General features: G+C 38.9%; 1 protein-coding gene across 1 annotated transcript; it reads right to left on the reverse strand.

Annotated features, from left to right (window-relative positions):
• Positions 1 to 1,175: 1,175 nt before the first annotated feature.
• Positions 1,176 to 27,209, reverse strand: znf831 (zinc finger protein 831). The gene is made up of 4 exons (XM_048172733.1): positions 26,581 to 27,209; positions 21,134 to 25,413; positions 16,089 to 16,288; positions 1,176 to 4,371 (listed from the first exon to the last, which is right to left on the reverse strand). The coding sequence occupies exons 2-4, from the start codon at positions 25,365 to 25,367 to the stop codon at positions 3,655 to 3,657; spliced, it is 5,151 nt and encodes a 1,716-aa protein (XP_048028690.1). The 5' UTR covers positions 25,368 to 25,413; positions 26,581 to 27,209; the 3' UTR covers positions 1,176 to 3,654.
• Positions 27,210 to 72,089: the final 44,880 nt, after the last annotated feature.

Here is a 72,089-nt window from a genome sequence, read left to right on the forward strand (position 1 = left end):
GGGAACACATATTCACTATTAACTTTTCACTCAATAAACTACTAATTTACTACTTATTAATAGTTAGTAAATTAGTTGTTATATTTAGGTATTGGGTAGGATTAAGAATGTAGAATAAGGTCATGCAAAATAAGACATTAATATGTGTTTAATAAGTACTAATAAACAGCCAATATTCCAGTAATATGCATGCTAATGAGCAACTAGTTAAATGAGCTTAAAATAAGGTGTTACCATATTATAAATGTTGTGCTGACAATGTAATAATAATAATAATAATAATAATAATGAAAATATGAATTTTCATATTATATGTATTATAATATGAAAATAAGCATTTTCACAAGTATTCTCAGACTGTTGTGTGTGATACAGTGATACAGTATTTTCAATGCAAGTACAATGCATTACATAGGAGATTCATTTAGGACATTTTTAACGTTTTGATTTATGTATCAAACTTCTTACTGAACACATTGTCCTACATTTAAACTACGTTGTAGCAATTTTCTAGAGGAAAACCATTACTTTGGTTTTTGGACTGTTTTAAAATAGGAAAATTGGCTTGAGGGTTGAATCAGATGGCTCAGTGGTTATAAAACATAAAAAGTCCTTTGTTTCACTTGTCAGGAAGTAAAAATTGTAAAAATCTATCAAGTTTATTAAATAATGATTTTTTTTTCTTTCCGCGGTGCACAAATATGAAAGAAAATGTAGGATTTACTTTTTTTTACATTATTTAACATTATTTAGTAGTGTATATTTGTTCAGCTGTTTTCAAAATGGTAAAGCTTCTCCAGTAATGACTTACTTTTTCAAAGGATTTGTGCTGTAAAATGTGTTTTTTAAGGTGTTGCAGGGTAATCACTTTTTTATAATATTATATTACAGCAAACATGGCCACCTTGCTACAGCATTGTTGATTGTTGTTGTGCACGAAGCAGAGATGAATCATGGAGCTTGTTTGACCTTTTGTCTCTTATATGGCAAATGCTGGATTACATCATTTTGAGGATGTACAGTAAATATATATATATATATATATATATATATATATATATATATATATATATATATATACAATACAATAAGACTTTAATAGAATTTAGACATAAAGACTTTAGATTTGTAACTTAACTAAACAACTCATCAAAAAGCACACAATGCACAGTATATCAGCATGAAAAAAGTTAATTTGCTTTTTTTTTTTTAACAGTAGCTCAATTCAAAAAAACATTTTAAAACACCTGAATATACATTTATGGTTACATAAGGATCATTATACAGCCAGTGTCTAGTAAATGCCTTTGTCTAAAGCAGCAAATGGCATTCAGCCAAGTAGTACTGATGACAGTGCACAAAGGTTAAAGTCTATGATGAGTAAAAGTCTTTTTAGTCACATTGCCATTGGCCCCCCACTGGCTGACTCACTGCCATCCCTGCATTTACTGATGGTCGGATGACTGATCTCTGTGGAACTCCATTGTGAGAATTTACTCTTGGGCCAAGGCTTAATGCTTATTCAGACATGGTGAGTCACTCTCGAGAAAAACGTGTGTGTCCCACTTCGTGCTTTCTCCAGGTGCCTTTACAAAGTAAAAGCTGAAACTCCTAGGGCTGTGAAATGCAGTGTGAATCACAGCACAGCAGTGTTTACATAAAATGCACCTGGATGCACATGTGGGCACGAACAAAGTAATGAAGATTGCCTGTGTGTGTTTGAGAAAAGGTTTTGCTATCTTTGTTAGGACAAAATGTCCACCCAAAACCTACGTTGTGTGGTCCCTATGATGAAAACTGCTTCATACACTTTAAAAAGTGTATTTCTTGGTCTGTCTACTTTTTTATTTTTGTTTGTGTGTCCCAAAACTCAGGTCAATTAATTAATATAAAATCATATTTTGACATAGATAAACCAGTTAAATTACGTGTTACAGGACAATTTTATATATAATGATGTTTTATTAACAAAATTCGGGAGGAGCAGATGCAGATAATTAGACTAATTATCACAAGTGGAAAGCATTCAGCTAATCAAGCAACAGAGATATATATACTGCAGACTTTGACAGTTTATCAGCATCCCTCCACCACCCCATCTCTCATAACCACATCCGGGGGGAGTACTCTGGGTTCGGGCCAAAATTTCGAGCTCGGAGCCCTCCCCCTGGACAGCACGCCAAATACGCATTACTTTCTCTATCTAATTATATGTATATGTGAACTCGTGAATTGGCAGATTTAGTGAAGTTTGGCCAAGTATGGTGTCTCATACTCAGAATTTGTGCTTTGCATTTCATCCATTTTAGTGAGTATTGAACACATGCACACTGTGAACGCCCACCCGGAGCAGTGGGCAGACGTTTTTTTGCTGCGGTGCACATGAAGTGATTGGGGGTTAGGAGCCTTGCTCCTTCACATTACAAATCTGACTCTCTAACCATTAGGCCACAACTGCCTAGAATTGCTAATTGAGAACATGCTAATTTAGAAGTTAGTATGGTCTGAACATGTTCCTGTGAGGACACTTTCGAGGTCCTTCTGCCGCTATAGTGACAGACCACTTGTTCTGTGCCCTAGTGGTCGGAATGTGCTCTATGCGTTAGGGAACCAGGGGGCATTAGTAGTTATCTGGTGCCATATGCAAGGGGATCAATGGTTCTAGTGTTCAGCACACACTATGCACGAGGGGCCTGCGATTCCCAGTTATCTGCTGGCACTCTATGCACTAAAGGCCCACCTTCCATACTAACTCATCTGACCTGTTCCATAATATAGACCTTGAATTACAGACAAAATGTAGTAATTACACAATTTGTTTCATCAATAATTCAATAATCCTAACATGATGTAAAAACAACATATTTTTGTTGTTTTTATTTTCCATCCCATTCTCACTCCCAAGGCATCCAATACCACAGCTTGTCCAAGAGCTCTGTGCTTGATACAGGTGCCAAAAGCATGTTTACTGCTGCAATGAGACATCTTTCAATGTACTTCCACAGTGGTGAAAAGGAATTATTTTTTAACGACCACAAAGCTAGTTTCTCAAAATAACCTTATAATTGTTCTTGCTAAAATGTGTGTTCTTTATTTCTACAGAAAGATGTATTACATTCTGATTATGCATTTAATTCTACACATTTAGTCAGCTGTTCCTGTATCTAGAAAAGTATTTATATTATATACATTTTGAACATCTAACCACACATCTACCATAAACCTAACCAGTTTTCCACAATATAAAACATAAAAAAAGATGTATGCATTTGGCTTTTATCCAAAGTGATTTACACTGCATTCAATGTATGCATTTGATCAGTTCTCACTTTCCTTGGGAATCAAGCCCATGACCTACAGTTTGGACTACAGGAAGACAAAATAAATGCATAAGAATATTTGCCATTTTCTGAATAAATTATTGTGACTGAATTTTTATCTGACATATGTTGTGATGACAAAATTATAGTTTCATGACAAAATTACCATGCCTTACATGTCAGCCTATTGGTATCAAAGGTTTCTCACTGCAAGCCGCTAAAGGATTCTTTTGCCATCTGTATAGTTATGCATGGAGTTCTTGGACAAGTGGCAGTAATGGACACCTTGGAAGTGAGAATGGGTTGATTTGCCTTGTTTGTGTGTACTTACACCTTACTCAAGTTCAATGACTAGTTTTTGCTCATCATCACTGCTGCTGTTACTGTCCTCATGTTCCGTGTAACTATTATTGCCTAAATAGAACAGTTTAGGCTCTGTTGAGTTGCTCTGTATGGCTGGGGGACATATTTGCAGTTCTTGACTAGATATTTGATTTGAGGCATTGCAAGAACTGGGCCCAGCACTGGATGATGAAGTAATACTCGTGATGGCGGTCTCAATCTTTGAAGCACCACAGTTACTTTGCGAAATGCTGGCTAATACAGTTGTGCCACTTGTTTTGTGTTGTGATGAGTGCATCTGAACTTGGGTGCCTTTTGAGTAAATCCAATAGCTCATTGAACCCCTTGTCTGCATCTCCTTTTGGAATTCATTTTGCATGGTATTCACTGAGAGTGGCTGTACCAAAAGATGTTCTGATGTTTGACTGGAATTTTTTGCCACAGTCAGCAAGCATGTCTCCTGTTGGATTGTCTCTAGAGAAGAGCTGTTCCACAAGTATTCACCCATGCTGCCTTTTCTGGTGCTGGTGTTACATTCCCCTTGACCTTCATGTTGACATGATTGTGAAAGGATGTTTGTGCAAACAGATGCATCTGGGTTGTTTGAATCTCTGAATTGTTCATTCTGAAGTGGTTCTGAAATATTGAGGGACACCTCCTGGTGAGCTTGAGCAGATGTCGGATGTTCTTCATGAGACATTACCTCTTCCTGTTATCAAAAGAAACATACAATTACTACATATTACTTTGGCAAGCCCACAGTATACTTCAGTTTTTAGAGTGTCACCAGAATGGTATTCATGTACTGTACACACGCCTTCTGAGGCTGCGTTTAAGTCGAAAGTTTTATGCCCTTCTCTCGCTAAATTCCCTCCATCTCATTCACTCAGATATAAGTCATTGCTTACATTGTGTGAGCACCCACTACTGCCGGAACAAGTTGTACTTTAACTCCTCATTTAAAATACAACTTGTTTAACACGAAATAGTCCTACATCTCTTTTCTCCCATCTCTCTCAATTGTCCTGGCTCCAGGACTGGCACAGACCACAACAAGGGGACACCAACAACTGACGAACCTGGCTGTGACCGCTAATTGTTCAATGTTTACTCTTGTTCAATGTGGTGTGCACCTGGAAGGTGAGTTTTTTGTTTATTTTAACATCCTGATCCTATGTGAATTTGTGAGCAGGCCTATTTGCAGCGCATTTTTGTATTTGGTTGTGTTGTGAACTTTTTCAGCACATGTGCTGTCAAACTCATGTGGATGTTTTCTTCAGTGGCAGCGCGTTGAGCTCTCCCGGCCACCGTATGTTTGTATGCTTAGACTTAAAAAATTAAATATAAACAAATATTAATTATTAATATAGTTATATTAAATAAAAAATATTAAAAAATACCCTAACAAAAATTATAACAATGCAAAAAACTATAACTGTGTAAAAAAACAGCTTAAGGTTAATGTGACACATAAATAATCCAGTGCCAACACGTGGTTGACATCCCAGAGTACAATAGGTGGCAGTATTGCTCCTTAACGCCAAATATCTGTCATAAAGCAGAAAACGCAGTGTGTGCAGCTACTACTGCTGTGCAAAACCATGTCGTCCAATAAGACAGAGGAGAGTCGCTACCCACACTCCAAAAAAGCTCGCCGGTATGGGAGCTTTTTCGATTTGGATACCAACAACCTGTTCACCCACCTCTGCATCCATCATAATGCGGATTGCGCCACTGTAAGTTGCTTTGCCAGTCCTGAACCTGTTAACTGCTGATGCCTTTCTGTGTTTTGTTATATTTACATCCCTTGAGGCTTTAGTTCAACAGTGTGCTCATTAGGATTAAAAAAAAAAAAAAACTATGTTTACTTCAAATTTTTTTAAAGAGGGATATTTTTGTTGTATTTTTACAATGTGTGGAATGCTAAATTCTGACATGTAATTTGTTTCATTTATACTTGACACCGGAGGGCGCCCTCGCACAGAAAGTCCACAATTGAGACCCATTGAAATATTACTGCATTCATGGCATGTCATAATTACCATAGTCTTAAGATGACAACACATGGCGTTTTATTTGGAGCTGTCCACGTCCCTGGACTGGGAATTATGCATTTCTATGGCACCACTATCAACACTTAAATGAATCTGCAGCAGTCAGGTGGTACAGTGGTCGGTCACTTGGTACAAGTAGGGGTCCAGGTATCATTCGTTCATTTATTTTTGCTTTCACATAGGAAAATGAAAAAACGAGAAAACAACTCCTTTTTTTTTTTTTTTTAGAAAAACGAAAAAACGAAATTAATACTTGATTTTTGGTTTTCCCGTTCTTGCGCGGAAATCAGAAAAAACACTTGATATTCCGATTGGGTCCTGTGGGTGGTGCTAAATCTGATTGGTCATTGTTTTTCAAAATAAGAGTTTTCCCAACACTATTTTTTAGCCTGTAAAATTAATAGTCTATATATGCATGCTATTTGTCACCCAAATATTTGGCTTCACTGACTGAAAAAATCTATTGAAATAGCCTAAATGTAAACATGTTCAAGCATTGACAGTTGTCATCATACAAATTTAAATAATACATTTATTCTTTGTTTTAGATGTTTTTATTAACTTAAATTCTTATGAATAATATTAGGCTACATTGTTTTTGCTCCATCCAAGAAAACAGAACAAACAGCAGAACCGCTGCGTCTCCGAGCAACACACGTTTTGATCCTCAAAATATCTGCATTTTTGACAGAATCAGACGAGTAAATGATTCAAGTAGGCTACCCAGAGTCGTTTGCTAGGTTAAACGAATTTTTGAATGACTCGTTTGAATAAAGGATTCAACTCTCTCATTAAGTTAGAGGCTTGCCGCCACCTACTGGCGGTGTTAGTTTCATAGTTAAAAAGTAGACGTTTCATTTTTTTCAATCATTTCATATTTCTACGTTAAATTTTCAACCTTAAAAACATTAATCTCTTAACATCATTTATGCTATTTTAATTTGCTGTGTAAATCCACATGTCATGTCTAAACAGCCTGTGTCAATCCAAAAATTGATTTTATTGATAGGCTACCGACTTCCTTTTATTTGGTCATAATAGCCATACACCGTGTCTTTGCATTCTGATTGAATTTGTTGACTAAATTTAAGAATCTGACATAAGAGGACAGATAGCTATAACAATTAATTTAAAAATACAGTTTTCTATTTCTCTTGGTTTTGATCTTCTCTCGACCAAGTGAGCACATCCTGCATTATATTGTATTATAATGACGATGTAATATTAGCCTACCGCTGTACTTTGACTAAAGGCATGTTGCATATTACTTGTTCTAGGAACCTCAAAGCATATTTAAATTTGTGTAATTTGTGCTACTCCATACATCATACATCTATGATGTTTGTAGCGTAAGTAGGGCCCAAACATAAACTCAAGCCCCCAGCCCCCTAAATCATGTATGTGCATACAGGCCTTAAATAACAAATAGACATTATAAAAAAATATATTATTCATAAGAATTTAAGTTAATAAAAACATCTAAAACAAAGAATCAATGTATTATTTAATTTTGTATGATGACAACTGTCAATGCGTGAACATGTTTACATTTAGGCTATTTCAATAGATTTTTTCAGTCAGTGAAGCCAAATAATTGGGTGACAAATAGCATGCATATACAGACTATTAATTTTACAGGCTAAAAAATAGTGTTGGGAAAACTCTTATTTTGAAAAACAATGACCAATCAGATTTAGCACCACTCACAGGACCCAATCTGAATATCAAGTGTTTTTTTCTGATTTCGGTGCAAGAATGGGAAAACCAAAAATCAAGTCATAATTTCATTTTTTCGTTTTTCTAAAAAAACGAAAAAAGGAGTTGTTTTCTCGTTTATTCGTTTTTCTAAAAAAAAAAACGAAAAAATGAAAAAAGGAGTTGTTTTCTCGTTTATTCGTTTTTCTAAAAAAAAAAAAAAACGAAAAAATGAAAAAAGGAGTTGTTTTCTCGTTTATTCGTTTTTCTAAAAAAAAAAAACGAAAAAATGAAAAAAAGGAGTTGTTTTCTCGTTTTTTCTTTTTCCTATGTGAAAGCAAAATCAAATGAACGAATGATACCTGAATCTGGGTCCGTGTACGTTTTGATAGTTTGTTTTCCAATTTGAAATGAAATACGCAGAAACGAGAAAACGGTCGTTTCCCGTTTTTTCGTTTGTTTAAAAAAACGGGAAAACGAGATTTTGACTCGATTTTCGTTTTTTCGGGTCACGGATAGAAAACGGAAACACGACTTCAAAACTCGTTTTCCACATGTGGGCGGTCATTACACGCCCCTTTCAGCCGATTGGTCTATCAAATCTGAACCAGTGACGTCATCTTCAGTTCGTTCAACAAAATAATAGTCCTCTGCCGCTATATCAGTAGATGTCATAAATCGGCTTTCTTCTGTGCAACCTATAACGCGTATTTCACAGAAATATGTTTGCACAGATAAAAAAAAAAAAAAAAAAAGCTTTAAAAAACTACATAATTAAGTCTGTTTTTAAGCTGTCATTGTGTTTTTAAAATGTAAAATGTAAATGCCTCAACATCTGTTACCAAGCACATGACATCCTTTGGGCTAATACCACCGATCAATAGGCTATAGCTACATAGACTATTCTCTATAGATCAGTGGCTGCACTCATTTTTTTTTTTTCTTATTTTAATGTTTTGTTTACATTTTATACATTTAAGTTCAATCATTTAGCAGACGCATTAGACTATGCAGTCATATTAGAAAATAGGCTATCCACTAGGTGGCAACACCTAATAACGGTATCACCATCGGGGGGCTTTTTAGTTTTCCTTAGCTTATAAATGGTCATACAGATTTTATCTCTTAAATTAAACACTTTTATGAACACAGTGAACATTATTATATGTCACAGTTTACTTGCTATCCTCACTTTTTCTGTCTTTCCTTCGCTTTTGAACGAATTAGCTATAAATGGCCCTGAACATTTTACTTTCAATTTCGATTTAACGGCTATTGGCGATTCTGCGTCAATTGCTTTAGTGGACAACAGCAAAACAAAAACTCTCGTATATTAAACATAGAACTTTTATTATCTTTGTAATTATTTTATTATCTTTTATCATTTTTGTAATTATTTTATTTTGTAAATATTCGTGGCTTAAACAGCGGGAAAATTTACTGTATGCAGTTCTGTGGATGTTTTGAAAAACTTAAACTAAACGAAAATTATTGTTGCCTTGTCAATATAATTTCTGTTTTTTCCCCCTGACTTTCAACTGATGCGATCATCATCATTTCATTAACCGACAAGATTATAGTAAATTAGAATTAAACGAAATTTGATAAATGTCTGTGAATCATTAAAAAAATCCCAGGGATTTAGTTTTAGCCTACATGAACAAATAGCAGAATAAACAACAGAACATGAGGATTCATCATCATCACGCACCTGCCGCGCTTCTGTGAACAACAAATGATTCAATTATATAAAAGGAATAAATAGCCTATGTCTATGCGCGAAATTTATTTCACTTAATTAACATATTACCAAAATGAAAGGTTTCCTTTCTGTGAACTTCTCAAAAATGAACCGACACTCATATTGTCGCATTTTTTCCCTGAGACGGCAGAAAATTTCTTTATTTTACGAACAATGTTTTGTTTTTATTGTGAGTGTACAAAAATAATAGGCCTATTTAACCCTTCACAGATTCGAATGGTGTTACATATATTTGACCATAAATGTCTGAGTATTTTAAGTTGTTTCCGCTTTTATAAGAAAATTCAAGTGAACGCGTCGGCGCCTCACGCACACACAACATCAGTTTTAGTAACTTGACATCACAGCCTGTTAACTGTCAAAATAACATACATTCAACCAAATCTAAAAAGTTATACTGCTCATTTTAAGTAGTCTGTGTAGGCTACAATAAAAGCGTTTAAATAATAAATATAGTTTAGCCTCCAAATCGTGAATACTGAAACATTTGGATTTGTGTCAAATTAGAGAGGTAGTTATAACGCCGGTTTCTGTTTTTAGTTCAGCTTTAAATTAATTTGTTTTGGCTTAACATTTATATATTATTTTTGTCATAACTAAAATAGCTATGTAGCTGTAATTTTGATCTTTAATGTTTGATCTTTACATATTCCCTCAATCTTTTAACCAGGCTATTAACATTAGCCTATAATTCAGCAGGCAATGTTAGGCTATATAAAATAAATAAATAAAGAGAGATGAGCAATTGTTCGTTTTTCCAAATTGCTTACACTACTTATTTATTGTGATTTATTCTATTTATTCAAAATAGAATAAAATAAAAACTGTAGTTTTTTTTTAATCTGTGCTTTTCATCCGCTCCTCTGTGTGTGGGTAGTGCAGTTTCAGAATCAGAATCAGAAAGAGCTTTATTGCCAGGTATGTTGTTTACACATACTAGGAATTTGTTTTAGTGACAGAAGCTCCACAGTGCAACAGAGTAACAGCGACAAGACAAGACACATAATAAAAAGAATAAAATAATAATATACAAATTTACAAGATAGACAAAGTGCAAAAAAAGCAAAAGACAATATATATTATAGACAATTGTATGTACAATTATGTGTGCAAATTGAGATATAAATAAGTGTTTTAAGTAAATAATATGTTGTGTGTTCCGTGTTTGTCAAGTGTTCATGAGATGGATTGCTTGAGGGAAGAAACTGTTCCTGTGTCTGGTCGTTCTGGTGCTCAGGGCTCTGTAGCGTCGACCGGATGGCAACAGTTCAAAGAGGGAGTGTGCTGGATGTGAGGGGTCCAGAGTGATCTTCTTTGCCCTTTTTCTCACTCTGGATAAGTACAGTTCTTGGAGAGTGGGGAGGGTTGTGCCAATGATTCGCTCAGCAGACCGGACTACCCTCTGTAGTCTTCTGAGGTCAGATTTGGTAGCTGAGCTGAACCAGACGGTAATTGAAGTGCAGAGGATGGATTCAATGATGGCAGAGTAGAACTGTTTCAGCAGCTCCTGTGGCAGGTTGAACTTCCTCAGCTGGCGAAGGAAGTACAACCTCTGCTGGGCCTTTTTCACAATGGACTCGATGTGGTTGTCCCACTTCAGGTCCTGGGAGATGGTGGTGCCCAGGAACCTAAATGACTCCACTGCAGTCACAGTGCTGTTCATGATGGTGAGTGGGGGGAGAGCAGGTGGGTTTTTCCTGAAGTCCACGATCATCTCCACTGTCTTGAGCATGTTGAGCTCCAGGTTGTTAAGACTGCACCAGACAGCCAGCTGTTCAACCTCCAGTCTGTAAGCAGACTCGTCACCGTCCTGGATGAGGCCGATCAGTGTGGTGTCATCCGCAAACTTCAGGAGCTTGACAGAGGGGTCTTTAGAGGTGCAGTCGTTGGTGTAAAGGGAGAAGAGCAGTGGGGAGAGGACACAGCCCTGAGGGGCGCCGGTGCTGATGGTGAGGGTGCTGGATGAGAATTTCCCCAGCCTCACTAGCTGCTGCCTGTCTGTCAGGAAGCTGGTGATCCACTGACAGACAGAGGTGGGCACGGAGAGCTGAGTTAGTTTAGGCTGGAGGAGTGATGGGACAATGGTGTTAAAAGCAGAGCTGAAGTCCACAAACAGGATCCTCACATAAGACCCTGGTCTGTCCAGATGCTGGAGAACATAATGCAGTCCCATATTGACTGCATCATCCACAGACCTGTTTGCTCGGTAAGCAAACTGCAGGGGGTCCAGTAAGGGTCCAGTGATGTCCTTCAGAAAAACCAGAACCAGTCTTTCAAATGACTTCATGGCCACAGACGTTAGAGCCACAGGTCTGTAGTCATTTAGTCCAGTAATTTTGGGTTTCTTTGGGACAGGGATGATGGTGGAGCGTTTGAAGCATGAGGGGACTTCGCACAGCTCCAGTGATCTGTTGAAGATCTGTGTGAAGATGGGGGCCAGCTGGTCAGCGCAGGTTTTCAGACAGGCTGGTGAAACGCTGTCTGGGCCTGGTGCCTTTCTTCTCTTGTTCTTTCTGAAGACCTGGCGCACGTCATCTTCACTGAACTGAATTGCAGGTGTGGGGGAGAGGGGGGTTGATGGAGGTGTGAATGGTGATTTTTCAAACCTGCAATAAAACCCATTCAGATCGTCTGCCAGTCGTTGATTCTCCACAGAGCTGGGGGATGGTGTCTTGTAGTTGGTAATGTCTTTCAGACCTTTCCACACTGAAGCTGTGTCATTAGAAGAGAACTGATTCCGAAGTTTATCAGAATAATTCCTCTTTGCCACTCTGATCTCCTTTTCCAGTGTGTATTTGGCCTGTTTGTACAAGACTCTGTCCCCTTTTCTGCGAGCATCTTCTTTGGCCTGACGGAGCTGGCTGAGTTTTGCAGTGAACCAGGGTTTGTCATTGTTGTAAGTTAAATGAGTCTTTGTAGGAATGCACAGATCCTCACAGAAACTGATATATGATGTAACAGTCTCTGTGAGCTCGTCCAGATCGGTGGCAGCAACTTCAAAAACACTCCAATCAGTCCATTCGAAACAGGCTTGTAAAGCCCGCTCTGTTTCGGTGGTCCATCTCTTTACAGTCTTTGCTACAGGTTTAGCTGATTTCAGTTTCTGCCTGTAGGTTGGTATGAGATGAACTAAACAGTGATCAGAGAGCCCCAAAGCTGCCCGTGGGACAGAGTGATATGCATCCTTTATTGCTGTGTAACAATGGTCGAGTATATTACTGTCTCTGGTGGGACAAGTAACATGCTGTCTGTATTTGGGCAGTTCACGTGAGAGAATCGCTTTATTAAAGTCCCCGAGAATGATAAGAACAGAGTCCGGGTGTTGTTGCTCGCTCTCTGTGATCATATCAGCGAGTAACTGTAAAGCCGAGCTCACGTGCGCTTGCGGAGGAATGTAGACGCTCACCAGAATGAACGAGCAAAACTCCCGCGGCGAATAGAACGGTTTGCAGTTAATGAAGAGTGTTTCAAGATCTGGACAGCACATCTTCTTTAACACCGTTACATCTGAACACCACCTTTCGTTGATGTAAAAGCACGTCCCGCCGCCGCGCGATTTCCCCGTTGATTCAGCGTCGCGATCTGATCTAAACAGCTGAAAGCCCGGCAGACATAACACGCTGTCCGGAATGGCGTCGTTCAGCCAGGTTTCCGTGAAGCACAGAGCAGCCGAGTTCGAGAAATCCTTATTTGTCCGGGAGAGCAGAAGGAGTTCGTCCGTTTTGTTGGGCAGAGAGCGGAGATTCGCCAGATGGATGCTAGGCAGCGGCGTTCTTAATCCGCGCTGTCTGAGCTTCACGAGGGCGCCGGCGCGCTTTCCCCGTCTGCGCGTCCTGAAGCGTCTAAACAGCGCTGCCGCTCCGCCGACTACAACATTCAACAAAACGTCTGAATAATCGAAATCCGGTAAAAGATTTTGTGGTGTGAACTGCCGAATGTTCAGCAGTTCATCCCTGGTAAAACTGATGGTGTTTGAAAAACAGAAAACAGGAAAAACTAACAAAAACAGAACAAACACTGAAGAGCTAAGCACTGTGGCTGCCATGCGCGGCGCCATCTTGATCTTGATCTCACTATGCATATTAAACTACAAACAGCATTACAACAGTCTGTGTTGCTGATTAACATTTCTGAAATAAATATTTCTGTGAAATACGCGTTAGGTTGCACAGAAGGAAGCCGATTTATGACATCTACTGAGATAGCGGCAGAGGACTATTATTTTGTTGAACGAACTGAAGATGACGTCACTGGTTCAGATTTGATTGACCAATCGGCTGAAAGGGGCGTGTAATGACCGCCCACATGTGGAAAACGAGTTTTGAAGTCGTGTTTCCATTTTCTATCCGTGACCCGAAAAAACGAAAATCGAGTCAAAATCTCTTTTTCCCGTTTTTTTTAACAAACGAAAAAACGGGAAACGACCGTTTTCTCGTTTCTGCGTATTTCATTTCAAATTGGAAAACAAACTATCAAAACGTACACGGACCAATCTGAATCAGGTAGGAGATCTCAAACAATTCCAGTCTTACAAGCTGTAATTACAAGCTCTACAGGGACGTGAATGCTTTTTACAAGTTGAAATGAAGAGTTTGGTTCCAAAATGCAATAACTTCATTTTGATTAATTTGAATAAAAAGGTGTTTTCTTTACCAAAAAAAGTGCCCTGATTAGATGAGAACCACTATTTTCTGTTTCAAACTTTCACATAGCATCTTTTGGTTATAAAAACATAAAAAAATTCAAATCTACATTTTGATTTTAAAAAGTTTATTATAAAAACGTATTATTTTTTTCCCCAAAATGCAATAAATCCATGACTTTTTTTTTCAAAATGCAATTAATCCATCAATATAATTCATATTGAAAATACGTAAGTAAGTAAATAAGTAAGTTGATTCACATATATGACAGAGTCTAAACTTTGCCAGTATTTATCTTATATACAGGCATTTTACTAAAAATACATTCAGTCGTCGCTCCCAAAATGAATTCAACGAGTCATCTTGTTAATGTTATAAATTATTTGTCATTACCGATTAAAGAGTATCTGGCGCCACCGCACGGTTAAATAAACACATTTGCCGAGTACATTGGTATTAAAACGGCTTTTTAAAAAAGCCTTCAATGTTCACAGTGGGAAGAATGGTGCGCTGTGATTGGTTGAGCGGATATATCGCGTTCTGCAGAAAAAGGAGACTGGCGTTTGTCGCGTTTTGGAAAGAAAGGGAGAAAACATGACAGAATAACACGACGGATATCGCATTTTGTGCAAAATTAATAAATTACTTTTCAATACCGACCAGATACAATACTGATTTTGCCGGAAACTCAATTTTTTTGGAAAATGGCGTTTATCATGTTTTGGAACCTAACTCTTCATATGCACCTTATTAAATGTTTGACATTCCAGAAAATCCCTAAAGACATCCAGCTATCGCTTTAGCTGAATACAATGCAGATAGAGATGTTTTGACTAATTAAACATGAAGTAAATTAACACACCATTGTGACAGTATATGGTTTTTCTGTGTTCTTCAAGCCCTATTGGTTATTTTCATAAGGATAATGTATATTTATAATACAATGCTAATCGACATAGCCTTTATCACTGTATAGAATACTATAAAATAATATGATTTCTGCCTCATTTTTGTGATAAGAAGCCACTTCAGTTCACAGAAGGAAGTTATTTTAATCACTCGACTGATGCTGTAACGTGATTTTGGAGTAAAATATTCTGTTATTCTCATAAATTGTATTTTGACGCTCTGCTAAGCTCAAACAGTTAACATTTTAGTCTCCTCTAAATGAAATCACATAGCATGGGCTTAAAAATATTCCATAAATCTCAGAATTGTATCATTGATTTAATTAATTCTGAAGATATGACAACAAGCTGCCAAATGTTTTCTTTTCTTTTAAATGAGTTTACAATGTTTGAAGTCCAAAGGCTTCATGAACTATGTATTTTATAATTAGGATATGCCATTTCTTGGAGCAGTGCTTTATGACTTATTAGTAATTCATCAAAATAAAACACTAGAATATATGTTATATGGATTAGTAAAATGTCAGCTTAAGAAAAGACATACAGCCATTATCCACAGAGGTTTACCACAATCCAACTACAGGGACTTATTTGCTATCCACAGTGTGAAATTTGTTTTTAGTCACACCATTGCCCTCAGTGTCATTCTAGACACATTCCACATCTTTCCTGGGCTTTGAATGGTTTTTGCAGGACTTTACCTATAGGCCGGGACACGCCAAACCGACGGTCGGCCATCAGCCATAATCGAGTCATCAGTGAGTGTCAGTCAGCTCATTTTCTTGTGGTGTATTCTGCACCCTCTGCACAAGTCAAACCCTGTCAGTGGCTTTTAGGCCAGTTGAGGATGTTGAACCGCCATTGTGCAGTGGGTGAGACAGATCACTCTGATTGGCTGTTCAGCTTAGCGAACCAGTGTACAAGAAGAATAGCGAAAGTAATGAAAGTGAGCAAATGATGGATTCCAGTGGACACACACACAGAAGGCTGTTCTAATTTTACATCTTCTTATGCATTTCAGTATACAAATATTTTCCTAATGACATGATGTCGGAAATGAAGAAAGTTAAGACCAACTAATCAACATGATTCATATTTAAAATGGTAAGCAAGTGCTGCTTTGTTTACGGGTTGTCCACAGTCCACAGTCCTAGTTTTGATTGCCCTTTTTGAATGATGAATATAGATAATTATTTCCTCTCAAGCAGGCACAGAACATATACGCTAGTTGACCCAGACCTTTTGGGCTAGACGTCGGCGAAGCAAGGCGACAACGCAGTCGGCATTTGTAGCCACTAGTTCTTTGATGTCAGTTTATATCACGACTCTCATTCTCTATGAGTCCTTCCTTTCTTTACTCTCACCTTTCTTTTGTCTTGTTTTCCATTGTCTTCACAGCCTTGGCATGTGAGGTTGTCTGTGTTGTTCATGCCAGCCACCTCTGTGCTCGGTCTCACCCCTTCTCCAACTCCACTCTCAGGTTCTTTGGGGATTGATTCCTTGCTCTTTGTCCCAGGCTCCCTGTGAAACCTCAAGCTTTTGAGGGCACCATCCTCCCCAGGCCCTGCGGGAAGAACAATAGCTGAATTAATAAATGCAGCATATATTAGAGTCTCTCCATGAAGCTGGGTCTCTGCTTCTTCTTTTGGTTCTTCAGAATTTGATTGTATTTAAATTCATATGAGCGCAGTTTGAAGTATTGACAAATTCACTTGACTAGAGTATGGGAGGGTACATTTAATATGTTATTCATGACATGAACATTCATTGGTGCACACATGCCCGGCTGTTTTTGCAAACTGTTTATAGGCTTAAGGTTTTATGGCAACTAAAAACTTTTTGTCCAAAACTACTAAACTGTTTACAGAAATCTCTTTTAAACTGAACATACAGCTTTTCTGGATACAAATGTTATTGCCAGAATATGTATGTAATTGATGTGCAGATTCTTGCTGTTCAGAATCCTGGAACATATGCCTCATCGCAACCCGAATGTCAGCCAAATGAAGAAAAAACAACATGACAGGTTCACATTGTATATCAAGGCACACCGACCAACATATGCTACTATATATTATGGTAGAAAACGATTGTCCTGATGAATAACAATCGGTCAGATTCTCTGGGGTGGAACTGGTTTGGCTGAACTCTTGCGCACGCCTCTGCGCAGCATTGCTCAGAAAAGGAGGCTACATTTGGCTTTTAGGTTGCTTGTCAGCTGTCTGGAATAGAGACATGCATAACCTCTGGGTCTTTGCTCTGGTGGGTCCCTGTGGGGACCATCTTCCAGACCTCTAGTGAGCACCCTGTCTGTTCCCTGAACACATCTGATCAATCAAATCCATTCCAGTCAAGACTAGTTGGGATTAGTTAAGATTGCTGTTGATCGTCTATTTTATCTCAAACAGACAATTCACTTAAATAGTTAAAGCACCCATACTTTTTACAAGCTTTTTCATCAGCATTTCCTTTAGCTTTGTGAAAAGAATGTTTTTACAAAAAAGCTTATTAGAAAGGGATGTATGTTTTGTTTATTCTAAGCCACTGATTGACCCTTGACCTTCTTCATATTTGTTACTATGTCTAATTGTTGGTAACCTGTGAACTAATGAAAGGGAATCTCTTAAGAGTGCTAGATACACCATAAAGACTGCAAGGATCGGTAACACTTTACAATAATGTTCATTAGTTAAACGTTAATGTATTAACTCACATGAACTAAACAATGAGCAATACATTTGTTACTGTATATACTAATCTTCGTTAACGTTAGTTAATGAAAGTACAGTTGTTCATTGTTTGTTCATGTTAATTCACAGTGCATTAACTAATGTTTACAAGATTTTAATAATGTATTAGTAAATGTTGAAATTAACATTAACAAAGATTAATAAATGCTGTATAAGTGCAGTTCATTATTAGATCATGTTAACTAATGTTAACTAATTAAGCTTATTGTAAAGTATTACTCAAGGATCAAATGTTTCCCTCTAACAAGTGACTCTAATAAGAGAAACATCAGGTCAGTGAAGGAATACAGTGGAATTACAAAGGTTAGGACAGGAAAAAGCTGCGTAGAATGTGATGACAACTTAATGATGTTCACCTTAGATTCACCCTCTCACACTAAAATCTTGGTGATCCTACTGAATTCAAAACAGATTCTGCTTGTGAACTGTTATCACTGTACAACTTGAGCATGCAAGCCCTTTTTTCACATAATTATAATCATATGTAGTGTTGCATCCCAATCTGAGATGTCTTTGGCATGCCTCTATCAACACGGGAAACAACACTTTTAACGCAACAGTAATTGGTGGAGTTTATGGGATTTCTATGGCCAGTACTAAATGTGTGACCTAAGGCCTAGTCCACACATACACAGGTATTTTTATAAAGAGTTTCCTCCTTTTTTTAAAATAAAAAATCACCTCCACACCTTTAAAAAAATAAAAAAATAAAAAAATCCATCCACATGAAAACGCAAAAACATGCTACAAAGCGCTGTCAAAAGCCATGTTGGCCAATCAGAAGCCTGGAAAAAAGGTTATTACAAGTTACGGTAGGCTAACAACATAGTCATTTATATTATTAAGTATTAAGTATTTTATTAAGTATTTTATTACTATTATTATTATTATTATTATTATTAATTCCATAAACCAGAACATTACAATGAAACAGAACAATTAAAAAAAAAAAATTGTCATAAGCAGTGACCTGTGTAGTATTACATTCTGATGCCTCTGTTCCGCAATATAATGGGAGAACTGTGCATGTATCTGTATACATGTTAGAAGCCCTGTTAGCACAGATATTAGCAGCAATATTTTAGCTACATCCTTCATTGCACAGACTTGCCGGTAACACTTTACAATAAGCTTCATTAGTTAACATTAGTTAACTACATTAGTTAACATGATCTAATAATGAACTGCACGTATACAGCATTTATTAATCTTTGTTAATGTTAATTCCAACATTTACTAATACATTATTAAAATCTTGTAAACATTAGTTAATGCACTGTGAACTAACATGAACAAACAATGAACAACTGTACTTTCATTAACTACCGTTAACGAAGATTAGTAAATACAGTAACAAATGTATTGCTCATTGTTAGTTCATGTTAGATAAAGCTGCTGTCCGTAACTTTTTTGTGTTCAAAATGTACAAAAATTATATAATGAGAATGTACAGCATGAATCCATTTTCCAAACCGTGTTTATGTCTTACCCTGAATCATTATGGTACACTTACAATAAGTGTTTATATTCGGATCGGACTGGTAGGACCCGCCGCAGAGTATCACAGTAACTGCGTGACTCGCCATAGACATACACGAAGAAAAGTAGCCGCATGTAGTTCTGTTTATTAACCGCTAGAGTGCCAAAAATCACGTACTGCAGCTTTAATACATTAACTAATGTTTAACTAATGAACTTATTGTAAAGTGTTACCGACTTGCCTCACGTAAACAAAGGAGATAGCGGCGCAAAATCTGACGTCAAACAAAGGAGATAACAGCGCGCACTCCGATATCACTGGTCAAAATCTCCAGTTTCACCATTTACACGATAACGCTGTAACCGGAGTTTCTAAAAATCTTCAGTTTTCAAAAAAGTTGGCTTTGCGTTTGCGTGTGGCCGAATGGCCAAACCTCATAGAAAAACTGTAGTTTTTAAAATACTTGTGTTCGTGTGGACAGGGCCTAAGGGTGCTTTCACACCTAAGTGTTTGTTTAGGAACCTGGTGCGTTTTCTCCCTTGGTTCAGTTTGTTTAGGTGGCAATCACGCTTGGACCTGTACCAAAACAGTCACCTGAATGAGGTGGTCTCGGCCCGACTGCAAACCTGATTGCAATCCGACCCAGTGGACCAACGAACTAAACAATATCATAATCCATAATGGGAAATGTATTATATAAAATGCAGCAGTGTTTGATTCTGGAAGTGAGCACATTAGTTACTGCAGTCAAAAACCAATGAGCGCCTCTTCATCTTAAAATGTTGTGTAATTGCACTTCTCCTTGCAAGAATGCTGTCCTGATGAAGCCTTGATTCCTGCTCCAGCTGCATTATAACATTCGTATAGTGTGTGTATGTAAGCCTAGACAGTGCTGTGAGGTCCAAAAAGAGCCTGTTTGAATTTACAGCAGCATTAATACTATAATTTAACAGCTGGAACGATGGCTACATTTGTATTGTGTTTGCGTGTCTCAACAGTCACAAATAAAGTTACAATAAGCTCGTGGAGCAAACTTGTCAGTCATCTTGATGGATGACGCAGAGGAAAGTCTGACCAATAAGAGGACAGTTTTACTTGCATGTGATTTGCATAAACACATTTTGGTACACTTTGAAATGCCGCCATGTGAAAGCAATCCGAACCAAGACGAAAAGTCCCTGTTTCAGAACAAAACAAACGATCTATAGATTGATGCAATCAGTTTTCTATCATGCCAGCATCCTTTTCTGAAGTTTTCTTCATTCTGTAAATAGTATTTTTCTGACTATTTATGACTGAATACTTTAATAGCAAGGTTTTTCTGTACTTATCTTGAACGTTTCTCAAAGGATTGGACGATTTTGGTAATTTTCTTATGTTACAACAGTAACATAAGAATATTACAATTAACTGTTGTGCTGCTGTAATCTGCAATGGCACACATTTGCTCACAGAGGCCAAGAGCAACACTGGACAATGTTCTTTCATGTTAGAGAGAAATCCACAAGTTATTTTCACTGAGGTAATTCATAGAGCCCACTTGCATGGAGTGCATGAGATCATTAGAAAAATAAAAGGAAGTCTGCATTGCCATAAAGCATTGTCATAGAGAGATGGGAAGTTATGATATCTTGTCGCCACCTTGGGGAGAGAAAATGTTATGACACCCATTGAAATCAGTGTTTATGATGTATAATGTCCCAGCTAACAAGAATTTGTTCCAAAAATGTTTTGCTAACAGTCCCATTAAGTTATGAAAATGTTATTTCTGAATGTTCTTGTTAAATGCTTAAAAAAATCTTAGTTATGTGAACGTTAAGGGAACCTTCTGTTTTGCAAACATTACTGGAACATTTGTTTTATATATATATATATTTAAAAAAAAAAAAAGATGAACATCTAATTAAAACTTTTCAGAGAAACATTCCATGAACAATGTATAGATAATGTTATTGTGCTAACGTATTTAGAACATTATTAAAGACCATATAACTTTGAACAAACATTCTATTAATGTTACCTGAAGAACATTTGTTCATAATTTTTAGAGAACATTTCCAGAACGTTATCCAAACATTCCCTGTTAGCTGGGGTCTAGCTATGGTTGCTTTATCACATGCACTGTAAATGACATGACAATATTGCTTTGCAGAGTTATATAATTCTTATTTGGTCCCACCTGTAAATATTTCCAGATTGGCATGGCGTGTATGCACATCTCCACATTTGGTGCTGTCTTCAAGAATGTCACATGTCCTGTTCACCATTGGGCATGATGTTTTTTTTTTATTATAAGTGTCACTCCCAAAGTCGCCTGGACCAAGAGCAAAGGCCTGATGGGATTCATCCTGTGTAGGTGTATGTCCTGGACCACACATTTCAGTTGCCAGGGTCCCATGCTTGCAGCTCAGTTTACCTGTGTCACATGCTCTAATTTCTCTTGTATTTAAATTTGAGCTTCCACATACGGCCCTGTATGGCTTGTTCTGACTGGGCTGTTTTGTGGAGTTTATCAGTTTTTGCATCTGCTGTGATTCTGCGTTAGAGGTCTTTTTCTTACAAATACAAGTTCCGAGCTGTGTAGTTGTCATTGTTTCAACCCTCTCACCATTTTCTGATAATGTGACTGACATGAGGTCTGTTTCATCTGGCTCCACTGGCATAGTTTGAATGTGATTTGGCTCCGTTAGACTGGTTATCTCTGTGAATTTTTGTTCCTCAGGGGAGCTGACCAAATCTGGGTTATGGACAGAACAGTTTTTGGGCTCTTTGTCATTTTCCTGTTTAGAATAGCTCTTGTCCACTAAATGAGGTTCGACTCCAGCCACTGGTTTGTGGTGTGACCCAGCGGTAACCTCAAACTCAGCAGATTTTCTCTCCTGGGAATTCTCAGGTATCTTCTGTGGTTCATACAATTCTCCAGTTGAATTTTTATTGTAATCCACTGAAGCTGTAATATGAAACTTTGTCTGTGGATGTGACAAAGGTGAAACACACTGAGGGCTGCCATTTGCAGAATTTTTAGCATTTTGAGAGTTTAAAGTTTCTGCTTTATTTACTGAACTGGCAGATTCACAACGATTGGAAGTGTTCTTTTTTCTCATCTCACCATTATTTACCATTTCCTGTGCCACACACACATTAGTCACATCATTGCTATATACCTCCTGTGAAAGTGATGTATGGTTTGTTAAAGTGATTGAAGTTGTTGTTTCAATATGAGGCTCTATCAGTGCTAACTGTTCATCAGAAATGAGCTGCATGACGATCTGGAGGTCACCTGTTCGTACATAAAACGTATTCTGAGATTGTGCTGAGCCATTTAGCACTATCACTTTTCCTTCTGACTGGGACCCTTGAAAGTCACCTGTGGTAATTTTAGAGGCAGAGCTGTTTAGAGTATTCTCATACACTGTGGATTTGGTGTCCGCTGTAAGACAAAGAGCTTTTCCTGGTCCACTTACAGGGGAAGCCGGCTGCTTTTGAACTGTAGGTGTCGTAGTTACTGGAGGATAGATCTGTAGACCAGATTCAGAACAGTAATTCACTGTTGACATTGTGTTCGTTGATGTGACAGGCTGAGTGTTCTCTGAGTTTGTTAAAACTTTAAGAGGTTGATGCAGTACAGATGATATGGGAACAAGTGACTGGCTTTCCACCACACCTGTTGCACCGTTGCTCTGCAACAAAGACATTTGATGCTGCACTGGTGGAAGCAGCATAGGAGAAATGAGTGAAATTGATGTAGGAGTGGTAGACTGAAGTTGTGTCAGGGCTTTGGATAAACTGTTTGTTTGATTCAGCCCTGAACAGGAAACCGATGACATAGGCATTGAAGTTGACGCACACAACACATCTTGCTTACACTGGTCAAAGGTTGCGACTATTGAAGCACCCTGACTCTGGTTTGAGGATAATACACTGTTCTCAAGATGGCACTGCACTGTAGTTTGGCAGCTTTCCCTAAGAGCTGGAATGGTTGAACAAGTGCTATGTGCTAAAGTGGAACCAGAACAAGAAGCTGACACTCCATCTGTGGAACACGGAATCTTCAGCTGGTACTTGGGAGGAAAGCTGGTCTTGGCTTCAGGGACAGTAGCGCTGCTGATAGAACCAGACGGGGTGCCAGATGTCCCACTCACACTGATCAAACAAAAAGCAGGACTAAGTGTATTACCAAGGAACTGACTTGGATTTGAGAACTGATGTACGAAGCTACCGTGCGGGTGGAGATTTTGCATGCTGACCTTTTGTGCTGGAACTGTGATGGAGCTCTGTGTTGCACAAGTTGACAGAAGTGATTGACTCATTAAATCACACAGATTTCCATTTGCCTGTCCAGTTCTAGAATCTGAAATACTGAGCATTTGCACATCATTCCCAGTGCGCTGTTTCTTCCTCTCTGATGGGATATGGCAGTCAGTGTGTTGTGTTGCTGATTTATCTCTTTCCATGTCTGCCCCTATCACGTTATTATTTTCAAAGCTGGTATATGACACATTAAGGTCATTTTGTAAGGTCACAGCAGAACAGGAAGTAAAGCTCAGAGACAAAGATCCATTGTCTCTCTGTTGGCTAATTTGAGTTTCCAGGCTCTCTGCTTGTTCGGAGCTTGATGCAGTCTTGTTCATCTTCAGTAGACAGTCTTTCTCAGTGTCGTATAGTTTCCTAAATGTCCCACCTTTGTAAGTGTGCCATTTTGTGTAGTCAAATTTCCGGGCTTTCCTCCTGTAGTTTCCTTTTATACATGGCTCTGTAACAAAATCGGTGCTGTCTCCATCGGAGCTAAGGCTGCTCATACTACCTCTTTCAACTGGAGATCCCTCTGCAGTAGGCAAACAATCTACCGCTACCTGCCTAACTAGTGAGCGATGAATTTGTGCTTGTTGGTCTGATGATCTTAATGGGTAAACATGCCCTGCACTACACCTTCTGCTAAGATTTAAATTCATTGCTCCATCAGTGGGTTTGCCACCCACAGTGAAGGGTAAAGAACTGCTTCGCGTTAATGGTGCATGCTCTATGCTAGTGGAGTGTTGTGTAGGCACAGAGATGTGAATTACCCCACCTCGTCTGTCTTGATTTTGAGAGCTTGAAACGTGCTTGCTGCTCCTTATCTCAAAATGGAAAGAGTCTTTATAAGTGTACGGCACAGGAAGATCAATGCTTCCTTGTTTTGACAGTACTGTCTTTCTTGGACGCACATTTTCCAGTTGTTTATTGTCCACTAACACACTATTCTCATATATAAGCTTTGAAATATGTTCTTCCAGCTTCTGCTTCTCCTGAATGGACACCTTGCTTTTGGTGTCCTCAGGGGTCATCTCTGAGGGTGTCTGGGAGGAACCTGGTTCTTGCCGTTCCATAGGGGTCTCTTTAAATGATTCCATACTGGGATCATGCAAACTTGCTCCAGGACTGCTGGATGAGTGCTGCTCACTGCTGTCACTGAAGCCTGAGTCTGTACTGTCATGGCTTTGAGACTTTGCCCGGGACATGGGGGAATCCCATGGTTTGGAAAATAAAGCTTCCTGCCTCTGAAGCGGTGTACGATTTGGAATCGACGATGTACATCCAGCCTCACTCAGTGCACCTGTCTGTTGGATAGCAGGATTATTTTTCATGCCAACTGATAACTCCACAGATTTTCTCAAAGAATTTACCTTGTCTTGAAGTGCTGGAGTTGTGCTAAATCCAACCATGGCAGCATTGTGTAATGCCCATTGTATGCCAGACACTCTCTTAGCCTCTGTGGTGTCTTCCTGACTTGGTATCGTCACTGACACTACAGGAAGAACCTCTTTGCTTCTCTTTATATCAACTGAATCTCCGTCATTCATCTCAGAGGCTAGACTGGTACAGTTGTCCTTTGAACTCTCCATGCTCTCCTGGCTGCTGAAGGTGCCTTTGTCAGATTCGCTGGAAAGGCGGGCATGAGCCTGTGTGCGCTTGTGTTTATAAAGGTTACTCTGCGTCTTGAAGGAAATGCCACAGGTGGTGCAGGGATACGGTCGCTCTCCTGTGTGGCAACGGAGATGTTTCTCAAGCACGCTGGGCTTCAGACAGTCCTTGCCGCAGTGTGGGCAAATATGCTTCCCAATAGGCTTAGGTCTGGCCGAGGTTGCTGGAGCCATTAGCCTTTGTTGTTGCAAAGCAGCCCTGCTGGCAATATGCAGTGTCAGAGAGGGCAGAGTCGAGTTGCTACACATCCTTGGCAAGAACAGTGGTAGAACCGTTGCATCCTGCAAGGTTCCAGGTTGGGCCTGAGGATATGGCTGCAGGCCAGGGGCAGGAACGTTGTGGACATACATAGTCGTGAGAGGGGCCTTAACACGCGTCTCCTCCTCTCTCTGTGCAGACACTGAACGCTGGGGCTCGGTAGCTCTCACAAAGCTCTGCTTACTAGTTGCCATGGTAACACAACCCTTGTGATGCTGGGAGATGGAGCTCACTAATTACCTAAAAAAAGAAACAGTGTTGTTATTATTATTTTTTTCATTAGGATTGGACTTCTCTGGATCAAAGGATTCCTCCCCCTATTCAAATTAGAATTCAGGTGATAGGAAGCTAAAGAAACTAAGATTTCAGACCTTATTGCAAATCACCATCATTTAAGGCGACTGAGTGGGTAGAAGCTACAAAATGTGTATCAGAGCAGGCTGGCTATTCTGGGTTTCAAAAGAAAATGGCATGCCAGCAGAAACAAGTTGTTGAATTTGCTCAATTCAATAGAATGTTAACATTTGACAGCTATTGCCTTTTTCTCTGATCAGTTAATCATGTAAATGTAAAAATGTGAAGATAATTCAAGATGGCTATGATTTTAAGTCTAGTAAGAATGGTCTATATTTGCATATTGCAGAAGCACCAGAGGAGTATGAGAAAAAAACGGTGGTGGTAAAGTTATGACTCATTTCTAGAAAAACGATAGCATCAAGGACCTCCTACCTAGACTAGATTTTCACATTTATGAAAATGTGAAGACATTTTTTAAACAAACTCCACTTTGTTAATCTTTTTGTCTATTTTTTAACACATGAATGCAGATTTATGATGATACTTGGCTTGTGAAGTATTCCAGCTATTAGAGTTGAGAAAGACAGTTCTATTAAAAAAACTAGGGGGTTTGCAGAAAGTTTGTATGAGTTATACACAGTATGCATTTGTTAATCTCTCCTCATTCTAAATAATTTGTCTGTATCTCAAAAAAATAAAATAAAAATAAGAATGATTTTAAAATCTAGTTCTATAATTACATATTCATTAAATTTGAAATTATACTTGCTAGTTTGTTCACAGAATAGATTTAAGACAACTGTAAATTTACAAATCACATTACTACGAAAATATATTTAAAATGATTTTGGAACAGGCTGAAAGCCAAAGCTTCAAATGATATAAACTAAAATAATACACCTTAACGTTACTTTCCATCTCTAGTTACTTGCCGAAATACAGAGGTTAAATTGAAATACACAGTTCTTTGTATTGTTTACATCCCTTTATCTGTGCCCGATCTTCTGTGCATTACATCACTACAGTAAAGGAAGATATTCCTATCAAGCTTATCAAAGAGATGAAAAAGGATCTGCATGCTCGAGGATAGTGCAATCATGGGTCACTCACCAGAACCTGGAACTTAAAGGTGACACTGCAGCGGCTAAAGGTTGTCCAATTAAATCCAAAACGTGGAAACAAAAATCCACCTTTGGAACACTGAGAGGTGACAAGAACAAGAGAGTGACAGATAGCATGTGACTGTGGCACCTTCTCTCACCACAAAGGCCCTTGGTTCCTCTTCCCTCTTTAGTTTTCTTACAGCCGTTTCTACTGCTGATGGAGGAAATACAAACGTCATTCATGCAAATGTGACTGGATGACGGCGGCAACACAATGTAAAAAGTACATGAGAGAGAGTGAAAGAGGAAGAGAGAAGTCACTGCGAATACCATTAAAAACAAAGTTCACGGTGCCAGCATTTTGAAATAAAAAAACCCAAACCAAAGTGAAGACATGTCACAAAATGGAGATCCAGAAAGAAAGACTAAATGAGATGGACACAGATAGGGAAGAGAGCAGATGGAGGGAGGGAGAGAGAAAGTGAGAGTGAGATAGAAAGACTAGAGACAGAGTGCAGCACATAAAATAACACAACTGAATTAAACTGAAAAACAAAATCCCTGTTCAAAAGAGGAAGTGCTATGAACATGCAGACCCACCTTAAACAGATCATTTCACCCACAAACACACACACACACAAACACACAACCACGCACACACACTGTTTGCAGCATGTACCTGACTTCTGTTTCTGGCTTTTCTCACTCCTCCAGTCACCCACACACCCACACACAAAGGAGGAGAAGTGTAACAGAATTTGTGCTGGTGTAACATTTGACGGTGTACGTTTTTATCTTTTTATTTTAATTGAAATGTCAGCAGCTATTCATCAAAAGTGGCTTGTGTCTGGAACCCAGTGATCAGAGAGTACATTAGCAACCATCTGTGCTTTAAACTGCATCAGAGCAATGAAGGGCTCATTATTTCCTGTAAACAAAAGCAAAAGCAAATCCTCTGGAGGAATAAAATCTGATTGTATTATCCTTCTGTGATAAATTGTTTTGGCCTTTACTCTCTGCTTCATGTAATTGTCATGTTAGAAAGGCAAAAAAACAAACAAAAACAACAAAACAAAACAAACTAGCAAAAAAAAAAAAAAAAAAAAAAAACAAAAAAACAAACAAACAGGCAGTTAAAAACAAAACTGTTTAGAAATGTTAATACATGACACACCAGTCACATGGTCCAAAAGTAAACCAATGAGAGTCCCTTCTCCAGTTCCCTTTAAAAGCCATTTGCTCTTGCACCATGGCGGATTCACTATTTACATGGTGGAATTTGCAAGACAGAAAATCCTTTTATTTTTAATATTTAAAAATGTTTGTGTGATGCTGCGCATCCCTGTGTGTGTAAAAACCTGAATGTAAGCGCGTTGTGCACCTGCCTATAGGTGCATATTACTAATGCGCCCTTTAAATAAAAAAAAAAAAAAAAATAATATATATATATATATATATATATATATATATATATATATATATATTTTAAATACTACTCCATTGACTTTAGACCACATTTTTGTTGGTCAATGGTGCAGTCATTTACAGTTGCCTCAAAATAACAACGTGCCAACAATGCACCTGAACACACATCGTTTTCAGACCAGCACGCCCATGGCCGAACAGATGAGTGTGAGAGCATTTGCTACTTAAACAATGTTGCGCTGGATGTGAAAATGATAACTGCGTTGGCCTGAAACTAGCAAAAAACTCTTGCGTCGCACCTGGTGTCACATTGCGCCAGGTGTATGATAGGGCCCCTTATTTTTATATCTGACATGCCATCAGGGAAAGGAAAGGCTGAACCCATTGGCGGACTGGCCATCTGGCAATTCTGGCAAATGGCAGAGGGGCTGGACCATTTTTTTTTTTTTAAATGTGGGCTGGTCAGTTTTTATATATATATATATATATATATATATATATATATAAATAAATTGTTTTTACAGGCCGACAGCGGGTTTCGGACGTTTTTTTATTGTCACAATTTCACTATGGTTATAATAATATTAATAATAATAAATGTTAAGCATTTGCCCCAGACGGCAACGGCCGACCTGGTCCCGAGATGGGCCGACCGACCCCCTTTAGTTACTGTATGTCCGACAAGCCCTGTGCCACTCTCACGCCACACATCATGCTCTCTCAGAGTGAAAAATACATCGGAGCAAAGAGGGCATTGACAATGCGTCGACAGACAAGAGAGTGCAGTACTTTTGATATGAAACAAAGTGTCAAATTTTGTATAAATACCACTCTGTGTCTTTTTAATGTGTCTTGACAGATTGCTGTAGTGCCTCAGTTCAAGCGGCCCATGACAGTACACACCATTTTTTATTGCCAGGTATGTTTACACTGTTACAGTTGTTCTCCAAGGAAGACGAGGAAGGCAGGTTCAAGGAAGATAATGTAGTTTAATCTCACAGAATAGGCAGGTAACATAGAACACACGTAACATACAACAATACCGGACGCTAGACTGAAGACAGGGAGGAACTTAAATACACAGTACTAATGACAAACAGCTGTGAGTGTAATCAGTGTTCATGGTGAGTTATGAGTGGCGGGAACAGAACACAAAGGAGCACGTGACAGTCAATAACAACCAGGACGAGACGGTGAATGTAACATTAGCTCCCCCCTCCGGCAAGGCGCGTCCTCGCGCCGTGGAGGAACATCATAGGGGTGGCCGGAGTGATGGTGACGGAGTGATGAAGGGAGGATGACGATCCCCTGGCGGCGTAGGTGGATGACCGCTGACACAGACCCAGAGCTCCCCAGATCCGACAGTCCACGGCCGAGTAGATGGAGGGCGGAGTCCAAATGCTGTAGAGCGGACTGACGGCATCTGGGGGACGACTGGCGGAGACTCGGCAGGTGGATTCCGGGGCGCAGACGGAGAGCTGGCGAACTCCCGCGACGTCGCTGGCCTGGGAGACCGTGGCGATGTTCTGGCGACGAACGGCGGAGGTGGAGCTGGAGATCCCGAGGGCTGCGGTGACGTCGGCTCGACCGAGGACAGAGGCGACTCCGAGGGGAAGGAGGAGCCCTCTGTAGCTGAAGGGGTGGAGGGACGGAGTGTAACGGACGTCCTGCAAGTCCGCTGCGGAAGAGGGGGGGGGCGACTGACCAAGGGGGAGCCGGCCGGACGAGGGAGACCAGAGGAGCCGTCAGTCGGAGGGTCTCCGGCGGAACCGTAGAAGGGCAGAGCCAGAACATCGCCGAACATCACCAGAACATGACCTGCCTGGACAGAGCCGGCAGGTCAACGGGCCGAGATGGAGCGACGAGGTCGGCAGCTGGAGGCGAAGCCACCGGAACCTCTGGCCTACGTGCTGCTGGTGGGAGTGTGACTTGCAGCTCGACATCACAGGGGTTCACCAGAGACCGCGCAGGGCAGATGACATCCAGCAGCGATGTTACTGGAGGACTGGCTGAGCCTGGTTTTGTTGTCAGCGTGGGTAGAGGATCTGTAAAGGAAACACAGTCCATAGTAATGTCGTTGTCAAGTGACGATGATGAACATGACGGGTGGGTTTGGGTGGGAATCAATTCATCGTGAGCCCTCGTCAGCAGATGTCGTGGGCTCACACCGCTGGTCAGACGTCAGGTGGAGTTCCCATTCCGGGGCGCGGGTCACCTCTATCCTTGGGGTCTCGGGATCTTTAGTTGCCGGTGGAAACTCTCCGTCTGCGGGGGGCTCGTACTCCACGGTTTGTGGAGAAGATACGGGCTCTGAGTCTGGCTGTGCTCTGGATCGGGGACGAACACTCTCCAGACACCTGATGATATATTCCTTCCAGCTGACTCCGGAGGTGTCTGGGAGGTCCACGGGACGATGGTAGTTGGCCCCGATCCAGAACAACGACTTCAGGGTTTTGTCGTCGTAGGGGCACGCGAGTGCAACACTGATGAACTTTTTCGTGAACAAACAAAAAGCGCGAACATGTCGCCATAATCCATTTGCGGTTTCGGTGCGGTATTCTGTAACAATTGTTCTCCAAGGAAGAGGAAGGCAGGATAATGTAGTTTAATCTCACAGAATAGGCAGGTAACATAGAACACACGTAACATACAACAATACAGGACGCTAGACTGAAGACAGGGAGGAACTTAAATACACAGTACTAATGACAAACAGCTGTGAGTGTAATCAGTGTTCATGGTGAGTGATGAGTGGCGGGAACAGAACACAAAGGAGCACGTGACAGTCAATAACAACCAGGACAAGACGGTAAATGTAACATACACATAGTAGGAATTTGTTTTAGTGACTTTAGTGACTTGTTTTAGTAAGAAGCTCCACAGAGTGACAGTGACAAGACACAGATAATAAAAAGAATAAAAGAATAATATACAAATATACAAGATAGACAAAGTGCAAAAAAAGCAAAAAACAATATATAATATAGACAGTTTGTATGTATTTGTATTTTTCAAGTTCAAGTCCACAGACGTTAATCTACTTACTCCCCTAACTGCTTTGTCAGACATAAATCTGGATATGGCATTATGATTGGTTAGACTGCCTGTCAATCAAACTCCCTGCGAAGGGTCATTTGGACATTCAGTACAACATGAGCTAATTGTCAGTAAAAGTTAGATAATGGACCGTAAAAAAAAAAAAAAAAAAAGGCGGTGCAGAAAAGGTTCGAGTTAAGTCCCACACTTCCAAATGTGTAAAATTAACCGAACAGTGCCGTACTAAACTGTGCTATTTTGAGACACCATGAATATGAACTAAAATGTGCTTTCAACATACTATCTGTATTAAAATGTATTTAGTTACCATTTGTAGTACACTTATGGGTGTTCTTAAGATTATCTTTAGTAGTACTAAAGAAGAATTTTTAGTATATTAAGTACAAAATTAGTGTGTGAATATAGAGCACTTCCAAATAATTAATGGTGTGAAGATTTTAGATCATTTTACATCATACCAGTTTAAACTAAACTGGTGCAATATATTAAGATTGTATAATTTGTAAAGTGTACTGAAAATACAAAACAGAAGTATGTGTTCATTTAATGTTATTCCCTGTAGAAATAATTTGATTTCGTTCATTTAATGCTGCTATAGCAATGAGAACTGTTATAAATTCTCTGCATATTTGGTAACGCTTTAGATTACAGCCCGGAAAGCACTCCATAATTACAACGAATTTACAGCGTAACTTTCGATAATTATAGTGTACCTATACAGTAAGTATGTACAAGTATACACTTTCTTTCTTTCCACTGATGAATCTTAAGAGGGAATCCCATTTGCTATTCTGTATTAAAAGAAAATACAGTACACAAAGAAATGTGCTCACCCTTTACTTATCTTTTACCCTCATGCCATCTGAAATGTATACGACTTTCCTTCTTAAAGTACACATGAAATCAAAATTGACCCTATTTACTTTGTTAGCACATATTAGTCTTGTGGTGAACAATTAATCCATGCAAGTTAAAAGACAAAAAAAATTGTTTGTCGCGGTAATCTTTAATCAAAATCTGAAAAGTTACTTCTGGTCTCGAATGGCATTCCTTCTCAGATGACGTCAGTTTGACGGCTTGGGTTGAAAACGCTTAAACCACTCCTCTGCAACCGTGTGTCTGCTATGAGCCAGAGACAGAGAGGAGGAACGCTAAAGTAAAACTCTGCCCTCTATTCAATATTCCATTTCACTTGGAAATATGTCTCCTGCACGTGCATGCAAGGGTTAAGAGTTCATGCTTGATGTAACATGAAGCGTTACGTAAGTGTGCTGAGAAACTCACGCAAAAACTCAGGCGGATGTCGGATGCCGTCAGTTTTTTTTTTTTTTTCATTAATGCTCACAACAAAATACACAGAATAACAGATAATGATAATGAGAAACAAACAAGACAGAATAACAGAGACGGCAGTTCTCGCGCGAGTTTCACATGAATCTCCCGCGAGAACGTCATGAAAGCTTCACGTTACTCATTTCAATGTGCTTCGTCGAAGGCAAAGTCGACTCTCATGCAGGCGCTGGTGACAGTTGGTCAGAAGCAAAAAGATGAATAGCCTAAATCATGAGAACATTTCTGGGTGTACTGTATTTTCTTATAATACAGAATAGCAATGGGATTCCTTCTTAAGCTTCATCAGTTGAGGAACAAGAGGAGGAGGAAGCCAAGTGAGAAACAACAACAACCAAAAAACTGACAAAACGTGATACTTTCTATCAGGACTTTAGAATTTGTGAAAATGAAAAGTTGATTTTAAAAAATGTATAAATGAATAATGTGTTGTAGACCTGTTTTTAATAAAGTTGTTTTTCAAATAAAGGTTACGGAGCCAGCAATATCAGATTGTTTGCGTTTTTTTAATTACTTACCCTGTAACTACATGAAACAAAAGCATATTTCCTCATGTAATGATTTTTTAAAATCATTAAAAAAGATTGCAATAGTTGTTTCTACTTGCCTTGAAACAATTTAAATCAGTTAATGTGAGTACAGTGGTTCAATATTAATATTATAAAGCCACGAGAATATTTTTGGTGCGCCAAAAAACCAAAATAACGACTTATATAGTGATGGCCGATTTCAAAACACTGCTTCAGGAAGCTTTGGAGCACAATGAATCAGTGTATCGAATCATGGATCGCGTGTCAAACCGCCAAACTGCTGTAATCACATGACTTTGGCGCTCCGAACCGCTGATTCATAACGCTGATTCATAATGCTCAGAAGCATCCTGAAGCAGTCTTATGAACGAAGGTCTTACGGGTGTGGAACGGCATGAGGGTGAGTAATAAATGACAGAATTTTCATTTTTGGGTGAACTAACCCTTTAAGCCTGAAGTGTACCACCGGCGGTACACCACCCCCACAAAAAATTCATAATCCAATTACTAAGCAACCAGTGACAGGAATAACACAGAATATGTATCATTTTAAAGCTTAGAAACTCAACTTTATAATGCAACTCAATCAATTTATGCTGTCAGATTTCATCCAGATGCAGTTCACATGTAGAGGAACTTCCTTCCTGAGTTATTGCATGTCAAATAACAAAGATATGTAAAATTATAATAAAAATGATATATATTTACATTTTTATCAGCAGTTTCTCAGCATGAGAATGTCCAAATTTAAAAGAACACGTTTTTAGAAGAAATTTTTCTATCAAACGATACTGATCTGTTGACTCTTCTTGCTATAGTTTTGGAGTTATGAGTGTTTACTTTTGTGTCACTCAAAAACAACTCTAAAAATGCCTTCAGGTCTTTAAAAGGTTAAAAAAAGTTCAGAGCTATTATTATTGAGGAAAAATAGAGCAGCTCTGCTTGTACTAAACCACTGTTAGAGATGTTGGTGATGCTGAAATAGATGTTGAAATCAGCCATGAACTATCATCATTTGTGTCAAATCCCAACGGACGCAGTGGATCAACACAGTGTCCATTAATCCTTTGGAAATACGGTCATTTTCAGCTCAGTTTAAACGTTAAACAGCTGTTTCTGCACTTTCACTTTTCTCTCTCTTCTTCACATTATCAGGAGACGACGGGATTTCTTCATTCTGCTGATCTGAATCACATTCATGATCATTCATACTGTCATCAGTTCACATCAGTCATTCACAAACCAGTTCAGGATTAAACGAGTTTCAAATGTACTTTTATTCAATCTGATGAACAATTTACAATATGAATATTAAAGCAACTTTATTACTCTGTTTATTACAGATTCAGAACAGTGTGTCTGATCTAGATGTGTAACTTCTAGATGACAATGAAAAACATGAATTCAAAATGAATTAATACAAATGTAATGAAGTGAGATTTGATGAGTGTGTGTGAAGATCAGAAAGAGGATTTACAGAGTGTCTCTCTATCCTTTAATATCACACAGAGACACTGAGGAATCAACCCTAAATCCAGCAAAGAGGGGTTCAGTGAATGTTGTGTTGAATGTGTGTAAGCGTGTGAGTGTGTGTATGTGTCAGAGACGCTGTAGAAGGACAGAGTGCCGGCCGACTGTCCACATACACTCCTGCTCTATCAGAGGATGAACGGACAGCAGCCCTGTTCTTATTGTGACGGACAGTGAATCCTCCAGCAGAGTAGAACAGACTCCAGGATTTGTCATTGTATCCAAACATACAGTCATCACTCCCTCCTTTCCTGCTGATTCCTTTATATGTCACTGATATTTCAGCATAACTTAGGGTCCATTCAGCCTCCCAGTAACAGCGTCCAGTCAGTCTCTCTCTACACAGAACCTGAGGATACTCAAATCTCTCTGGATCACGAGGAATCGGCTGAGGCTTTGACACATTCGTCACCTTCCTGTTCCCATCAGACAGAACGATTCGAGTGTCTGCTGTGTTTGGATCCAGTGTGAGATCACAGGCATCTGAACACAAAAAGAGAGAACCATCAAGAACAACAACAGTGAAGATGTGTGTGTGTTTACAGCTTAGACAAAATGTCCTCCAGATTCACAAATGTCCTCACTAATCCAGTGAAAGTTGTTGAACAGAGACTAGAGATTCAGACCTCACTAGCAGTGCCGGTCCTAGACTTCTGGAGCCCTAAACAAAACTGTGTGAAAAAGCTGTCAGGCCTGAAACAGAGCAGACTAGTGTTGTCAAAAGTACCAAAGAGACACTTAAATGTGAAGGCGTAACGATAGCAGGCTTACTGCAGTAGCGGCTCGGTTCATTCCTGCTTTCAGATGATCCTGTGTGTATTTGTGTGTGTGTGAAGCAGAGATGGGCACTCGAGTTAGAGACTGGGACTCGAGTCACACTTGAGTCACATTTTAATAGACTTCAGACTTGGACTCGACCTAAAATGACTTCAAACTTGACTCGGCACAAAAGACTCGGAATATTTTAAAAACGACTCAAGTCTTTTACCCTTAACTACTGATATAATAAATAAAGAATTTGTGTTGTGTTTAAATAATTTTATAATATCTGTGTCACATATATTTCCCTATCTATTGTGGTAGATCGGACTCTTGTCATAGAATTTGATTACGTATGTCCGTATATTGCGCATAAACTCCGTAAGAGTCCAATGAAACATGACGGGAGCCACCATGCCATACGTTCTTTCGTTTGAGTTTATTATCACGTCAGATCAGCTAGATGCACAGAATGTGGGAAAACAATTAAAGAAACCGGAACAACATCATCAAATTTTATGAGACATCGCATCCACAAAGGTTAGTCACATAAACTTACACAACTAGCTATTATTCTGTGGTGTAGCTGCATGGCTCTTTTGAATTGCCAGCCTGTTAAAATATGAACAAAAAAACCTAGACTTTAGACCTAGCACTACGTTTTATCAATCTTTTTGTATTATATGCAGCTTTTCTATTTCTTAACCCTCAGGGGTCTGAGGATTTTTGGGACCCTGGAGAAGTTTTGACATGCCCTGACATTTGTGCTTTTTTCTGTTGTTCATAAACATATTAATGGCAAAAAAAGTGTCATTACACTGTATTCAGCACAAACTAGGCTACCATAATATGTGAGAAACATGTATGTACATGTTTGTGTTTTTGAAGGAATAACGTTTATGCGTGGTTATTGAAAAAACAAAAAACTTAAGTCACTGAAATAAAGCCAAAAAATATATATTAAATCTTTGTTCACAAGACTTCTGGGTATTTGAGGTTGTAGACTAGAGTTTTTGCTTCAAAATGAGGTAAAAATTATGCTGCCTGCTTGTTCATATAAAACAATAGAGAGATTTAAATTTTCTAAAACATCTTTGGTCAAGAAACACAGTATGTGTGGAGGCGTGAATCCTCATGTATAATGGGTGATTCTCACCTGAGAAGACAAAAGAATCACATAATAATGACCTGAAATGACTTGCATATTAATGAGGCCTTTCAGTCAGGTAGGCTGTGAAAAAACCCTCTGTGATCATGATTCAAATCTCATCATGGTGTAAATCAAACATACAGAAAAAACAGCAATACTGTGAAATATTATTACAATTTAAAATAATGGTATTCTATTATATTCTTTAAAATATAATGTATTTCTGTGATGCAAAGTGTCTGAACAATTATGTTACCTCTATGGCATTTCATATAGGCTTTTAGCTTAAAAGCATGCACATTTGGAGAAATATTGATGGATTCTCATATGTTTGTCAATTTTCTATATAGAAGAGTAATATTTATTTCATACTTTATACTTTATACATTTATTTATACTCAACAATTCATACTTGCAGCCGGAGGGCGCTCTGTACACCTTTAGTCCACAAATGCCTGAGCACTAAAGAAGAATAGGCAATCCAGGAACTAACCGAACTAACAGAGGCCAGAGATCGCTAACGATGGCTATTCAAAACACTTTTCAAGACAATAAATACACGATTGAGACGATGAATGCATGTATTGCCTCTGAATTTGCGTCTGAATAGCGCTCCCTCCGTGGGCGTGGCCGCATTAGCGGATAATGAGCTGAATCACGGATTTCTGACATGGCTCTCTTTTCATACAGATTACATAAACACAGAATGTTTGTTTTCGATTTGACTTACACGATTTAAAACCTGACATTTCAATGTTTCTTTAGACACAAGTCTCATTTTTGTGTCATTAGTATTCACTAAGTTACAGTTCATTTTCTGAGAACTATCAGATTGGACTTCCTTCAGAGGGAGACGAGAGATCTTGCATCATGTTAGTTTTTTTTATTTTACAAAAAGCACAACATTTTGTTTTTACTCTGAGTGTACACAAATGAAAGAAGATACTCCGCAGATTAAAATGGTGTATAACTCTTAATTGTATGTGCAACATTAACAGAGTATTTTGAGTCTCTTTCACACTGGTAAGCCGGCGATACCCTCAGACCTCAGAGTGTTAATGTGTGTCCATAAGAGAGAGAGATAGAAAGAGATGTTATCCATTTATTACTTGAAGCTCATTTTAACGTATCACAATCAGCATGTGTAGAGTTTTCTATTGACATTCTTAAAGACGTCATTGCAGTAGATTGGAGTGTCTTGTGAGTGTTGTGTTCTGGCTGTTTTCTCCATCTGGAAAATCTCATGTTGTTCATTCACTCCTTCACTCTCTCCCTCTATGATGTAGAGTTGTGTGTAGATCCTGTTCAGGAGGGTTTCATTCTCCTGGAGTTTCAGTCCCTCAAATAATCTCTCATACTTGTTCTTCATGCTGGTTTTGAGGTGGTCTTTGACTCTCTGGAGTTCATCATCTACTGCTTGAGGAGAATACTGGTCTCCAGTCTGATCATCTCTGATTGGAAACAAAATACAAATATAAAAACATGTTCATGAATAAATCATGCAAGGAACAGCAACACATTTAAGAGAGAAGTGTCAGTTTAACAGACTCCTGTTATATAACACATATTTACATCAAACTTTAACATATTTTTCTGGAATTTAAGTCACATTTTCTATCATCTGAAATGTGCTGCATCTCATATTTGTCTGTTTTGGACTCATATGTAGACGTTTTGGTCTCTTAGATTCCTGTCCTAGTTTTGTCTTGATTACTTGGACTTTCAAAGACACTAAATATTCAGAAATATTATTGATATGATGGCACTGAAACTATCAGATGAGAACAAAACATGAACTGAACTGAGCTGAATAATGACACTGCTGACAAAACGTGCATCAACATCTGAACTGAGAGTGTAGTTTATAAATCTGTTGTCAAAGAAAAACATCCTCCTGGATCTCCCTGTGGTTTTCCGTCAAAATATTAGCTCAAAGATTTAAGGTTTGAAAGCAAGAAATAAAGACATCATGAATATTATTGTTGCAATCTAACTGTTGTTCTGTAATATAAAAATAACAAATGATTATATCATATAATAACTCTTACAGTTTTTTTTCAATTGCTAACAAGCATTTAGCAATACTTACTTTTTCTAAACTCTTAACACAGCAACACACAAACATCACACAGTTAGCCAAATAGTTAATTTTCTGCCCAAAACCATATTTTGTTATATAAACACAAACTCCACATTTCAAAACGCTAAAAACCTTTTTCAACACATACTAACTCTATCAAAACACAGCAAAACTGATTCAAAATCGAGTCGTTCTGTCAAAACATAGCACTAGTTTTCTATTCAACATGAACATATAGTCAATCAAAGCGCAATGACTGTCAAAATACTAACAGTTGATGGCATTATGAAAACTGCATTACTTGTCATGTTTCGGTTCAAACTGGAGAAAATATGAAATCCATTGTTTTTATAATTCAGTTTCCTTTTACTACAGTAATAGTATAAGGCATGCAAGCCATTCTACATTTTTGGTTGAGTGTTGAATGTGTGCATTCTTGGCAACAGAAGTGAGTCATTATTTTATAGAACGTGCGGTAGAAAAAGAGAAGAAGGAAGTAACAGAATTGCTCAGGGCAGCTACTGGTCAGATGTGTCCCCTATGCAGAACTTCAGTGTCCCCCTTGGTTGAAATCACTTTCTGGGGTTGGGTGTGGGGTGTTGATGGTGCCCATAGATGGTGGGATGGTGTCCCCTTGGTAGTTAGTGCCCTACGCAGACCACATATTCTGCATATATGGAACAATGGTAGTGGAATCGTTGTAGTAAAAGATTTACATGAAGCTTTTACTGAAATGAAAACATGAAATTGCTGCCATTGATCAACAACAAATCCAACATACATGGCCTTTGGTTACTGTTGAAGCTTTTTTCCACCACAGAATAAAAAAAGTATAAAAGGTAATTGTGACTTTTTATCTCACAATTCTGACTTTTTCCCCTCAGAATTGTGATATATAAACAATAGGAATTGAGTTTAAAAAGTCAGAATTGTGAGATAAAAAGACATAATTACCTTTTTTATTTTCTATTCATGGCAGAAATAAGCTTTCATAGGTTCCACGTGTAAGTGAAAAAAACAGAGATGCACAGTCCAGCATTCTTCCTCCTCTCCCATACCTCTTCTTCTCCCTTGTCCTGATCCAACTTCTCCTTTCCTCCTTCATCTATTCCTCTCCCTTACCCAGATATTATTTTCTCTCTGCTCCTCTGTGTTGTTCTTCATCCACACTGAACGAATCCGATTCAAAGAGTCCTATTTTACTGTGTATGTCCATGTAATGGAAAGAAGTTCAACCCCTGACTATACTTCCAACTGAGACTGGAATCTGCTCAATATTTCAGTGATCTGCTAATTAAAAATGCTTATCAATTGTTTCAGTATTTGTTTTATATATTTTTTTCAATACTTTTGAGCTGCTGTTGTTGCAGAATTAGAGGTTTTATCCTATATTTAAAGATTGGAGCATTGGGTCTTCATTTCTGACTTGCTGTGTTTAAGCATTTGCAAATAAGATGAGAAAGATCCATGATTTTGGTATGAGGTAAGCTTATATGAAAAGAAAATTTAAGCATTTAAAAAATGTGTTAATTGATTGCATTTTGTGTGAAAACGACATGAATTGTGTTAATGGTATGGCCACAACAGATGGATGTTCTGCTAAATGTGTTTAGAGTTTTGAAAATGTGACTACAGAATGGACAAATGTATGTTAGCAATTGAAAAAAACTGTAAATTTAAAATCAAAAATAAATTGTAAAGCTATAATTTATTTTTTTATTGTGGTCGGCATGTCGCGAGAACCACTGACCTAGACTGTAATGGTGGTGGCCCATACAAAAAAATAAGCTTTCAAACTGTTACCTAAATTATATTAAATTCAGGTGCCAGATAGGGTTCAACCTATCACCAGTTATGTGGAATTAAAGAAAATACACTTGAAATCATGACACAAAAAAACTGGATGCAGTTCAAATATATTTTCAAAATCAAGCAATCAGAAAAAAAACAGCATTTTTACCAACCATTCACACATACAACTCAAAAAAAAAAAAAACAGAATGAGAAAATATAGCCTAGGGTCAGCCCGTGAATGCTGGTTAATTACATCAGTTTCTAGTGTCCATTTCACTCCACATTATCGCACCAAAAAGAAGCAATACACACAACAAAAGACAGGGAGAAAAAATGTATTAAATAAACAACTTTCACAAAAGTTCACAAGTTTGTCAAAAGACAATACACCAATTGGGCGATACACGAAAGTACAGACGAGAATGTGACTTTGTTGGCTAGTGAGTGTGTTGTTGTGGTGGTGGTGAGAGTGTGTGTGTGTGTGTGTGCAGGCAAGGGCGTAATTTCCACTGGGGACAGGGGGGACATGTCCCCCCACTTTTCAAAATCCCGTTTGTGTCCCCCCCACTTTCAAACTAGTTTATGATTTTTTAACCGCACACCGTCATCGCCACGGAGGAGCAGAACACAGAGAGCCTGCCTGTGTCGATGCGCACGTCCGCGTCCAGGAACGTCGCGTGCACACTCTTATGAGGAGGTATCGCGGTTGCGGCACAGTCAGCGATGAAACGCCAGAAACAGCAACAGATGACTTTAATGTCGTCATGGATGAAATGAAAGAAGTTGGTTGATTCAGTAAATTAGCTCAGGTCAGGATAATCATATTTTCTTTCTACACCTGTTGATGTTAGCCTTGACTGAGCTAACGTTAACATACACTGTTGCTAGGTAACTTCTTATTTAGACTGTTAGCTAAATATTTAATGTATGAACATTGTGTGTAGCATAAAAACGTTTTCCGTTTTTTTGTGCTTCGTCCCCGACTAGAGCTGTCCCCGTTTTATAGCTCGTTCAAAATAACCCGCAAATACATTGCAAAAATGTCATACAGCATACAGCAGCCTGCTGGTTATCAGAGCAATCGTGTAGTGATTATATTCACCAACAGAGGGGGCTGTGCAGCCACACTGGTCGCGCGCGCGCCGCTACTTCATGAAGACGATTTTTACCGTGGGACCACATAGCCTTGAGTAGTGGGTTTTGTTGTGAAAACCTGGCAACCCCGGCGCCACTATCCTCAGTTATCAAACATCGTTATCATTTTCAGCTTTCAGGTAGTAACATACTGATAATGTTAAATTAAAGTAATACTGTTACATGTTTTATAACAGGCCCTCAACAGGGTGCGGGATTGTTTTGGACAATTTTAAATATCCCCAGTCACAACGCAACGATTTCCACACACATCTTAACTATATCATGTGGTGAAGGTGCACTCAAATATGAATAAATAAAAAAATAATAACAATAGGCTACTCTTGCAACTCACTATGCTTTTATGAGTCTAAAATGCAAAATAATGGTAAAAAATAGTTACAATTTTAAAAAGTTGTAATTTCTGTAGTCAAAAACGCTTGTGAAAATTGAAAATATTAAATTCAATAATAAATGTTAAAAATATTTGCTGTTTTATTTATCTCATATTTATGTTGTTTTATTCTGTAATGTGATTTTTCAAAATAGTTTATTAGTTTTTTGCAGCTAGGCATACTGGTTAGTTTTTTTTTTTTTTTTTTTTTTTTTTTTTTTTTTGAGAATTGTATTAAAACCAGACCAAAAATCCTAATAATAAAATTTATAAAAATATCCTAATAAAAAAATCATAATAATAATTAATGTAAAATCAATGTGGAACCCACAACAACTTAAAAATCAAAAATGTATTGTCCCCGTTTTTAAATTAATAGATAATAACCAGTGAGATTTCGGTGAAATTTTGACCATTAAAATAGGAAATGTCCCCGGTTTCCATTTTTCAGAAATCTGGCCACCTTTAAAACGCAACATTTTCTGTCAGCAGGGTTTTTCCTGCATAGAGAATTAAGAGGCGGCTGCCTCCATCATTCTGATAAGAGTGTTTTCCTACAATGATGTAATGAATCAGTGACAATTTAAGGTTGAAGGGAACATTTTAAATAAAAGTTAATTTATAAGCAACCTACTTCAGTGTAATATGTTACCATATCATCAAGCTTAACACTGAGAATGTGAATAATTGTAATGGGATGATCAGGTTCAGATATCTAAATCAAAGAATATCATTGAGTGGTTGGCGGGTGGATGATTTATTTTTAACAGTGGATTCAGGTACAAGTCAATGCACAGACTTTTTCTTTGTTCAATTTGCACACTGAACATGGGTTGGAGCTCTTTATTTTGAACTCTCAAAGTTCACCAGATTAATGAATTTATCTTTAAAATGTACAAAATTTTCTTCCAGGGGGGCATACCCCCGGACCCCCCTAGAGGGTGTGTGTCCCCCCCACTTTTCAAACCAAAGTTACACCCTTGTGTGCAGGGATGGGCAGAATTTATGATAAATGTATTTCAAATGCGTATTTCAAATACAAAATAGTATTTTGTAATTTGTATTTGATTAGGTTGATGAAAATGGCTTTGTATTTTCTATCAAAATATTTTAGTGTTTTGTATTTTTGTATTTTTAAATACTGTAAAATACTTTGTAAGAAGTCTACATGATGACATCATAAAAATGCGGCCTCTGATTGGTGCTTACTCAGTAGTTTGCCCAGATTTGTTGAGTTCAGAAAAGTTTTGGTGTTTGTTTTAGTAGCCTAATATTCTTGAAAACTATTATACAGAGCAGCAGCCCCCTATATTTATGATTAACAATCAAATGATCCATTAGTTAGAAACTATAGTTGCTAGTATAAATACAGGTGCCATCATTTGTCTTCTTATAAATGTCTTGTTTGTCATTCAGTCAGTGTTGCTGATGCAAAGTAGGCCCTTCGTTACCAAACACCAAGTAACTAAATTAGGATACAATTAGTCATTCACAAACATTAAACTGTTGGTTACTTTAAAACTAAACTAACCTAACCTAACCTAACTATATTTTTATAATATTTAATAAATAATATTCGATCTGTTAAAGCCACAATATGTAAATTTTCAGGTCTCTTATGCAGTGCTCATCCTTGATTTCACAGAATCATGGGAGGCGTTGTCTTCACGTCTACAGCAAGTGGAAAAAAATCAGGAAGGGACTCGGTCAGAAATCATGTTCATGGATGAGATTATTACAGTTTTTCTCAATTGCTAAAACACTAAACCCTATTGTCTGAACCAAATGAATGAATGAGTGAATGAATGAATGAGTGAATGAGAATGAATACTCAGTTGCCTGAACCCACTGACAGAATCAATCACTCTTTAGGCAAAACCATAAGCACTTTTCACCTGTTTAGACACAACTTGCCAACATATTTTCATTGTGATGCACCCGTGCTGCATAATGGTGAGCACAGGTGACAAAAGTCAAACACAATTAAAGCACAGATGTCACCACTTGAACACAACAACTCAAAATTGATCACACTTGTGGCTAATGATGTGAGGGAACATATAAAGTAAGCCAGTTCAGAGAGCACTGGTTTGTGAGGCCCCACAATGGATAGAAATCTGAGAGGAAGAGTTCGTGTGGGAGGAGGTCGAGGTGGTCAGCGAAGACCAAGAACAGTAATATCTGATGAAAACAGGGCTACTGTGCTTGACCATGTTCTTGTCCATGGTATGAGCATGAGGGAGGCTGGACAAAGGGTACAACCAAACATCAGTAGATTCACTGTGTCCACCATAATCCGAAGATTTAGAGAAGAGAACAGGTAATTACCTTTTTTTGACATTAGAGTGCAGTATGTAAATGTTGACAGCAATTACTGTATGACATACTATATACTGTACCACAGTATACTGTAAGTAAATATATGTTTCAGTACATCACTGTACCAATATACTGTAGTATTGTAATGGAGGGTTGGTCTAACTGTTTGTAGGCCTAGTATTCCATGTATATTTTTTGTAACTCCATGTTCTCTTTTTGTAGAATTGAAAAACTGCCACATGGGGGTGGGAGGACAGGTATGTTCTCCCCACACCAAGAGACCCTAATTGTTGATATGGTCCGTGAGAACAATGCCATTAAACTGAGTTAAATTCTGCAGAAGATCATTGAGGACCATGTAAATTTTGAGTGTATCAACAGTGTCAGCCTCTCTACTGTTGATCGTGTCCTCAAGCGCAACAGACTGCGCATGAAACAGCTATACAGAGTGCCCTTTGATCGCAACTCAGACAGAGTCAAAGAGCAAAGATTCCAGTATGTACAGGTTGGCATATATCCAGACACATTCAATGTTGATTACTCTAAGTAGTGATTTACTGTAGTGGCCTAAATCACTTTTTCCGTATCGCTTATAAAACTATATCTATTTCTACAGAGGGTTTTTCAGCTGGATGCAATGGAAAGACCCCATGAATACATCTACATGGATGAAGCTGGGTTTAATCTCACCAAAAGGAGAAGGAGAGGCTGTAATGTGATTGGCCATCGGGCCATTGTTGGTGTTCCTGGGCAGCGTGGTGGCAATGTCACATTATGTGCTGCCATCAGCAATCATGGGGTTTGTCCACCATCATGCCAACCTGGGGCCCTACAACACTCACCAGCTCCTCATTTTCCTCAATCACATGCGAGATGCTCTGTTAGGGCAGCAGGATGAGCATCCCATCTATGTTGTTGTTTGGGACAATGTGAGTTTTCACAGAGCCCTCCAGGTTAGAGAATGGTTCAATATGAACCAAGGTTTTATCAATCTTTGCCTTCCACCGTACTCCCCTTTCCTAAACCCCATTGAGGAATTCTTCTCCTCATGGCGGTGGAAGGTATATGGACGCCAACCTTACACCAGGGTAAATCTCCTGCAAGCCATGGGACTTGCCTGTGGTGACATAGGTGTGGAGGCATGCCAAGCCTGGATACGGCATGCCAGGGTTTTTTTCCCCCGTTGCCTGGCCAGACAAACTGTGGCCTGTGATGTGGATGAAGTCCTGTGGCCTGACCCAGTACGGAGACATGATGCTGTGGCTGAGTAATGCACTTATTTGTATATTTTTGTACTTTATTTTTACATGGGCTTACTGTACACAAGTGGCAAACACATAAGATTTCTGTTTTGTCTTTTTGTACAAGTGCCAAATGCACAGGTTTTTGTTTTGTTTTGCAACATGCATTTAGCCTACAGTGAACAATAAACATTTATTTCTCCAGCTTCATTTCCTGAGCATTGTGTTTTCTATTTTTCTACGTAATGTTTAGTGACTGTTCAGTAGTGTTTTTAATTTTGATTGACTCGGGGCACGATTTGACAACATAGTTCAGTTTTGAGCACAGATTGAACTGTTTTGAGGTGAAAGTTTGGTTTTGCAAGAAGAGTCTGAGGTTTTGTGAATGTAGCTTGAAAATTGGGTTTTGTGTTCACATTTTAGAGAAAAGGAGAGCAGCTTTCAAGAAATGTGTCTTAGCAATCGAGAAAAACTGTAACGTTACTGTAGTATGAAGCAGAGCAGGGTCGAGTGCTGTGCGAGCAGAAACAAGGTCACTAGAGCGATTTCTAATGAGAGACGAGCGTGATACACATCTCGAGAGCAGCAGGACTTTTATTATGTCACAGTCGCCGCTTCCGCGTCTTCCGGTCAAGCGAATGTGAGGTAATGCGGCACTGTTTATCATATTAGATACATTTGTGTGTTGAAAGTTGTTTTAATGCTACTCTGCGTTTGTTCAGCGGCTGCAATGAGACACTTGTTGCACACTGCAGTAAGCTAGATCAATATGAGTCATGGTGAAACATGGTACTCGCAGTAAATCATAAAAACAAGATTTAAACAAGCTATATAACATGATTAGTTTTCTGGTGATTAATGAATGCAAACAGTTCCTCATCTGTCTAATAAAACATATAATATGTTTTATTAGACAGATGAGGAATATAATGCATATTTGGTGTTTCCATGGTTTCTACAAAATAAAACCAGAAACCAGGGTAACGTGGGTATTATGTCATTGATATGGGACCCATGACACGATCTGTGTCCTGGTTAAAATTGCTTATTTCTCTGGATTTCAACATTCTTGGAAACATTTGGGATAATTTAAGTACACAAGTCAACAAAACATATAACATTGTTCTAGTGGTTTTTGGATATGATTAGGATCGCGGGTCAAACCGCCAAACTGCTGAAATCACGCTCCGAAGCTTCCTGAAGCAGTGTTTTGAAATCGGACATCACTATATAAGTCGTTATTTTGTTTTTTGGCACACCAAAAATATTCTTGTGGCTTTATAATATTAATATTGAACCACTGTACTCACATGAACTGATTTAAATATGTTTTTAGTACATTAATGGATCTTGAGAGAGGAAATGTCATTGCTGGTTATGCAGGCCTCACTGAGCCATCGGATTTCATCAAAAAATATCTTAATTTGTGTTCCGAAGATTAACGAAGGTCTTACGGGTGTGGAACTACATGAGGGAGAGTAATTAATGACATTATTTTCATTTTGAGTTGAACTAACCCTTTAATCAGCTGAGTCAGTAATGGTGAAGAGATCAAATAGGCCAACTGATGGAAGGTTTGTGAAGAAATTTCATATCCATGGATTCAGTCTTAAAGAGACCGTAGCCTGTATTTGTCATTAATAATAATAAAACAACAAAATATGTTAAATAAATGTATACATGGTAAATAAACCTACTGTATCTAAAAAACAAGTTTATTTAATTTGTATCTATATAGTATTTGTTGTATTGTTTGTAAACTTACAACAATTAAGCAATTATATATATTGGTAATTATGCCCTTTGAAGGTTATTGTTACGGTTGCTGGTATACAAAGCACATGACGAGGAGATAAAGTGAATATAAGTCTTTACTTGTGGAGAAACAGGAATCCAAAGGAACATACACCAACTTAACACGAACGATACCGGACAACACAAGACTAGAAACACAGGGTATATATACAAGGGACTAACAAAGGAACTAAACTAGGTGACAGGATAATTAACAAGGCACAGGTGAATCAAATGAACTAATTAACAGGGAAACTAGGTCACAGGGGCAGACAGAGACATGACATGTAACATTTCGCCCCCTCCCAGATAGGCGCGTCCTCGCGCCATAAGAGTCCAGAGGAGGGAGGGAGGGAGGGAGGGGGTTCTGGAGGAGGGCGGAGAAGACACAAAACAAAAGAAAAGAGTCCATGGAAAACAACAAAGAACGTTCAAGGGGGAGTGGAGGGTGGGAGGAGCCAGGAGAAAGCCAGGAGCAGGAAGAGCCAGATGGTACCCCAGAAGCCAGCCAGGACAAGGCCCCAGGGTAGAGTTGCAGGTGGGAGGAGCCATGGTGGAGTTGGCTTGGGGGCAGACGACACCCTGGGGACGACCAACGGAGATGCAACTGGAGACCCAGGTGTAACTGTAGAGCCGACGAGCCCACGCGCAGCCGATGGTCCTGGAGACCGAGGAGGAGCCGTGGTGACGAGCGTCCGAGGAGGAGGCGGACATCCAGAGGGCAGAGGCTGAGCCGGTGGGACCGAGGATGTAGGCGGAGCTGGAGGGAAGGAGGAGCCAGACGGAGCCGTAAGTGCAGGCAGGTGGACGACTGACCAAGGCGGAGCCGGAAAGACGAGGGAGCCCAGGAGAAGCCGTATGGCCGATGGTGTCCGGTGGAGCCGAGGGAGGGAGGAGCCAGGGTGACACCGAAGTGTCGACGGGCCGAGGTGGAGCAGGGTGCGTGGAGGCTGGAAGTGGAGGCAGGGGATCCTCTTGAGTGGATGTAGTGGAGGACCTGAAGATGCTCGACATCCCCACCTGGCATGTGGGAGATGTCGAGCAGCTGAAGGGCAGAGGTGATGGTGGGGCTGAGGAACTGGCTGAGAAGCTGGGTGATGGAGGCGGGAGAGGGAGGCTGGGTGGGCAGACGGGGAACTCAGGAGACGTAGGAGAACTGGAGAACACGGGAGAATGGTCCTCATGGAGCTCAGGAGATTCATTAAAAACAGGGAAGTCAGGGGAATGGGAAATCACCTCTCCGGAAAAATCAATTAGATCAGCCAAAAAAATGTCTTTCAGTTCCTCTGCATATTTGCCAGTGTCAGTCATTGTTTTCGTCATGGTGTTGTTGTGGGCGGAGCTTTCCTCCCAGCCCTCGAGCTCCACAAGCACTCCCACGACGTCAGATGATGTTACCGGCTCGCGCACCTGGTCAGACCCTTGCTGTGAGGTTGGCTCCGGGGCGATGGTACTGTCCGATCCTTTCCTTGGTCCTGGCTCATCCATCGCGGTGGGCTGGCCTCCTCGGTCTGCGGTGGGCTCGTGAAACATCTCCGTTGTGACGTTCGTCGATGGTGGCTGACTGGCTTCTGGCAGTGGAGTGGGGCTGGCGGCGAAGTCATCCTCCGCGGGGCCGACGGTGACAGGTGAATCGTTACTCACCAGCACCCACTCCACGAGTGCGGCGAAGTTCTTCCGAGGACCGCTCCCTGGGAGGCGTGCTCGGGACCACTCACTTAGGCTGTAGAGATAAAGTACACGGAGCGTGCAGTCAGGATAGTGTGTACGGCACGCCAGCTCCAAAAACTCCAGGGTGTGAGCCTCCAGGGAGCGGTCCCTCTGCTCCAGGCGAAGAATGGCGACATCAGGGTCCATGACGAAGAACAAAGGGGAAAAACAAAACTGTTTTGGTCCGGTATTCTGTTACGGTTGCTGGTATACAAAGCACACGACGAGGAGATAAAGTGAATATAAGTCTTTACTTGTGGAGAAACAGGAATGCAAAGGAACATACACCAACTTAACACAAACGATACCGGACAACACAAGACTAGAAACACAGGGTATATATATAAGGGACTAACAAAGGAACTAAACTAGGTGACAGGATAATTAACAAGGCACAGGTGAATCAAATGAACTAATTAACAGGGAAACTAGGTCACAGGGGCAGACAGAGACATGACATGTAACAGTTATTGGACACTGTGAAATTTTTGTTCTTTGTGTTTGTGACAAACACAAAAAAATGATTACTTTTTTCATTGGAGTAATAATAAAGAAGCTGTCCTACACAGGACTGTACGGTAACATTTTTCTTAAAAAAAAAAAAAAAAAGGAGCACTTTCTGATCAATAACAGACATTAACTTTCTCATTACAGGGTGATATTTGCCCCTTTAAATTAATTTCCTGGGACATTTGTACCATTATAAGAGCAATTTTTCTAATCTCATTAAATATATGCATAATTTGTCAATTTCTTAAAACAGAAAATTTATTTTAAAAGTTAAACAACAAATTCAGTTAGAACAATAAGACCCAATCAGACTGTTACCAATCAAAAGAAATCATAAAATCCATCTTTGCACAGCAGAAGAGGCACAGTAGCTCCATCTGAAGTGGTGTTATTTAGACATTTACATAGACTGCTTCATGCAGATCATGGGTAAATAATGTTGTGCGAATGTTTTTAAATATAATGTTTTGAATTTAGAAAAATGTATATATAAAAAAATCTTTAAAAGTTTGATATTTTGGTAAAACTTTATAATAATGTTCAGTTATAAGTAATTTATGAATTATTAGTTAATGATTAACAAATCATTTACAAAACATGAATATACATTTATAAATGATTGATAAGTGATATACTAATATTTTATGAATGTTTTATTAGTTCAGTTATGAGACACTTATAAGTTATTAGTTAATGATGAACAAATCATTTACAAAACATTACAATATACGTTCATAAATGATTAACAAGTGTTATGCTAACAATTTACAAATGTGTTGTAAGTTATCTTAATTAAATAAATCAAACAGATCATTAGTAGATGGTTTATAAGTTATTAGTCAAGACATTATTTATCACTTATAACTGAAGTATTTATGACAAAATTGTTTTAGTATCATTATCTCTATAAACAATTGTTAATCATGAACAAATGAAGAACAAACCATTAGTAAATGCTCAGTATATGATTTATTGATGAAGTTGTAAGCTGGTCTGTGTTCAAAAGCACAAACATGCAGGTATGCTAAAGCACTATTTTTAAGAAGAGTAATTTATTTGTTTTGAAGTGGATAAACACTTATAAATGCCTTACAGTCAGGTGATTCCAGTGGATTATATTAAATCCTTTCACTCATCAGCACAGACTTGTGTTCTGTGTGGAGTGTGTGGGGTCTAGTGATGAAGTCATCCTCTGATCCGGATTTACCTTCCACTGAAGCTCACACCAGGTGCACAGAGTTAAACACTCCATGTGTGTCAGAGAAGACAGCTGTCTATACCCTCACCAGTCAGCACTTACACTGCACTACACACTATAAAGTGTTCAACACCTGTTATGGATGATGTGTAAATGCATGAATAAATCATTTACAAAGCTTTCTGCATACCCTATTCTAAAGTGTAAACTATTCTTCACTTGTAAATGTGTTACGTATCATTTGTAGACCTTTCTTTCCTGTTACAAATTATTTGTAAAACATGCTTTGTAATATATTATTATAAAATATAAACAATTATATTTTTACATTTTCATAAACTTAAACTTCTATAACTTTTTTTTAAATTTCACTTTTATAATTTATTTCACTTCTACAATAATCTGACAAGTGTCTTCTTTAAAACAAGACCAACCTTAGGTCTATATTCCAAAGCATTGTTGAACTACAACCATTTGTGTTTGGATAGATCATTTTCATGTCTATGTGAAAAAAGGGAATGACAGTTAATTAAACCTGTTTTTCTCAGAATTACGTTCCTGAAAATCAGATTTGGAAAGGGCTTTCACATAGTGTTGAAACCAGTGATAGGTAAAATTTCACCATGTGATGGTTTTCACAGATCACATCACAAATGATTTCTTGCTGTTGTATAAGTCAGTCTATTGTCTCCAGTACAGGACAGTGTCTCACCTGGGGTCAGAGGTCACTGGTCCATCACTGAATCTTAGAGGATGATCCATGGATTGATTGCACTTCAGAGACACACAGCTGGGATCTGGAGATGAAGATCTCTTCCTCGTTTCAAAGTCTGACATCTTCCCTGTATATGGAAACACTGGGAACATTACATTAATATTACATTAATATTTATGCATTTAGCAGATGCTTTAATTACAAGTAATTAACAGTGTGTTCATTTTAGCAAATATCCCAGTGAACAACATGTGCTCTAAGAATTAGAGATCGACTGATATGGGTTTGTCTATAACCGATGCTGATGTTTAGAGGTCAGGGTCAGCCAATGGCCGATATATTTTTTTTTTTAGGGTCAATATTGCCTAGTTTTTCCCTTCATTTGCATGCTAAAATGTCACACTAATAATAAGTGGATGCACAACATTTCTAAACTTATCATCATTTATTGAACACTGACTTGAACCATCTCTCGAATCATTAAAATAAAATATTTATCCAAAGTTAACCAAACAAATCAATAAACTGACCATTAAATTTAATAATAATCAATCATTTACATAAATGTTTTAGAGCATTTATCAAACAAAATTTTTCAAGTTTGTTGGAACATAAATGTAAACTTAAATATACATTTAAATAAAATAATACAACTTTATAAATAAAAATCAATTAAACTGAAATATATAAAAAGTAAAAAATAAAATATATAAAAAACAAATGATAGTAATGCTGCAAAAACACACTAGCAACCAGCAACATTCGTGTTTGGTATAAATGACACAGAACATCTAAAGTGCATTCTAACTTTCTGCAACTTCCTCATTTTTATATAAAACAAAGTCCTCAAGTAACTAACTGTGAATAAAAACTTAAAGGTTTTCGTGCACTTGACTTAGCAGCATCAAATTTCTTTTAGTGCAAATAACATAGCAGCAAACTCCTCATTTTTGAGTGAAGGAAATTATGTAAACATTATAGAACAATATAAAAAGGAATGTGCTTTAATTTTAACTCAGTTGCAGTCCCTGAGTCTTCCTCACTCTACCCATCTTTCGCTGAAAGTTCTCTGTACTCCCAGTTTTAGGACGGCAGGTTCTCATGCAGGAAACACAACTGTTCTGCATGTTCTCCAGTGAGGCGGCTCTTCTTGTTGTCAAAAATATTCCCAATCTCACTAAATACCTTCTCGCTGGGAAGAGAGGAGGGGGGTGGACAGAGGAATTTCCTTGCCAGTGGTGCAAGAAGGTGTAGGCAGGATGTATTTTGTTTCCAGTCTGTCTGTCAATCAATGGCTCACGGAGGTACTGATCCAGCTGCTCAGAGATGTGATGCTCATCATCACTCTCCTGAGTAGGAGTTTCATGAGGCCCCAAGATGTTTGCATACATTTGTTCAAGAACACTGGAGGGACCAGGTAATTCTTCATCTTCCACAATTCTCTGTTTTGGATCTGATCATTGGTCTTCAGTGGTGGCTGTTTTCAGTTGCTCGGACACAATGGCACGCTCTTCTTTTATCCATCGTTTTGCCTTGGTCAGTGTGTCCACTGCAAAAAGACGACCCTTATAACGAGGGTCTAAATATTTTGTCTCCTCCATCCTTGCAAACCTTTTCTGCAAGCTTTTGCAGCATGGTTTCTCTTAGGGTGCTTTCACACTTGGTTCGATTGCCTGGACCGAACCAGATTTTGATTGCTCCCCCCTCCCCCTGCCCCCATTGGACTGTGTTCACATTATATTATTTGGTCCAAACTGCGGTTCATTTGCGTCATCAAACCAGCAGCTGTTTACTCTGTTGCTTAGTAACAACGGCCCAAGAGAAGACAGCAAAATGCATAACGTTGCTCTCCTCACATTTATATTTTTGTTTTTGAACTGCTGGTTTTGTTCATAACGGCACTTGCATCTGTCTGCCGCAAATGTAGAACATTGAAGGCGAGCAGAAATGAGAGAAATGCAGTCACGCTTGTCGGGAAAGTAAGTGGAACACACACACAAACATGCATTTTTATCAAATAATACAGCATTAATAGTGGGTCACTTCCGTAATTTGGTACATTTGCATTCATATCAGAAGCGAACCGTACCGGAGTTCACTTGAACTGCACCCCAGACCACCCTTTTTAAGCGGACTCGGGCGCGGTTCGCAGGTGCGCACCCGAGTTCAGAAGACAGCATTCACATCATTCAAACATACCGAACTCTAACTTCAATCGAACCCGGGTGCGCACCAAAAGTGCTAATGTGAAAGCACCCTTAGTGTTTTAATCCCCCTTGTGTTAGGACCCTCTGCCTGAAGCACCATCGTTAGCACAGCAATGCTTGGGATGACACTGGAGATGGAAGCCTCTGACCTGCTGATCTTGAGGGTGACTTCCTCAACAGGTTCCAACGTGTCAGTCAAATTGGAAATTATGTCTCATTGATCTGCAGCTGGAGTAGCAATTTTTCCATATTCTCCAGCATAGATAGAGTGCTCGTTTCTGCTCCAGCATCCTCTGCATCATGTGGAGCGTGGAGTTCCAGCAAGTGGGTTCAGACTGAATGATACTGTGCTGGGGGAGGCCAAGTTCTTTTTGAATTTTTTTTCAGATTCTGCTTTGCAAGCACAGAGGGGTTGAAATGTTTAGCTATGTTCTTTAACTTGGCATTAACGTCCTGCTCGCTGACTGTTGATGCCATCAGTCACCACAAGCTGTATCAGGTAATCAGGTATTTCTGCCAATCTGAGGCCTTTAACCATGTTAGCACTACTGTCACGGAGCACAAGTACAACCCTGTCATGGCTGATGTCCCAGTACTTCAGCAGGCTGATGAACATATTGCTGATGTACTCCCCAGTGTGGAAGCCAGACATGGCCTTGGCATTTAGGACAACTTGTTTTTGGAGAGTGTGCATGTGCTCTATCTAGTACGTCAGAACAAGCCTATGATTGCATCTGGAAATAAAGCAAAATAACAGAAAAATGAGAATTAGTCCTCTAATGCCATGCACATAATTTATAGCAAAAAATCTAGCATTAATTTGATCTCAAACGGATTCATTTAAAGAAGTTATTACTCCACCACCTGCATAACGTCATCCACCAGCGTGGTTGAACAACAGGTTTATGACAATACGGTTTTGGGAAACATCACGGTACTGGTCTGTGAGCGGAGCAGAGTAACGTAGCGCTGACGCCTTCTCCACCCCACGCACAGAGTGAAATTCTCCGACTCCGATACAGGAAAAATAAAACAGAACTTATAACACTGGGGCTAATATGTTAGCAAGCAAGCTGCTGATAGTTTTCGACTAACGGTTACAGTCCTTAAAGCATTATGCCAGTTCCCGACGGTTCTATGCTATTCGTTTTTTCTTTCACTAAGTGAAGCAACACTTCATAGTTTACTAGTAATAAATAGTAAATATATGGCCATAGGACTTTGAAATATCAGAATTTAAGCCTTACCTTTATCTCCCAGGACTGTTGTTGAATCTTTCAAAAGTTTTGGCTTGGGGTCCTTCACATGCGGCAGCAGCAGAGAAGCAGGTCTCTGCAGAACAAAAAGGGGCGTTTCCCAATTTTGGGGTGTTGTCACATGGGAATAGGTGTTTTTCATCTCTTTTACCTGATTTGCTCAAATCGAGTGGGAGATTTCCGGAAAAACAATAAGAGATATGTCTTGTATATGAATGTAAGTGTATTGTTGTAAACTAGCTGTTGTTTTAAAAGTTTCTTTTGCGTGAATATGCTTGCCAGCCCATTGTAAAAAGCTCCAAGCAATCTACTTCCACTGACTTCTAGCGATAACTAACGATAGCGATATTCTATTTGATCTGTTCGTCACTTGATTTGTTTTAGTTTTGCCATCAGGTTGAGGCTACAGTGTCTGTGGTCAATAAAATGATTATAAAGTTTAAAATCTTCAGAGTCATAATTTCAGGTTAACACATTTTCTTTATTTTAATGCTTACACGAGGTCAGTAAATAGTTTCATTAATGCATATAAAGCTCATATACAATATACGCTATCATCACTGGAGTTTTAATCACGGGAGTTTTAATGCACACCTGCAGCCCATCAGCACCCTCATCAGCAGCAGCACAAAAGGCTCACGCACTCACTCAGTCACTGTCCAGTCTTGTTTGCACATGGTCTTACCTGTTGGCTTACCTCAAGGACTCCACCGAAGATACTTACCTGTCTCCAGTGTGTTCCCTCATCTCCTCTTTGTGTCCTCGTCCTGCGTGAGTTCATCTGTTACCCCTTTTCCACCAAGGCCGTTTGAGTGCTGGTTCGGAGTCAGAGCCTAGTTTCAAATCAGTTCTTTGTGTTTCGACACCCAAAGCACCAGCTCCGAACCAGGAAAAGTGGTTCATAAGTAGCACCAAAACATTGCTGGGCTAGAAGTAAGAACCGCTTGCGACAGGGGCTGGGTTACCCTGACCAACAAGAAACTTGTGACCGCCATTTTTGAAATAGCAGCTAATCGAGCTAATAGCAGCTCGATTGTAATCTCCGTCTATATACAAATTACAGCGAGCCGTGTACCATGAGCATCAACAGTAGTGAAACATCCGCGATTGTTGATAGAAGGCTTGTTCGAGATGCATTGGAGCAGCGCGGACCGATTCGGCGGGTGACATCGGAGTGCCGCGGATCCGCGGGAGCGTTTGTAGAGCAAACGACTCCTTGTGCTTTTGGATCATTCTCACGGTTCTTTGATGTCATGCACCTATCGCTCTGCGGGAAGCCGATGCATCTCGAACAAGCTTGGTGTGATTGTATTTGGCGCTGCAGCTCTAGATTTGCTGTGAAATATGAGATGTATACAGTGGCGTAAGACCTGGCTCTGTGCTGCTCTCTAGCCTGTGGAAAGGCAAACCGGTTCTTAGAAGGCAGTTGAACCAACTCCGAACTGGCACTAGCACTAGCTCTGAACTAGCACCCGGTTCATGCAGGTGGAAAGGGGGTATGTGTCTGCTCCAAGCTCCAAGTCTGTCATCCGTCTGCCATCCCTGCAACACAAAGACAAGTATCAGTTCTACATCCATATCTGCCATCGTATTTACCTGCCATCACTCACCTGCAATCTGTCACTCTACTGGTTGTTCAATAAACACTATTACCTGCATTCCTGTGTCGCTGTCCCCTTCTGTATTATAACAGAAGACCAGACCAACACCGCTGAACACCAGTATAAGCACCCTGGATCCATTCCAAGAGCTTGTGGACGCATTACGCCGAGCACTCACTGCCACTCCACCCGCATCTTCACCAGCGAGCACTTCCGCATCCACCACCGTTTCTTCTTTACCACCTGTCATCGCCAGTCCCATGGCCAAACCAGCGCCCTTCTCTGGTTCGGCAGAGGAATGCAACGAATTCGCTGGATGATTCCCCTTGAGATGCAACCGCACCTGTATCCCAACGACAATGCTAAGGTAGCTTTTATAATCTCTCAACTAGATGGCAAGGCGCTTCGCTGGGCTGAACCGCTCTGGTCCTAGAAAAATCCCATTACCCAGTCTCTCTCCAGTTTCATCGCTCACTTCAAAGAAGTCTTTGGAAGACCCGCGTGGGATACATCCATCGGTGAGCAGTTATACCAATTGAAACAAGGTTCAATGACTGTTAACGACTATGCTCTCCAATTCAGAACCCTTGCTGCAGCTAGCGGATGGGACGAGCAGGCCCTTATCACCACATATCGTCAAGGGCTGGATCCATGCATGCGGTTGCATCTCGCTGCATACGAGGATACCATCGGACTTGAACGCTTCATTCAACTCTCCATCAGATTCGCCACTCGTATACAGTCGTGTCTCGAAGAGCACCAGGGCCAGCCGTTATTTCCATCTTCACTCCGCTGACCAGAATCTGTCAGCTCCCTAGAACCAACCAACAAACCCATGAAAATTGAAAACACTCGTCTCTCTACAGCTGAGCGGCAGAGACGGTTGACCCAGAACCTATGTTTATATTGAGGATTATCTGGGCATTACATCTCTGAATGCCCCACTCACCCAGTTCATCCCATGGTGAGTGTGATTATTCCCTCTATTAATAAGATGAAATCACTCACCACTGTTGTAAACCTTACTGCTGCCGGTTTGTCTCTTCCAGTCAGTGCCCTCCTCGATTCTGGGTCAGCCGGTAATTTCATCTCCGGCACCCTCTGCCGCCAGCTCAATCTCAAGACAACAGCCATGCCGTCGACTTACCAGATCCACTCGGTAACCGGAAGACCCATCAGCCGAAGACAAGTGTGCTTCAGCGCCGGCCCAATCCAACTTCAAGTCGGCATCCTCCACGTTGAGCAACTCCATCTGCTGGTTCTGGAGGAGTCCAGCACAACATTCATATCGTGGAAGACTGGGGAAATCCTGAAGTGGGGTGACAACTGTTTCCTGGACTGTTTTCCTGAGTCTGCTTTAATTTCTCCATCTCTTATCGCCCAGGATCCAAGAACATAAAAGCCGACGCCCTCTCTCGCATCCATGGTCCTGATGAGAGCCCTGAAACACTGGAACCGATTCTGTCAGAGAAGCTCTTCGTAAACCCCATAGTCTGGTCTGAAGAAACACTTCCCGAGTCCAATGCCTCCACAAATGCTCTGCCAGGTTGCCCCCCAGGTTTGCTCTACGTCACCCGACCATGGCGCACTCCCCTCATTCACACATCTCACACGTCACTAAGCACTGGCGACCCTTGGGTCAATGAAATCCTCACGTTGCTCAAACAACGCTTCTGGTGGCTGAACATGGCATCGGACGTCAGGAGGTTCGTGCAGGGATGCAAGGAATGCACCATCTCTAAAAATCCACGGCATCTTCCCTCTGGAAAACTCCAACCTCTGCCCGTTCCTAATCGTCCTTGGTCACACCTAGGAGTGGATTAAATCACTGATCTTCCTGCCTCAGACAATTGTACCTGCATATTGGTAGTTGTTGACAGATTTTCTGGAAGTTATGTCGTCTGATTCCTTTAAGGGGACTGCCCACAGCCATGGAGACTGCTGAACTTATGTTTAACCATATCTTCAGATATTATGGAATTCCTGAGGACATCGTATAAGATAGAGGGCCACAGTTCATCTCCAGGGTCTGGAAGGCCTTCTTCGCACTCCTAGGTGTGACCGTCAGTCTCTCCTCAGGATACCATCCACAGACGAATGGGCAGACTCTTCCTCCGTACCTTCTGTCACAGCCACCAGGACTCTTGGAACAAGTTCCTGGGTTGGGCCGAGTACGCCCAAAACTCTCTGCGGCAGCCTACCACCGGACTCACCCCATTCCAGTGCGTACTCGGCTAACCAACCCCCACTGTTCCCCTGGTCAGGGGAACCCTCGGACGTAACAGTGGTCGACTACTGGTTCCGGGAGAGCGAGAGGGTCTGGGACTCCGTGCACCATCAGCTCCAACGGGCCCTACGCAGTCGCAGGATGACAGCCAACCTTCGCCGCTCCAACGCTCCAAATTACCACACTCAAAAAAAATGACTCTTTAAACTTACTTAATTTTATTATGGACAGTGGTTCCACGCAAGCAAATTGTTTCTCATTAACATTAATGGAACTTCTTGAATCAATGTAAACTTCTTGTGTTTTGACAACACAACTGAATGGGGATGAATCTATGTAAAAAAGCAATGTCTGACCCAATCAATTGAATTGCTTCCTTGTAACTTAAACTGGTTAAGTTTAGTGGACATGTGTTTGTTTATTTAAAACTGGCCAAATAGGTTTCATTCAACCAACACAAGAAGATTTATTTCAAATAACTCAATTAAATTATGGACAGTGGTTCCATCCAATTAGTTTTTGTTACTTTAACTCAGTGATTTCTATTTAAAGTAACACCCTTCAAAGCAGCATTTGTTTGTGTGTGATTGTCTTGTAGAGTCAAAAAAGACAAGATGACAAGATATGAAACAAATTATCAAACTGTATTTGCCAAACTGTTGAAATAACCAGTGTTTTAAACAGCCTGCCCCATAATTACATTTAACTCTTTAAACTTGTGCAAATGCTGTAACATTATCGAAAATTACTTTTACTACTTTTTCAAAAGACTTCTGAAAACTCCAAGTGAAGGTTAAAACTTTTTAAAACTTGGTTAAAGATAACAATTAAATTAAATTAAATTAAATTAAATTAAATTAAATTAAATTAAATTAACAAAAAAAAAAAAAAGTCCAGATGGTAGTGTCTCTAGAAATGTCTAACAATTATGAAATGCAGTATCACTGCTAAAATATAGACATCTTTTATGGGAAATAACACATGCACTAAAGCACCAAATCGGCAGCTTCAAAGTGTAACAATTTTGAACATGTACACTTTTTGAACAAGTGACCTGCAATCGAAAATCAATATACTGCCTTTTTTCTTTTTTTACAACATTAACATGTTGACATTCTAGGAACAGTCCTTAAACACAGAAGAGCTTGTTCTTCAGTGTTTGCACCTTATTGGATAACTTCAAGCCATCAAGCTCCAGAATCAACTTTTGCAGTGCTTCAAAAGTATACCTCAATTCAGGAGGGTAGCTCAAGTTCAATCCATATATAAGTCCCATCAACATGGCTGCTGCAAATGGGACACTGCCAAGGTCTTGAAGAACCATTTGGCCCTCCAACACCACTCCAACATCAGCCACGCTCTCTTCTACGTCTGCACCTTCCAGTCTTGTGACATAAATCCCCATCACAGTCTCCTGGATAGCCTCCTGTGCAGTGGCATTGTCTGTATCCTAGAGTGGATATTTAAAAAAAACACAGTATTCTTAAATTCCTGTGTATTAACTTTGACAAAGCATTTAGAATCCTTTAATTTAAAAAAAATATTATTACAGCGGATACTCACCATAAACTCCAAAATCAGTCTGCTAGGTTCTTCATTCAGGTAGGCACAAAGAGATTTCATGATGCACTCTCTCTTCACTTGAATTTCATCAGTCTAAAGTTGCAATTAAGAATATTAAACAAATATATCGGTAGGACACAATTATTCAATTTATTTAATGAATAATACAGAAACTCTAGTTTAAAGGTGCTCTAAGTGATCCTGGTTGGAGTAACTTTCTGTTGACATTCAAAGTGTTGTCAAACAAAACAGAGGCTAGCTAGACCCTCCTCCTCCTCCTCCCCCTCACAGAAAGGCCCACATGGAAAAAAACCTATATAAACATATATGTTTCAATATAGGTTTTGATATAGGTTTTACATATATGTGACATATATAAAATTGGCCGTTTTCCTATATTATATGTACATATATGTACATATATGCACACATATATGTACACACATATATATATATATATATATATATATATATATATATACACATATATGTACATATATGTACACATAATATAGGAAAACGGCCAATTTTATATATGTCACATATATTAAAAACCTATATCAAACCTATATTGAAACATATATGTTTATATAGGTTTTTTCCATGTGGGACCAATTTCACGTGTACGTGTAGCGGTGTGTTTTCTGCATTGCGTCGTAATCAAAGACAGACTGCGAAAAATCTTGCCATCAGGTCCTCACTTTATTCTGTATAACACAAATGGCAATATATGAGGACTTGTGCAGCATACAAACAGCATGCGGCAGCAACGCACAACGCTGAGAAAGAGAGATATTAAAAGTAACTTAAGTAAAGAAAAATAATCAACGAAACATCTGAATGTACATCACAGAGGGATTTTGGATTACAATCATACAAATATATCATGTGAATTCAGCTGTTACATGAAACATGGCCTTAATTGAATCACCGCAAAAACTTTGTGCGACCTACCGCTGTGATGTCTCATGCAGACTGGGAAGCAGCAAAGTGCGTCAACACCCCAAGTCAGCATGGCGGCAGGAAACCCCAAATATGGTCATGGCAAGTGGAATCACAAAATAATTGTCTAAATACATAACTGCTACATTCGCACATACATAAGTTCTTGCATAATTATTTTCATTAATTCTTAGTTTTTGCCTTGATAATAGAAAATATGAGCTAGGCATCATGTATGACAGTCAAAAATGAGATATGAGCTACAAAATGACCAGATCCTGCCATTAGCTATATAGAAGACATATCTTGTATGTATAGGGCATATATATGGATATGAAGAAGCAATACAGGAGACCTATATTTCCTGTATATGCACATATATGCACCTCAATTTTGCCTATATGTGGCATATATACACATATATGCAGTATATATACGCATATATGCAGCATATATATAGCATATATGCAGTATATATGCGCATATATGCAGCATATATATTATCATATATGTGCATATATGCAGCATATATGTACATATACACTGCATATAGGTTTCATATATGCGCATATATCCACATATAGGTTCTTTCCATGTGGGGGTAGTTAAAAACATGTTTAAAATAGCCAATATGACTTAAGTGGTTCATCTTAAATGGATAGTTCACCTAAAAATGAAAATTCTGTCATCATTTACTCCATCTCAAGTTGTTCCAAATCGGTATAAATTTTTAGTTCTGCTGTACACAAAGGAAGATATTTGGAAAAATGTTTGTTTACATAATGACAGAAATTTCATTTTTGGGTGATCTAACCCTTTAATTAAAGGTTTTGTTGAGCGTAGTTTCTCATACCTGTGTAGTGGGCACCAAGAGGTGTTTAATTTTGTGTCCAAGGACTCCTCCTCTGTTTGCAAACATCTTCATCAGCTTTCCAGAATACCCATCCAGTTTGGAAAAGAATGTTGACACCAACGGGACTGTTGTAATTCTCTCAAATTCTGCACAAACCTACAATCACAAAAAGTAATTTGTTACCAGAACACCCATACAGCGAACACAAGTTTCAGGTAAAAACTTTCACTTACCTCTTCTGTTCTGAAAAGAGCAGGCCACCTGATTTTGAAGTCTGCAATAAGTGGTTCCTTGATCACCTCGTGCCTCCTAATTGAAAAACTCTTGTCCATCAGCATTCTTACATTTTTCTCATTGTTCTTCTTTTTTACTTCAATCAGAAGTGTTTTTCTGACTTCCTCAAGAGTTTCTTCAGTTTCCCCTTGTGGATGGGCAGGGCAGTAATTCACCTCAGCCTTGCGTGGTTTCTTTATACGGTATGCAGGACTGGCTTGTGCTTCACTGAATTGACAGCGACTTCTGTGCAGCCAAGATTTCTCAATTTCGTTCTATAGTTGCCTATTTTATATTTTAAACTGGCTTTCCATCCACTGTATCCAGTTACAGAACCTCTCTCTTTCAAGCAAGGGTGCTTTTGAATGAGTGCAGCAGCTACCTGATCGTATTCAGCATCAGTAGGGTACACTTTGTACTTAACCATTTCTTCTGCAAGTCCATCTAAGATGGACATTTTTAGTTTTGGGTCAGGACTAAGAAAAATGCCCTGAGTTTTGAAAGCTGCATTACCTTTTTCCAGTTTCATCTCTGCGTCATATGTGAAACGAGGTACCATGAAAACAGCAGGCCATGCGGAGGACTTCATGCTAGAGGATAATTCAGGAGAAAAACTCGCAGAAGGTTCAGAGTTTGTTGAAGTAGATGAAGATGAAAGTATAAGAGCATCACAGGATGAGAGTGACTGAGCTGGTAAAGAGCACGCACTTCCACTTTGAGATGCGTCCACATGTGGTATGGGCGAGTCATTACGGTCACTTGATGTTGTCAGAAATACCACTTTTAGGGTACTTTTGTCTTGGATTTCGGATGTGGACATGAGATTCATGAAGTCATTGTCAAAGTCTGGGTCCATGAATTGCAATCTAAAATTTCCTTCAAGATTACACTGCTTTGCAATTTCCTTTTGTTAGATCAACAACAGAAGTAGGCATGCCATCCTGAAGGATCACCCTCTGAGAGTTGTTCTCTCCAAGAATAATTCTTAGCCGGATTGAAGTCGTCATTTTGGTAATTCTGTAAAAATAAAAAATAATGTTCAAAAACGATCAATTTGTTGTTATAATTTAATAAAAAAAAATGCAACAAAAGTAATGGTTTAAAGGAAACAGACATAAGCAGTTTTTAATACATGTAAATACAGCACGTCACCTTTTATGCATGCACTTGTCTTTTCAAAGTCACCATACGCAATGGACCAACCATGTAGTCAGCCAAAGGATAATCGTCAGCTAAATCACCATGTTCAACAAAGAACATCTCTCTTGTTGGTGATGCACTAAGCTCAAAAGCCCTGAAGTGTTCCCTGTACCAACCATGCAATTGTCTCATTATGAAGCACAATGTCTTTTGAACTATACAAATCTGAACAACTTCACCGAAGTCAGGGAGGCCACTTGTAGTTCCATGTGCCAGGATCATACCACTTCTGAAGTTCAAGCCCTTGTTAGACACACTCCTAGCCAAATGGACCTCTGATACATTTGGGTATTTATCTTTGATCATCTGAGCAACCTCTGTCTGCAAAACATCAAGAGGAACCGTTGAGGCAGTCGAAACTTCCAGTGTATTTTTTTTCCTGAGTACTTTTCAAGTGGTAGGAAATCATCAGCTGATGTTTTACAGCGAGCGAGTAGGGAACATTTTTGAAGCAACTTGTGTGTCGTGCAAACTGCTTAAAAAAACGGTGTTTGGCTTCAAATCGCATAGTCCATACACTGACAAGAGGACCAAACGATTTTATCATCCCAGGGTAATGTTCCAAAAAGTGGTGCTTTGGCAGAAGTTTGACGTTGGGGAAAAGTTCTTGGTACCTCTTCCTGTGTTCAGAAATTTTCATCTCAAGGTAGGATATGGATTCATCTGTGTGTACAGGGGAAACCACCAACTCAACAATATCCTTCAGGTCCATTAGCACCTGCCATGCAGGCTCACCTTCAGGCACCACATGCCCAATCAGAAATGGAAGCAATCTGATCAAAGTCCAATTTTCATGGCCATTCCATCCAATTGTGTTATTCCGTGAAAATGTACAAGGAATTGTATGAGGCTTGTTCTTTTTGTCTTCCCACTTGTAGGGAAACTGGAGAATTGATTTATTGAGGCTTTCCAAAGAAAATTATTTCTTCGATATCAGCAAAGCCAAGCAATGTGCAAGTTCTACAGGCACTACACCCTCAAAGACGTCATGTAGCACATCTGGTGGATAAGCAGATAGCACATTGAAATGAGAGAGGTGCTTAGTAAAAACACATTCTCTTTTCACTCCACAACAACTTGTGCCATTCTCCAATGCATTATTTACATGATCTTTATGAAGAACTTTATCCCTTACGTTGAATGCACCGGAGCAAACTTCTTTTGTCTGCACATCAGAACTCTTTCCCAGACAAAATCGACAAAAGAACTCTGCTGAAAAGCTTTCAACAAAGCCAGCAAGACCATGTGCTGCCAAGTTGTCTGCCACCACACAATAAACAGTACCTTTAAGAAAGGTTCCAAGAAGATGAATGAATATGCCTTCTTTTTCTAGAATTGAAAGGTCATGCAGAAGAGGATCAAGGACTTTCTCGTACCCATACTGCTTCAAATCCTCACTTTTGCACAGGAGAGCCAAATAAATTGAGGAGAGAGATGAATTGGAGCCTGGGGGTAAATTGCTCAAAATCCAGTAAACAGCAAAAAGCTTGTGTTTCTTTCTGGACGTCCCAAGTGGATTACACACTTCAAAATCATCTGCATATAAAGTCAAAGAAACTGTTAAATCTTCCCCAGACAAGAAACAGTTTTCTTTGAAGTGGGTACCATCCTGAAATGACTTGTAACAATGGCTGTCACAACTTGATGGACTAGCTCTTGATCTATGGTTTTCCACAACTTTGTCGACAATTTCCTGCTTCGCCAAAAGCAGCTGCAAAGATTTCAAAATTGGAACGTACTGAAAGGTGTTAGTTTGTTGTTCATCAAGACAATATTCAATAGGTTCCACAACACTAAAGCTCTCTTTGTAAAACTGTTTGCGCTTATGAGTTGTACTTAAGGAACCACTTCTGCCCATTGCAGAGTGTAATGGGTTAGATGCAGAGATGGTAGTGGCTATTTCCTTTATGACCGATTCATCAGCACGAAGTTTATGTTTCTCAAACACCTGTTGTACTGCAGCAACTGAGAGAGGCACTGACACAGAATTTAACAGGTAATGTAGTTCTTCCAAAAAATCATCAATGGCTACAGAAGGAACATGTACAAGATGTTCCAGTTTTAATAGCATTGCTCCTAAATTTTGAACAACGACACCAGGCAAGTCAGCAGCCACTTCATTGAAGTCATCATTCAAACAGGCATCACCGTCTTCACTACTGCCATCTTGAACCTCATCAGGCTCTTGTAATTGTTCAGAGATGGTAACCACACCAGGCTTGAAATCAATGAGTGAATGTGGGTTGTGTTTTCTGTGTTTGTGTGACTTAAAAGTTCCACAAACATTTGACTGGAAATTACAACCAGAAAACATGCAATGGACAGTTTCATTTCTCTTTAAATGGCTATTTATATGAATAAAGTAATCTCTCTCTGATGCGAGGTTCCTGCATGCACACAAATGACAAGTGAAGGTGGACATTTGTCTGTCATTAATTCCAGAGTGTGCAGCGTGGTTTCTACTCAGATGAATAAGTAGAGCATTCCATGTCTTGAATGTACATGGACAGTCTGAATATGTGCAAGGATACCTCTGACTACGACCATAATGTCTGTGCTGCAATCTTTGGTGTTTTAGTAATTTAGACCTTGCAGAAACTGCAAGTCCACAAATTTTACATTTCCACATTTCTGAAAGAGAGAGGAAAAAAAAGACGCACACAAAAAATAATAAATATCTCAAGGGAGACTGAAACAGTTACGGTGCATTCACATGGGGACTCGGTGTTAACACTTCTCATTTACTTTGAATGGGTGACATCACGCCTTAGCAAACTGAAATGTAGGTTCCGTTACTTGCATTGCTCGTGGCAGAAAAGGAAAATTTCTCAACTTTACGTGCCAACGCAGGCATCAGCCAATCAGATCACAAGCCAATGGCATTCATGCAACACCAGAAAGTAATGTGATTGGCTGATGGCCGCACCTGCACAAGCTTCAGATATGCCCTCCGTCAAGCGTTGCCGCCAGTGCCCCGTGTAAATGCAGCCTTACTAAACATGCAAAACATGTTAACACTACACTGATTAAAAGGTCAGTACATAACTTTTTTGTATAACAATTCAATGCATTAACCCTTCTTTCAAAATGTGTTTGCCTTACCCTGATTCACAATATTTACAGTTTTTCTCAATTGTTTACACACAAATATTGGTACTTGAGACACAATGACCACAGCATGTAACTCATGCACCAACCCCCTGAACCAATTCTGCTAAACTACAAGCACAATTCCTGCTTTACACTCACATTGCAGTTCTAAAACACACTTTTTTCAAAACACTACACACAATTCTCTGCATTTGGCACAATTTTCGGGCAGAAAAATCTCTTGTTTTCACAAGGAACACACTGCCATTCAAATATGCACACTGACTCATCACATGGGCAAACACCTGTCACACATTTTTACAATTAGCAAACAGAGCTTTAGCATAAAAGGGCAACAGGTGAGCTCTTCTGTTTTGGAGCAATGGATGCCAACAATGGAAACAGAGGCAGAGCAGCATTGTTTTTTTTTACTGTAACTGTATACAGTAAATTCTTCTGTTGTTTTGTACGGTATATGCAACTTTGCATTGGTTGGGATGTGCACTGTACATTGTTTTTGTTGGAAAAATAAAATATATTTGTTACCGTGTATTTGTGTGTTCTGACTATATATACATATATATATACACTATATATATATATATGTGTGTATGTATATATATATATATATGTATATGTATGTATATATGTATATGTATGTATATATGTATGTATATATGTATATGTATGTATATATGTATGTATATATGTATATGTATGTATATATGTATATGTATATGTATGTATATATATATATATATATATATATATATATATATATATATATACATACACACACACATACATATATATATATATATATATATATATATATATACACACATACATACGTGTGTATATATATATATATATATATATATATATATATACATACACATACATACGTGTATATATATATATATATATATATATATATATATATATATATATATATATATACACACACACACACATACATGCATATATATATATATATGTATGTACTGTCTGTAGTAAGTGTAACACTGAACCAAATAAAGACCAAAGTCATTATGATGAATGGAGAAGTGTTTTCCATTCATCATAGTGTTTTACATAGAGCACATCAGTGTTCAACTGGTTCTTATAAATGTCTATTCATATGATGGTTTGTGTGTGTCATTTGAACACAAAATACCATTTTGAGAAGAAAGAACATTGTTTTGAATGTAAAGTTTCATTTTGCAGGAGAATTGAGGGGTTTTGCCCATTGTGTGTGTGTTTTTTGATTTGTGTGTAGAGTTCTGAGAGTATGAGGCATGCTTTCAGAAAATGTGTGTAAACAATCAAGAAAAACTGTAATAAGTATTTTATAAGTATTTTTTATAAGTATTTATATTTCTGACCTAGTAGGATTATTTTCACGAGCAAGTACATCACTTACTCGTGCAAGGAAGTAAGGGATGTTCCTGAACAGATAAATTTAGCTCTCTGACAGAGTTAATTGAAAAGCATTATCTATGGTGAAGAGATATTTCATTATGTAGTTTAGGAACAAAACCAGCAACACATGTGGCATGGAGGGGTCAAAAATAAACAAAAAGCTAAGAAAACTAAGAAACTTGAGCTATGTATCAAAACTTCATTTTGCCAACGCGTTTCGGCACACAGGCCCTCGTCAGGGCTCCAGGACCATATTCTTCTGCACAGTCATGCAGAGCCAAAGCACAACCAAAACAATGTTCATCCACAAAATGCATGCCCTATTGTTTTTTTTAACCACTACAAAGCCAAAAGTTGGTTTATCTTTAAGTCACATTAATGGTTGGAAACTCACCGCTTGTTGACTCTGCGTTCACCTGTGTGTTGACTGGAGTCACGTGACTACATAAGCTGTAGTATGTTTTTAAGTGGGAAGTATTAACAGGATTTAAAAAAAAAGAAATAACCGACATGGGAAAATTACGTTGGTTAGAGGTTCTGAATTTCTTTTCGATTAATCGTCCAGCCCTAGTTGAAGGTCAAAATTACAGTTTCAGTGGAGCTTCAAAACGTTCTTTACCAAAAAAAAAATGATAAAAGTTTTATGCTCATCTTAAACTCTCTTCTTTATTAGAATTCTGGCAGTGTAGACACTGCTAAGTGTATTACTGCTGCCTAAAGTGTGAACTACTTGTTATATACTTGCACTAGAATATTATATATGACAATTTAGTTCTAACTTTAAGCTGTGGAGGGCAGTAATACACTTAGGAGAGAGAAGAAGAAAAGGGCTAGTTCAAGATGAGCATTTATGGTTAAAATTTATAAAATTAAAAAGTGTTTTCTCTAGATAAGACCCTTAATTCTCATCTGGGATCGCTGTAAACTGTAATTTTAGCCTTCAACTATTTGGAGGCCACTGAAGTCCACTATATGGAGAAAAATCCTGGAATGTTTTCATCAAAAACCTTAATTTAATTTCAACTGATGAAAGAAACATGAACATCTTGGATGACATGGAGGTGAGTAAATTGTCAGGAAATTTTAATTTGAAATTAAAATTTGAAACTAATTCTCATTTGGAAATTGATATGAAACTGAATTATAAATTTGTTTTCCTTATGAATTTAATAATTGATTAAATTAAATTGATTTAGTTTTCCCAAACAATAATTTTCACATTTATGGACACTGCATTGATTGACATGGTTAATAAATAGAACACCATGCATCTTGCGGAAGAACATTGTAGCCGGAGCTGCTACTTTCTGTTTATGTCATATCACTCCGCAGTGATATGACCCAACCCAGTTTAAAATACTCTGAATATGAACAATTTTAAGGATAAGACAAAAACAAGGTTTGGAAATGGATTCTGGTTTGATTTGGTCTTTATATATTTTTTCTAAGTTTGGAAAAAAACAAGTTATGAACAACAGCTTTAGCAGTTTTGTCGTGTCAATCCATGGGTTCTAACAAAAGTCTACAATATTATTTCTATTAATAAAATCTAAAAAGACAATAGACAGTGCTTCACTTACCTTACCCAAAATGCTGTTTTCTCAGTCAAAGTTATGGCAATCCTTTTGTTTCACCAAACACAGTGACAAACTGCAAAAACCAGGAGGAAAAACATATATATATATCAGATAAAATGTCAAAATATATGCTTCTACAAGGTGAATGTGGCATTATTTGTACTTATTAGCTTCAGCCAATTTTACTGGGGCTTGCATAGCTCAGCTCACAGACAATGCTAGTCCCAAACTAAAATGAGTAACGTTATTTGAGCTCTTTTAACTGCAAGCCACTTGTACTGATATATCTTAATATGTCGATGCCATTTTTTCCCGCACGATTCACATCAGTCATATTTTTTTCCTAGTATACGTTTATAAAAGCTTCAATGCCCTAATTGAAATAAGGCCTAATCCTAGTTTGGCCTAAACCGTGTCTGTGAAACCAGCACTTAATGGACTGTGATATTAAGATCTAACTCAAACGCCACATAAAATCAGATGAGCCCAAAATATGAATGCAATGCGTTTAGTTACTGGTTAAACGTTTTCCGCTTAACATGGCTATTAATACTGAGACAGTATAATAAAATACCAAATTATGTACACACCTCGTTAATAGCCTAAACAACATGCTATTCCAGCAGACGTTAAGCAGATTAAACCAGAATATGAACGCAACGCTGAACCTGTAGCGTATGTTAACTAAAAGTGTTGCATTCATGTGCTGCATTCATCTGCATGTTTGGTTTATTAAAAAGGTGCGTACCGAGTTTTGTCTTTTAATATCACTGTCTTAGAGCATTAAGCCACGTTTTTCACGTTAAGCGTTTCAGAATGCCCCTTGTTAGTAATGGCTCATTTCATTACTTCGACTGAAATCCATTTTTATTGTTAAAAAAAAAAAGTTACTGGCGCGCATATGCATATTAAGTGTTATACACTACAGAGAATCACGCACTTTCCACAAGTAGCCTACAAATAAAATCGCATCTTTCAATCGCATGAAATCATCCATTAATGACGCAATGAACAAATTTCACACAATATTCGATAGTTAATATAATAAAAGTAAACCAGAACACTAACAGTTTTCGAAACACTAACAGAAATTAAAGATTTTGCCTTTAGATTAACATATTTTCTTACCTCACTGGTACTTCTGACGCCATTCACCTTCTCAACTCCTTCGCGCCGTCTTCATCCAATACGTTGGAAATCGTCACATCCGGTTTTTTGAATCGCGAAATTAAACCCTTTGCGTTAGTTTAACGACTGATAATTAAGTATAGTGGAAAATGACACACTTTCAGTTGATTAAACGCAATACAATAGTGTTTTGGTGGGGAAAGAAATGTATGTGTGTTATTTTAACAAAACATATTAGGGTAAAATCAACAGTGCTGCAAAACCATTTTTTTGAGTGCAGCCGGGACAGAAGGTTTGGCTGTCCACACGAGACATCAGGATGCAACTGCCCTGTAGGAAACAGGTTCATTGGCCCCTTCACCATCCTTCGGCAGATGAACCCCGTCACCTACCAGCTCCAGCTCCCACCTGAGTATAAAATTCACCCTACATTCCACGTCTCTTTGTTAAAACCTCACCATCCTTCCGTTTCTGTTCCCACAGAGCCTGGCGCAGCCAAGGAACCCCCTCTTCCTCTCATCGTGGACGATGGTGCTGCTTACCTGCTACCTAACCCTTCCATATGAATGAAAAACACTCTCTTTCAGGGCACACATGCAGTCAAACTGCAACAAAAGTCGTTACCTAATTTGCCGCTTCTCTGCCGTTTCTTTATGTAAGCTTCTCTGACAACTTACATTACAAGCTGCTTCTTCTTTGGCTTTTGTTTTGATACTCAATATTACCGCGGACACTGCCTACTAGTGGTCTGCATGCACGTCGACGCGGCCAACGACACAGAAGTATAAATGAAAACAGACGCATAGCCTACGGTGCAGAGGCTCTGGTGTAGGTCCGACACAGAAGTATAAATCAGCCTTAACGCGTGTTGTGGAGCCAATAGTCCAAACACTGATAGTTCCAGCGCTGAACTTTCATTTTCAGTGATTCTGAAGTTCACTTGCTGGTAAGTTGATGAAATTACTGCATTTTTTACATTTGAACGCATTAACTGACCTCTCATGAATCTAGTCAATAGTTGTATTTTATGTAACCAGCTTTAGTTAATGTTTATTGGAAGATAATAACGTCAGTTAGACTCTAATTGCAGCTAGCTGACCAACACTTCACTAACTTTAGCTACCATAACCTGATGTAAGTTAGGCTACATTTATCTTTACATTTACAAGTTTGTTGTCAAACAACGTAAATCTTCAGTTATTAGATTTGTTGTTTGATGCAAAAACTTGAGAAAATGAGATCCAGGCAGTCCAGCAATGATTATGTCAGAGATTAAATTTGAATAAGGAATAACAAATTTATTAATTAAAATTTATAGAGACAAACAAACTCATTAAGTAATTAATAGTTAATAATAAAATCTAGAGTACTGTAAAATCCAGAGTATTGTATCTAATGGATGAAGATCAGAATATACATAAAGAAGGAACAAAATTAAGACATTTGCAGATTGAGAAGAGAAAAAGCAGAAGAGCAAAGAAAAGCAA

This window comes from Megalobrama amblycephala, linkage group LG21 (genome assembly GCF_018812025.1).
Source record: "Megalobrama amblycephala isolate DHTTF-2021 linkage group LG21, ASM1881202v1, whole genome shotgun sequence".
Taxonomy (NCBI): domain Eukaryota; kingdom Metazoa; phylum Chordata; class Actinopteri; order Cypriniformes; family Xenocyprididae; genus Megalobrama; species Megalobrama amblycephala.

Excerpts from the sequence above, each read along its gene's own strand:
- znf831 (XM_048172733.1), bottom strand. The coding sequence starts at position 25,367 with ATGGCAACTAGTAAGCAGAGCTTTGTGAGAGCTACCGAGCCCCAGCGT. Across the intron at positions 16,289-21,133 it reads CAATCTGGAAATATTTACAG|GGCCTGGGGAGGATGGTGCC; the intron begins GTGGGACCAAAT and ends TTCTTCCCGCAG. Across the intron at positions 4,372-16,088 it reads GAAAACAAGACAAAAGAAAG|GAAGAGGTAATGTCTCATGA; the intron begins GTGAGAGTAAAG and ends TTTTGATAACAG.